Genomic DNA, 72,089 nt, shown 5'->3' on the forward strand with positions numbered 1-72,089 from the left:
TCTGCATTGAGGATCACAATTGATCTCTCCCAGTTATACTTTCAAGGAAATAATTCCTCAATCTACCACGCGGTAGCAGACGAGCATAGTTTTCAAGTTGATTTCAATCAACCTACACGGTTAACTATGTTGGTTACCGTTAACTGCTACTTGAGCAGTTTCTACGAAGGGTCTTACCAAGGGGTTTGACTATGTAGATTTTAACCAAAGGGGTTGTATTGTGAAGGCAACACCCACGGTTCCCAGTGCAATACTGTTTGTTTGTTCAGGTAGGAGATGTGCTCCTCTCCGTTTGCATACGAGTAAGTGAACATTACGTTCAAATCTCCAGGTACGCATCTATTGATTTGGTGTTATTCCATTTTTTGTATGCTTTGCTTGGTTTTTTTTTCAAGACGTATAAGCACGCTTGAATGTTACAAAGCCATGCCAAGGGCATGTCGGCACAAAGTATTTTGGACCAAGTGTTCAATCTACCTTTCTGCCTTATGATGTTATGAACCTACTTGTAGGGTTCGATTTGGCACATGTTGTCACATGGGATACAACATGGTCTAGGAACTCAAGGAGTTCGGTTTAGCCAGTGTGGAGCATGATAATGAGGGTCCCTCTCACTCTTGTCGCAAAGTGTTATCAGTTACCTCCACACACAAGTACAACTCGTACTTGATGGATGTCACTTTTCCTGACATCCTTACTTGAGACATATTCCACATGTGGAGAATATGAGTCTCTGGGACTAACACTGGCGCCCAATTCTTAATGATGTGTCGCGACGAAGTCCCTAGGTGCTGGTCACCTCCGTTCATTAGACCATTCGAAGCACACAGTATCAGGTACAATTTCAGTGGCCAAAACTTTTCGGGTACTAAGTACAAACTTGTTGTGATTACAAGTGCTGTGAAACCACCTTAACGGAGGGTTGTTTCTACATATAGCAAAGTATGCTAAGTTCATGAGAAGGTCTCATGGTTGGTTCCTAGGTGTGACCGGGTTGTCACATTCTATTATGGTCCAACTTTTGTTGCAAGATTTTCACGTAAGTACAGTGGAAAGTCTCGTCATGGAATTGTGGTTCGGATATGTTTGTGTTAAATGCATGCACACTAGGTGTTATGGGCCCTAGTGTTTAACACAAATTTATTCGGAGCGGCATGCAATTATCCCGCATAGGATGGGCAGCTTACAAGCATTCTATTTAGTGCTAAATGATATGCAAAGTGCATATGTTAGTAAACCATGCTAAAGGATATGCTAAGTGCATACATTAGCAAGAAGAGAAACAACTGGATCGGTTACCTTTGTGGTTTGGAGTTTACAGGCATGTTACAGCTAGTTTTAGTCTCTGCTTGTTATTCTCAAGTTATCAACCTTAATCATCAGTTTTGATGGGGTTGGCTACTGGCAAGAAACCATAGCAAGTCAAGGACTTGGTTACTGTTGATGAATATGTCAGCATAGTACTTTCATGGAAAGATGAGCCAAGGTTATATTGCACATTCAAGTACCTTCAGAAAGTCTGAAACCTCGGTATGCATTTAGACACCTCTTAGTTAGGATAACTCGTTTAACATACTCAAGTGAGTTTTAAATGGAGTCTTCACATTATGTTGGTTATGGATCGGTTAACCAAGACGGTTGTACACGGACAACAATGTGGAAAATCAAGATGTTATTCTTGATTTCATTGAACCTCCCAATGAACCGGGTTCCGATTCAACAAACCGTTGGATCCATGAGGGATGCCACGGTGGAAAACATTAGTGTTCTTATGAAGATACCACCACTTGTGTTTTCGAGGACGAAAACTCTCCAAAGGGGGGAGTAATGTCAGGACACGGGTCCTACGGGCAGGGACCTACCCTAAAGGGGGGTCACGGACCCCGGCCACGGGCCAGCTAGCAGTGTGGACAGGGGATCCTAGGGCTAAGAGCCTATAAGTATGGGCGGTTGAGTGGAGGATCCAAGTCTCTAGCTCCTAGGGTTCTTACATAAAAGGTCATACAAGAGACGACGATATCGAGCAAATGTGAGAGCTAGGATAAACAAGGAAAGATCTACTACATAATGGCTTAGCTATCTAGGGGCATGTGATGCTCATCAAAATCTAGTAGACAATTGGGGTGAACATCTCAAGAGTGTCATGTGGTGTAGCCCGCGACCCATTGACCTCACTCAATTGGAGGTTACAGAGCCGAAATTGAGTCGAACTATAAGAAGACGTCAAAACTGAGAGTTAGCACAACAACAAAAGGAGGGAGAACTAAAAGAAAGGTCTCTGTCAGGACAAGAGCCTGCTGACTTACATACAGCTCCTAAACATTTTAAATCTTATACCACGGGGGAGCAAAAGGTTGTGTATGCCAAAGCCCAATGAATACCTACCAATGGAAGCAGTGGAGTCTATGATGGTCCAGCGGTAGCTAAAGAGATAGAATTAGCAGAACCAGGTGAGGAGTCTAAACCAGTCTTTATTGCTCAAGACCTTCCCGAAACTGAAGAGGTTGTACTTAAGGAGCTCCTCAAGGAATACAAGGATATCTTTGCTTGGACATATCATGACATGAAGGGCGTTCCACCTTCTGTGGTGCAACATACAATTCCCATGATCAACATTGCTAAACCCGTCTAGCAACGACCCTATCCAATGAATCCTAAGTACGCCAAAATTGTACAAGAGGAGATTGAAAAACTTATCCAATGTGGATTCATATACCCTATTGAGCACTCAGAATGGGTTTCTCCAATAGTCATTGTGCCAAAAACGAATGGAAAACTAAGAGTGTACGTGGACCTCAAGAAAGTTAATGCAGCTACTAGGAGAGATCATTATCCCTTGCCATATTCAGAACATGTGCTTGAAAGAGTTGCGGGCAAGGAAGCTTATAGCTTTTTAGATGGGTACTTTGGTTACAATCAAATCACAATTGCATTAGAGGACCAAGCTAAAACTGATTTTATCACAGAGTTTGGAGTGTTTGCATTTCGTGTTATGGCTTTTGGCTTAACAAATGCCCCTGCTACATTCCAACGATTAATAAACACTGCGTTTAAAGAATTTCTAAGGGAGTTTTGTGAAGCTTTCCTAGACGACCTTTGTGTTTATTCTTCTTGGGAGAAACATTTGTTATATCTACAAAAAATATTTGAAAGGTGCAGATTTTATCGCATCTCATTGAACCCTTTCAAATGCCAATTTTGGGTTAAGCATGGAGTCATTCTAGGGCATATAGTGTCCAAGAACGGGATATCTACAGATTAGAGTAATATTAAAGCCATTGCCGATTAGCGACCACCTATGATCTATAAAGGAGCTCAAAGATTTATGGGCCATGTTGGTTATTATCGAAGGTTTATTTTAAACTTTGTCGAGATAGCACGTCCATTGTACAAGCTTCTTATCGAGTTTCACTGGACGGAAGAATGTCATCAATCTTATGAGTTATTAAAGAAGGCCCTAACAAGTGCTCCAATCCTACGAACACCTGATTGGAATGTACCTTTTCATGTGCATATTGATGCATCAAACTTTGCTATTGGGTGTGTTCCAACTCAACCAGGAGAACATAAATTGGAATACACTATTAGCTTTGCAAGTCGCCAATTAAATGATGCCGAGATGAACTACACTACTACAGAGCGCGAAGGTCTAGCTATGATTTATGCAGTAAAGAAATTTCGCTATTACCTTCTTGCTACTGACGAGAGCAAAGCCAACCCCGAACCCCGACGGCCTCTAAAACACCGGGGACCGAATGGCTCGCCTCGATCCTGTCATGGTAAAGCAAACAGGGGACACCACCTAGCTTCAGCGGCTAGGACGCAAACAACACACGACCATAACAAAGTTTTCATCCAAGAGAGATGGATGCTTGGGAGTAATGATGAAAAGGAAAGGGAATGAGATCAAGTGAGAGAGAGAGAGAGAGAGAGAGAGAGAGTGAGGGAGGGGGTATAGCGGCTTAGTACTTAGGCATCACAAAAGGATGACGAATCCACACACCCTTCACACATACACAAGCTCACTCCAAAACACAAGACTAGGTGGCGATTCCACACACCTCACATGGGCAAAACATTGCAAGAAAACATACTCACTAAACCTCAAGCTTTATTTAGAGAATTAGGCGATGAAATGGGGAGCATAGCATAGGGGAATGAGAAGAGAGAGAGTGGTAGAGCACATGGCGGATAGGTGGGAGTTGATGGCGAAGACTTGCACGAGGATTATGGCCATCATCCTTCATTTAGTTGCCCTTCATCTTCCATAGCCAAGGGTGTAGAGGTCATGCTCAAGACAAGCATGGTGATTGCGGTGATGGTGATGGTGTGGGTGTGTGTGTGTGCACTAGGCACACACAGTGCATAGTGTGTTCTTTGGTGATGTTGTGTGTTTTTGTGTGATGGTGACCCATCTTTATATAGGGGAGGAGGGAGGGAAGAAAATTCTAGAATTTAGAAATGAAGAAATCATTATCTACATAGGCCATGTGACTATGGGCCCCACTTGTCTGGCTGTGTGTATATGTGCCAGAACAACAGTCTCATGAGAGAGAGACTGAGAGAGAGAGATGGGTTGATGAAAAAAAGTGAGAGGTGACATGGAGAATAAAGTAATTACAAGAGGGGAGAGAGAGGAGTGTGTTCAGAGGTGAATCTGTGTGCAGATGTGTGCGAACACAAGAAAAATCAGGTAACCACCGGGTGGGGATGGGTCTGTGGGCACCTTTTTCAGTGAAACTGAGTGTGTGTGAGTGTGGGGGAGGTTATTTAGCTACAAGACAAGAGATATGGCGTCCTTTAGAGAGAGAGGGGGGGGTATTTGGGTCATGGGACATGATAGGAGAGAGAAAGAGGGGGAGGGGTATACTATTTTGGAAGATAGGGTAAGTTGCATGTGAGTTAGGGTGCATTATTGGTGAGTTATAATGCATTATTGGTGAGAGGTGGGGTAGCTTGAGGGGAGAGAGAAAGGAGAAAGGACAAGGGGAAGAGAGGGGGGGTTGACCTTTTGAGTGGAGGAGGAAAAGGGACACCCGGCGGGGCAACAGTGAAGAAAAAGGAGGCAAGGTGGGGATGGGCTACCCCGCAGGCATGAGGTGGCCTATTTTACCTTTCTTATATATTTACATAATCATACTTTATTTTTTTCTTACTTTTTCCAATGCCTTTTATCACTCCCTCCCTAAGAGGGGGTTTTCATGGGGTGGGGACGAGAGAAGAGGGGTATGGGAGCTTGGCTTGTGAAAAGCCCCCATCATTAGCCCTCCCCTTTTGGCTAGAGGCATTCATGTCTCTAGCTCATCTGTTTGATCATTATCGTCGGAGGTGGCGGCTGATGTTCTGTCCTCATCTGGAATGTCAATAGGTGGAGCCTGGTCAAATCGAAGAAAATAAGGTTTAAGTCGCCAACCATTTACCCTGGTTTTATGAAGTTTTCCATCAGCCTCCATAGGCTGGTAGCTTCCATTGGCATACTTTTTCCTGACGATGAAAGGACCTTCCCATCGGAGTAGGAGTTTCTTATCCTTGCGTGTGTCGAAGCGATTGTTGTAGTGGAGCACCAACATTCCTTTCTTCAATTCTTTTTTCCGGAGATGCTCGTTAAAGCTAAGCCGTCTATGCTCTGCTTGTGCTGCATAATAATTTATTGCTTCTTCTCTGTCCAGCTGCAGTCTTTCCAAGTTGATGATGTGATCTCTCAAATGCATGTTGGGCTTTTGAAGCTGGCTTGCCATTACTCTGAGACTTTGTAGTTGCACTTCAATGGGCAAGATTGCTTCCTTACCAAATACTATATGATACGGTGTGAATCCCAAGGATGTACGAAATGAAGTTCTGTAGGCCCATAAAGTTGGTAGTCGATACTTATCCCAGTCTCCAGGATGATTGTTTACCTGCTTGGTAATAATTTTAGAAACCATTCCATTTACCTTTTCAACTAGGCCATTACATTGAGGGTAATATGGTGAAGAGTGCCTCCTTGTAATGCCCAGTTTCTGCATTAATTCTCCTACCAAGTCTGCTCTGAAACCTGGCCCTCTATCAGAGATGATCTCTAAAGGTGTGCCAAACATACAGCATATGTGCTCGTAGATAAATTTAGCTACCTCTACCGCTGTGATTCTAGTGGTGGCTGTAGCCTCTGCCCATCTAGTCATGTAGTCGACCCCCATGATAATGTAGAATTTTCCTGAGTTGGCCCTAGGTAATGGCCCAATGGCATCGATACCCCATTTTTCAAATGGGCCATATGAGAGAATAGGTGTCTGTGGTTCAGGCATAAGTGACCTAGTGCCGGCCTTTTGACACAACTTACATGTTTTGCACCAGTGGTGTACATCACGATTGAGGCTAGGCCATATGAAGCCTGCCTGCAAGATTTTCCTACTTGTTATGTCTAGGGCAAAGTGACCACCACAAACCCCGTCGTGACAGCTAGCAATTACTCTGGTGATTTCCTGAGAGAGAGGGACCTTCCTGAGTATTTGGTCCTTACCCTTACAGTACAAACCGTCATTGATGAGTCGATACCTTGTGGTCTTCCATGTCATCCATTTCTTCTGTCCCTTTGTTAAATCTGATGGGCATTCCCCTGTTTCCAAAAAATGCATGATGTCAGGCAAGGCATCACTTCCTTGAAATAGAGGGAGCTTTAGTTTTATTGCTCCAACCACCACTTCATGTAGTCTTTCACTTGCTAGGGCATTTGCTTCTTGGTTTTGAGCCCTTGGGATATGGTGTATTTGAACTTCTTCAAACTTACCCAACAAGGTTTTTACACCAGTTAAGTGAGTCCTTAAACTAGGATTCTTCCATGTCCATGCTCCATTTACTTGCTTTACCAGAAGTAGAGCATCCCCAAATACATTAAGGCGTTGTACACCTTGCGAGACGCACCATTGTAGACCCTTGGTTAGTGTTGCATACTCAGCTTCATTGTTAGAATGTGAATCTAACAATTGGCCCAACGAAAATACCTTTGTCCCTTTGTCATCAAAGACCACTATGCCTGCAGCTGCTTTGTCGGACGCTCGCTTGTAGGCTCCATCAAAGTAGAGAGAGTATGCTCCTTCTACCATCGGTGGTACTGGAGGTAATCGGACTTCTCCTTCCTTAGATTGCTTCTCCTTCCTTTCAAAGACTTGGTAGGTCATGAGTCCCCCCAAACTTGCCCTTGTCGTGCTTTCTATCTGTACCGTGTAGTCAAACTCTTGCAGACGAACTAGCCATTTAGTAATTCTAGCAGACACATCCATGTGTTGTACAACATAGGAAAATATTTCATCTGTGGTTAGAATCACAAATTGCTTAGGCAGCAAATATGACCTAAACTTTGTAGTTGCAAATCTAAGAGCTAGGACTAAGTGTTCCACATGGGTGAAACCTTTCTCTCCTGCTGTCATCATTCGACTAGAGAAGTAGATTGGCCTCATGAAAGATGTTGTCGTATCCTTTTGGAGTAGCATAGCCCCCAATGAGTCATCACCAACACTTGAGGTGACATAGAATTTTTCATCCCACTTAGGTGGTGAGATAGTTGGCAGAGTGGCTAAGACCTCCTTTACCTTGTTGTAGTCATGTTCGCTTTCCTCGTCCCAAGTGAAAGTTGATCTTTGAGTGAGTTGTTGCAGTGGTAGAACAAGTTGTGATAGTAGATGTATGAGTCTACTTAAGTACCTCACCTTCTGTAGAAAAGAGACCAGTTGACGTGCGGTCGTTGATGAAGGTAGGGCTATAAGTGCGGACACCTTACTTGGGTCGGCATTGATACCTTTTGCAGAAATTTCATGGCCTAGTAGAATGACTTTACTCTCCCCAATGTGGCATTTATCCACATTTAATTGCCCACCTAGGCTCTGCAACCTGGCCAAACCTTCAGTTACCTTTTCTAAATGTGAAATACGAGAGCTATATATACAAAAATCATCAATGAACACTCTTATGGATGTTCCAAAGAATGGTTGAAAAACATATGTGACATATCTTTGGAATGTGGCAGGTGCATTTGTGAGACCAAATGGCATAACCCTGTATGCAAAACAACCCCATGGCGTGATAAAAGTGGTTTTTAGCTGATCTTCCAAGGCTATGCGTATTTGAAAGTATCCAGAATAACCATCACAGACGGTATAGCATTCAAAACCCGCTACTTCATTCAGAATTTCATCCAAGAAAGGGAGAGGAAAGTGGTCTCTCTTTGTAGCTGCATTTAGTGGTTTGTAGTCAACACAAACCCTCCACTTACCATTCTTTTTAGGCGTCACCACTACGGGTGACACCCATTCTGAGTTTTCTACAGGATAGATGAATCCCGCCTCCAACAGTTTCCTTACCTCGGCCAAGAGTGCCTTTTCTTGTATGACTCCCCAATCGTCGTAGCTTTTGCACAACTGGTTTTACCCCTTCCTTCAGCTTAATATGATGTTCCACCACTGTAATGCCTGTGATTCTTTCATAGTTGTCAATGAACAGGTTAGGAAATCCCATCAACATTTGCAAAAAACTATCTTTCTCCTCAAGTGTTAATTCCGTAGACAACATACCCTTCAACCTACTTTCTCCTAGGCTAGGTGATTTTCTCTCCTCTTCATTGGGTTTCCCTTTTGGTGATGGATCACCAGTTGTGCTTACCCTTTGTGGATCCTTCATAATGATACCCATCACATCAATGGAACTGTCACTTTCGTCGGTGGATGTGGTCTCCTCCTCAGAACTGGAAGATTCGCTAGTGGTTTCATCTGCCGATGTTTCCAGATTCATTTGCTTCTGCTTGCCAATCCTCATGTCGTAGTAGATTGTCTCCCCTTTCTTACCGGTCATGCGTAGAAGGCCAGTACCCCAGTCCTGTTTTGCCTTCATGGCCATCAACCATGGCCTTCCCAAAATTAGTGGATAGCCCTCCCCCTTAGTAGGCATTACAAAAACATCTACCTCTACCTCAGTGTTGAAAGCTTTGATTTTCACGGCACTTACCACACCCACACACTTTACTTTTGCGTTGTTTGCCATCTTTGCCTTGCATGGAGAAGGCCTGTCAACCTCGAGCCCTAATCAAAGCATCATAGCTTCGCTCATTACACAGATTTGTGCACCTCCATCAATGTAGGTGTTTCCAACCCTCTTTCCTTTTATGTTTACGTCGACAATTGGAAGGATGTCATCCATGTTGCATCCCGAAATTGCTCCGGCTACCTTTGTTTTGGAGCGTCTTGTACTTACCATTTTAGACCATTGTCGTCTTACTTTTGGTGCAAGATGTAGCAGCTGTGGCCATGTAATCTTCGGTCCTTGCTCTGCCACATCCAATGTTAGATCATAGGGCTTAGAACTTTCCCCTAGCTGGAAGTCGGTGATGCCCAATTTCCGTCGTGGCCTGGATGGCCTCTTGCTAGTTTCTCCTCTCATGCTTCTCTCATCATCTGATTGTGTAGCTTTCTCCCTCCTAGCTCTTTTCACAGTCATGGATTCAAGTGGTTCTAAAAAGCTAACCTTCTCCTTACCCTTGTCCCTCTCCTTTGCTCGGGGTGGATCCACTACTATGGCTTTTCCTTTCTCTTCTAGCCTTATGATGTTTACAAGGCGATCAGGTGGTGGGGCTGGTGGAAGAGGTGGGATGGATGCTTGTAGTGGTGTTTGGGGTGGACGTAGAATTTGTGTTGGTAGGGGTGGTGCTCGGGGTGGGGGTGTTCTTTCTCTAGGGGGTGACAATTGGTTCCTCCTACCTCCTCTATTATAGTTTTGTCGTGGTTTGGGACAGTAGTACATACCGTGGCCATCTTCTCCGCAGTTGTAGCAATGATACTCCCTGTTTTGTCATCGTGCTCTTCCAGGGTCTTGATCTCTTTCTTGACTCCTCCCTTGTTGTATTAAGTGGACAGACAAATTCTGCAATTGGTCAGTAATATGGGCCAACATATCTTGTTGGTCATCTCTTACCCCAAGAGCCGGTGGTGGTGGTGGAATGGTGGTTGTCGTAGTTGCTGGTCGACGCGATGTTCCTGATTCTGTTGACTCGGTTTCTTTGGCTTTCATTCGCAGCTTCTTGTCTTTAAGGCGAGCAATCTCAACGGCTAACTCGTACGTAGCCGGGAATCTACCTTTCACCTTCTCCTTGAGAAGCGGCCATAAGCCATGCGTGAACCAATCTTTTTTTAGGAAATCGGGTGCAGCTTCCCCCCTAGCCAGTGACTCAACCCACCGTTCCCACAAATCCACAAATTTGGACTCATAGGTGGCATATTCTAAAAGACCCTCCTGCTTCAAGTCTCTCAACTTGTCCCACAACTTTTCTGAAGTGGTACCTCCCCCAAAGCGCCTCTTAAAAGCGGTTTTTAAGGGTTCCCAGTCATCCTTGGTTGCTTGTGGAAGTGCATTGTACCATGATCTAGCTTCTAGCTTCATGAGATGCTTAAAGATTCTAACCCGGGATTCATCCGTATCTTTGTTGCTCACTACACATGCTACTTCAAAGTCATCTAGGAAGTCTGTTACCAAATCCTCCCCCTTCTTTCCTTTAAATGTTGGAAATGCTACACTTGCCATGATTACTGAGAGAGAGCTAGAAAGACACACTGCTTAACTTGCAAAAGTTTTTGTCTTCTTTACAAGGAGGCGTGTATACCCTCTTATACTAGGACATAGATTAAAACTTCAAACGGTACATTGCCTTGTAACAAAGGTAAGACAAATGGTTGATCTGATGCCAGAACCTCCAAAAACCGCTCCCCACCCGGCATGGTGTCAATGACGTGCTGGTAGTGAGCCTTCAAATCCAGTATTACCTTGATTGAGCGTACACGTGTTGGTATGTGTGATCTGTCTTGAGGTAGGTTGTACTGATTCATGTGAAGCTTAGAGGTGCTTAGTCACTGTCCAAGCTTGTGGGAGAGGGTGGTGTTCTTTCCTGAAACAAACTCAGTAGATCCCTAGTTTCTCTAGTGAGAGTGTGAGCCAATGCTTCCGTTATCTGTGCTACAGCATCAGGTGCGACTTGAAAACTGACTGTGATAATTACCTCGGTGACTTGAGTTACCCGATTCTCAAAGTAGAATAGTGTTGATTCTCTATTGTGTAGAGCTCCTTCCATTTTGTTGTTGTGGGTTGGTTGTAGGTTGCGAACATGGTTTCGACCTTCTCCTTCTTCTTCTTGGCACTTGGCCTATGTATATCCACTGGGTTTTGCGTGTTGGTTGACTCTTCCACTGCAAATCGATTACCGTTACGCCTGGCACTCGAGCTTCGATGGAGATGCGGAGTTCATCTAGTTGTGCTTGGAGCTCTTCTTCTTCTGTCGTCCAATTAGCAAATCCTGCTAGCCATTCATCCATTCACAATAGTTTAAGGGTTTCAGTCTTGTAAACTGAAGGGTTTCATGAAAAGATCCTCCGTGGGGGCACCAAATGACGGGAGCAAAGCGAACCCCGAACCTCGACGGCCTCTAAAACACTGGGGACCGAATGGCGCGCCTCGAGCCTGTCATGGTAAAGCAAACAGGGGGCACCACCTAGCTTCAGCGGCTAGGACGCAAACAACACACCACCATAACAAAGTTTTCATCCAAGAGAGATGGATGCTTGGGAGTAATGATGAAAAGGAAAGGGAATGAGATCAAGTGAGAGAAAGAGAGAGAGAGAGAGAGAGTGAGGGAGGGGGTATAGTGGCTTAGTACTTAGGCATCACAAAAGGATGGCGAATCCGCACACCCTTCACACATACACAAGCTCACTCCAAAACACAAGACTAGGTGGCGATTCCGCACACCTCACATGGGCAAAACATTGCAAGAAAACATGCTCACGAAACCTCAAGCTTTATTTAGAGAATTAGGCGATGAAATGGGGAGCATAGGGTAGGGGAATGAGAAGGGAGAGAGTGGTAGAGCACATGGCGGATAGGTGGGAGTTGATGGCGAAGACTCGCACGAGGATTATGGCCATCATCCTTCATTTAGTTGCCCTTCATCTTCCATAGCCAAGGGTGTAGAGGTCATGCTCAAGACAAGCATGGTGATTGCGGTGATGGTGATGGTGTGGGTGTGTGTGTGTGCACTAGGCACACACAGTGCATAGTGTGTTCTTTGGTGATGTTGTGTGTTTTTGTGTGATGGTGACCCCTCTTTATATAGGGGAGGAGGGGGGGAAGAAAATTCTAGAATTTAGAAATGAAGAAATCATTATCTACATAGGCCATGTGACTGTGGGCCCCACTTGTCTGGCTGTGTGTATATGTGCCAGAGCAGCAGTCTCATGAGAGAGAGACTGAGAGAGAGAGATGGGTTGATGAAAAAAAGTGAGAGGTGACATGGAGAATAAAGTAATTACAAGAGGGGAGAGAGAGGAGTGTGTTCAGAGGTGAATCTGTGTGCAGATGTGTGTGAACACAAGAAAAATCAGGTAACCACCGGGTGGGGATGGGTCTGTGGGCACCTTTTTCAGTGAAACTGAGTGTGTGTGAGTGTGGGGGAGGTTATTTAGCTACAAGACAAGAGACATGGCGTCCTTTAGAGAGAGAGGGGGGTATTTGGGTCATGGGACATGATAGGAGAGAGAAAGAGGGGGTGGGGTATACTATTTTGGAAGATAGGGTAAGTTGCATGTGAGTTAGGGTGCATTATTGGTGAGTTATAATGCATTATTGGTGAGAGGTGGGGTAGCTTGAGGGGAGAGAGAAAGGAGAAAGGACAAGGGGAAGAGAGAGGGGGTTGACCTTTTGAGTGGAGGAGAGGAAAAGGGACACCCGGCGGGGCAACAATGAAGAAAAAGGAGGCAAGGTGGGGATGGGCTACCCCGCAGGCATGAGGTGGCCTATTTTACCTTTCTTATATATTTACATAATCATACTTTATTTTTTTCTTACTTTTTCCAATGCCTTTTATCATTCCCTCCCTAAGAGGGGGTTTTCATGGGGTGGGGACGAGAGAAGAGGGGTATGGGAGCTTGGCTTGTGAAAAGCCCCCATCACTACCAAGTTTGTGTTTTATGTTGATCATCAAGCATTGCTATATTTGGAAAATAAGCAGTTTTCCACAAGTCGAATTACACGATGGTTGTTAATTCTCCTTGAGTTTGACTTCACCATTGTTGTAAGGCCTGGGAGGAAACATGTCATGGCAGATCATTTATCTTGTATCCCTAATGGCAAAGCTCCTACGGGGGTTGATGATGAATTGCCTGATACTCCTTTGTTCGTTGTTGAGACAATGCCTGAATGGAGTGAAAAGATTGTTAACTTCTTAGTTAATGGTTTTCCACCCAAAGAGTTGCGAAAAGATATAGCTCGAAAATTAGTCAAGGAATGCGAACCCTATTGCTTACTGGATGGAACTCTCTATAAGAGAGGAAAAGATGATGTTCTTAGACATTGTGCCCGCGAGGATGAGTATTTATATATTCTACAAGAGGCACACATGGGCGTAGCTGGTGGTCAATTTTCAGGAAAGTTGACTGCCCGAAAGATCTTACAGTCAGGCTATTGGTGGCCCACTCTGTTTAAGGACGCATCACTTTTTGCAAAGGGTTGTGATGAATGCCAACGCTTCAAGAAGCCACAAAGAAGGGATAGGATGCCTCTACATCCCATCAAGGTAACCCAACCATTTGAAAAGTGGGGCTTAGACTTTGTAGGACCGATTAGTCCGGCTGCACGTAACACGCAATCACGATATATCATTGTGGCTACCGACTATGTAACCAAATGGGCTGAGCAAAAGCAACACGAAAGGCCGATGCAAAAACAACAGCTAAGTTCCTCTTTGAGAACATTATCACACGTTTTGGATGCCCCTTTGAACTTGTGAGTGACAATGGAGCTCATTTTATAAATGAAGTAATAAAAGAACTCACATCAAACTTCATGATATCTCACCACAAGTCTACACCCTATTATCCCCAAGCAAATGGCCAAGCTGAGAGTACCAACAAAACTCTCATGTCCATTTTGACAAAGACAGTTGAGGCTCATCACACTGATTGGGACCTAAAGCTTACATCAGCTTTATGGGCTTATCGTACTGTATATAAAGTTTCTATTAATTGCACACTGTTTAAGATGGTGTATGGCCAAGAAGCAGTTATGCCATGGGAGTTTGTCATTCCTAGTCTTCGAGTAGCTTCTCAAGAAGGTTGAGATGGTAACCCCTTAGTGGAGCGATGATATATCCTGGAAAGGCTAGATGAAGAGAGGCAATTAGCTGTGCGAAATGCTCTAGTGGAGAAGGATAGGAGAAAGAAGTGGTTTGATAGCCATTTAAAGGATAAAGACATCAAGGTTTGTGATAAAGTTCTTATGTACGGGGTACGTAATGAAAAGAAGAAATTGAAATACGCTGGTAAGAAACCATATCGAGTGTGTGAAATTACCCCGCAAGGTACCATTCGTGTGGAGACTCTAGATGGAGTTGAAACCATTGGATTCCTTAATGGGAGTAAATTCAAAAGATATTATGATCCTCTAAGCCAAGAAGAGTTGCAAGCCATCCATCAAAAGAAGTCTGCCAAGGAACAAGCAGAGCTTAGAAAAATCCAAGCAAGAGTTGAGGCTCGAGAACGACAACAACGTCTTAGACGCCAACGAGAGGCTAATATGGGAATCACGCAAGCATTTTTGGAGGACACAGATGACGACTCATTAGAATCTGAGCCACCCCTACGATACCCAATTGAGCTAAATAGCCCCTATGGGAAAGTACTATACAATGCCTTATTAGATACGGGAGTTAAACACAATTTGTTATTCTATGGAGTTTGGTGTCAATTAGGGAAACCGACGCTATCCCCGAGTACGATGCAAGTCAAGGGCATTAATAAAAAGAAAACTGCTATTCTTCGAGTTCTTCAGACCCCTGTTGTCTATGACAATGGAAGCATAGTGCAGAGGTTTCTAGTCATGCCCGCGGGAGCTATGGAAGGCAACGTAAACCTGGGATGCACGTGGATGTTGGCAACCAAATGCACTATTGATGGGATACTGGTAGTGTCACGACGCGACCACCGACTCTTACCCCTATCATTCAAGCAAAGTCACCTACGTTGCAAACTCTAGCAAAGTTGAAGGATAGCCAACATTCACAAGCCAAGGTGGTTAACTCGTCTTTGCCAGCTACCCATGAACCTAGCACTTCAACACTTGTAGTTGCATCAAGCAGTAATATTGCAAGTAGTCAACCTACACGACCTAAGAGTACATATCAATGGGTCCCCAAGGCCTTACTTCCAACTACCTCAACCCTCCCATCCATTCCAAGAAAAAATTTCCCTGGAAAACCAAGAGCGCGCTCTAGGAGAGTCAAGACCAAATCACGATGGATTTCAAAACGACTATTAGAAGCCCAAGGCTACTATGATGGAAATGAGCAAATTTGGGTACCTAAACGTAAAATGTGTCCTTCCCTATCAACAACAAACCCATATGAGTCAAACAGTGTAACGCTAAAGCCAATGGCAGACCGTGGGAAGGAAAAGATCACAAAATGCTACACACCTAGTCCAAAGCTAGTTTGGGCTCCAAGGCAAAACCAATTTATTCCACCTAGCTCAGGAAGGGGGGAGTTCCATGAAGCTTCTAGCTCCTCATGTAATACATCCATAGAGGTAAAATCTTCTACACAGCCTCCACCTACAATAGTGGACCTCCATGAAGCTACAAAGGAATCCACACCTTCCAGTGTTCAAGAATCACCTGATGAACCACTTCAAGTTCGATCATGGGAGAGTACCTTACCACCCTTGCAACTCGACGAGGCACCTAAGGTAATAGAAAACTACTGGAAAAAGTCTTCACCTATAACAACTTGGAACAACTGGTTTCAAAGGGTGGTGATATCATTTCAAACGATATGATCTACCCAAGGAAGGGGGGAGTGTTTGTGGACATCCATTATTCACTTGCTTCCCTCTCAACCTTTCTCCCTGACCTCTTAATCTCCAATCTTAGGGAATGTATATATAAAGCCTTATACTCACAAAAACGAGATAAAAAAGTAAAAGAGCAAGAGCCATAACACAAAATCATAAAAACAAATTATGCACAAGAACACGACCCTTGTAATATTTGCACTCTAACCATCATCTATTTGCATGTACAGATATGGCTAGTACGCTAGAGTCATCCACTCCTGCCTTGGGTGAGAGGTACCCTCGTTACTTTTCACAAATATTTCACATGGTCTTTCCAGTGCTTGCATGTGAATGGGATTTGATAGGTACGCTAGCATGTGAGAGGAATTTTGAGGAGTTAGAATGGCTGATACGTCTCTTGACCACGTCTGATCCATACTTAGTAGAGAGAGTTTCTCCCATTGTACAAGCCTACCCTTTTGACCAAGATGACTATAGGCGTCTAGTGACCTTCTTAGTAAACATGGGCACCTACGATGAAGAAGAAAATTTACAGGACTACACGGATGGCACATATGGTCTCATGGATGATGACTTTGTTTATCTCGACAACGAGGATAGGGGTTTAGCCTTAGGGTTTTCCCCCAACCTCTACAATATCCTATTCCCTTGACTCTCTAGGGGGAGTGCAAATAATTAGGTTAGGGTTCCTTTTTTTTTTGTTGTGTTCGATAAGTGCTGGTACCTTTTCCCACTAATGTGCCTCTTGGAGGTATTCCTTTTGTTTCCTAGTGTGTACAGGAGCGTGTTGCTATTGATAGGATTTGGACCTTCATGGAACCTTTCTCTCGTTCACACTTCAGATCAAGCGCGACCATCAACACAAATAGGTGTTTTTTGTGCATTAGCATTGCCCCTATCTATTTTGCATCCATGTTTGTCTGCTTTAATTGTGATTGGTAGCTTAATATTCACCGCATTTTCTTAGTATCAAACATTTAATTCAATGTAATTTTTTATCATAATCACTTGTCTAGGTTTAAAAATCAAGCAGTCCGACTAAGCTAGTTTGACCAAGCTAGGTGTTAGAAATCTTCTCTTAATACCATGGAGAATGCCTTCCTAATAAGCAATGGTTACTTAGGTTCTTAATCCGATTTAGGTAGCATTGTGTGAAATGTACTAGGGCTTTCTAGTGGGCTTGACCCTATTGACCTTTAGTTTAAGTATTATAAAGGGAGTTTACTAGTGTGATGAGCTTGGGGAGGTGTATCAATGTTATATGACCCCCCAAAGCTACAAAATTAAAATGATGAAAACAAACAACACAAAAAAATATCGAAGTGCCACAATGTAAAATTTTAAGCTGGAAGAGAAATCCCTGCTTACATTGGTACTCCACTCACATGTATCGCCGATGGTACTAGAGCCCTAGAGGTTCCCAGTGAGGGCGCTTTTCCTTGAAAAGCAAAAAACCCAAGGTATACAAAATAAGCACACACATCAAAATTGAATCACTGTGAAAAGACTTTGGGGGGTCAAAGCAAAGGTAATCAGTCAGGCGATGATTTCATGAGAATTTCCTTTTATCGTAGCTTAACTACAAGGTCCTCTAGGTATAGCCTCTAGTCAGCCCTCGAACATGAAATACTTGGCTCTCGCGATTAAACAACTTAATTAACCAGAGAAAATTAAGAAGCTTGCCCATGGTATTCATAGTCGATCTCTAGTGCCTTTCGACCGTTAAATTAGCGACCCCATACTTGTTTAATTTTTTACCTTTACATCTATTTATGCATTTGATTACATTGCAATTTAATGCTTATTGCTGACAAATTGTTTAAAATTATGTTACCAATCAATTGTCTGCCTAAAATTGCATATGCTTTTTAATCGCTTATGAGAATGCAATTACTGTGCAATGTTGTTTGATTTTGTAGTGACTGAAGAAGGCTAAGGACATTCATCTCAAATGCTCTTCTACCTCAACCAACGAGCTTCAACTCAATAGCTTCCAAGGACGGAATCTACATCAGAAAGGGGGGCATGTTAACCCTCATGGCTCACGGACACCCTATCACCTACGAGACGGACGTTGTAACCTACGGTGGACATTGTATTATTTATTTGGTAGAGTCAGGTACCGGGCTTGTCGGTCCAATAGGAAAAGGGTAAGAGTGATCGCCGATGAGAGGCGCACTCTAACTGGGACATTCAAGGGATTAGTTGGCTAAGCATGGGCGCCCAAGTGTGAATGGGGTGAGCTCATATAAAAGCCAACTAAACCTAAAATTCACTCATTCTCTCATTTGTGCAATGCAAGAAAGGTGCTCTTGCTCCATCTCCTTGTGTACTAGTGTGTGTGTGTGTGTATGTGTGTGTGTACTTGAGAGAGAGAGAGAGAGTGTGTGTGTGTGTGTGTGATCGAGCATTGCGACAGCACGACGGTGGTGAAGCAGTTGAGCGCGACGTAGCGGCGTCTCCTTCTTCTTCGCGGCGAGGAATCCTTCACTGCAGGAGCATAGAGCGGTGAGTGACACACCATTGCCCTCTTTTGAGCTTACTAGTTAAGCTAGTTGTGTGCTTGGAGCTGTCTGTGGCTCGCACACAATGCTAGGCAAGTCCCTTGCTTCGACAGTGCGGCAAGGAGCGCACAGTCACTTGGATCATCTGCTAACTAGGAGTTTAAGCTCCCGTTCACAGGATTAACCGGGCCGTTAACGACATCGACTTAATAAAATATTAAATCAATCTCTAGCTGATGACGGTGATGGAAACTCCCTCATGTCTCTTTATCTGCCTCTTCTACTTTCAAGATTCTGCAAACCTCATGTAAGTTCGCTGTGTCGATCATCATACTTCAATAATAACCAACAATGCTGCAACTTCCCATTCTATATGCTTCGCACTCGCTTCGACCAAGCCTTGGCTTGCTCAAGCCTCGACAAACTCTTCTCGACCTTGATTTGCTTTAATCACTTCACGCCTTGCTTGCTTGATTTAACCTCGACAAGCTTACCCTCTTGCTCAGGCTTCGCTTGCTTGCCTCGACAAGACTCTTCTTGACCTTGATTTGCTTTAATCACTTCACGCCTTTCTTCCTCGGCCAAGCTCCTTTCGCTTGTATTCCCCGCCTTCCGTTAGCGAGGATGAGTCAAGGACAAGAGAAAGGATAGAGAGCTTTGCCTCCGTTAGCCGAGGTCGAGAGAGAGGATGGAGAGATTTGCCTCCAAGCTCCCTTGCTTCCTTCCCCCTCTTGCCCTCATTGGCGTTCTTCTCACCTTAAGCTCTCCTGAGAGGATAGAGAGATTTGCCTCCAAGCTCCCTTGCTTCCTTCCCCCTCTTGCCCTCGTTGGCGTTCTTCTCACCTTAAGCTCTCCTTCGTATCCCCCGCTTCAACTCTTTTTTTATGCACTATTATTTGCCCTCTTTAAATTTATGCAACGACGGTGCCGTCGTTGTGGGAACAGCGCCGATGATGTGGCAAATCCGGATTTCAGACGTGCACCAAATTCGCCGCAATCGGTCTCAAGCACAGCGCATGGGGGAGCACGGCAGTTCCCGTTTCTTGGTCGCTGCCTCCTGAGCATCAGTGCTACTCGCGCCAGCCTCTTTCTCCTCCCTGCGCAGCGCTTAGTCTGCCCGCCATGCTTGCGCCATCTCCCTTCTTTCCTTATTTTGTTTACACACCCACTAAACTTTAGGGTGGCCATTAGATTTAATGTTCTTGGGCGGACTATGCTTGGGTGGCCACTGGCTCACTTGCCTTGGGCGGCCCTAATGGGCGGCTTTAAGCTCGTGGGCGGCCATTGAGCCTCATAGTGGGCGGCCGACTGCTTGCATTTTGGGGATATTGTCCTCCATGGCACTACATTGAACATATATGTCCACAAGGCCTTGCGTCGCACAACATGTGACATTCATATCAAGCAAGGAACCGGCAAGGTTGGCATTTCCTGCATTCAATGCACTCCACAAAGCATCATTTCGGACGATGAGCTCATTAAGAGCTTTTTGTGCTTTCTTAATGGCACCACATTAGACATGCACAGCTTTCAACTTCAGTAGTCCTTGACTAATATTATCATCGTGAATTTTTCTGCCAGCCTGCCATTTTCCATGACACAGTATAGATGATTGCACTTAAGCCATAGCCTTGTTGGGCATTTCCTGTTATCAGCAATCTCCTATAGGCACAACATACCAGCCAAAGCATTGATGCATGACGTTCCAAAACTTGGTCGAAGTCAAAAATTCCCAGATGGCACTCCGACCGAGCGGACGGGATTGGTACGGAGCCGGCCCTCGGTGAATCTTTAACGACTAATATCTTGGCGATCGGGGCTCCGATCACTGATCTGAAAAGACCGACGTGCTCCACAAAGTGAACACTTCAAGCCCATGCATTCATATCATCTTTGTCCCCTCAGCTGTAGTTGCCCAATCCGGTACGGATCTGCAATCGACTCAAACTTCGAATTGTCATAACTTCTTCACCGTAGCTCCACTCGACGAGCCGTAAAGACAGGCCGATAGAGCAATTCAAGCACTGCAATTCTAGATCATAATATTCCGTATGTGCTCACTTCAAGCATACTCATTTTTGGCATCATTAAGACATATGTTGGCCCTTTTAAGCCTCATCTGGCATACATTAATCATTAAGCTTGGCCTGTTAACAAGCCATGATCACTGCTCACTAAAGGTGTAGGCTTCAAAGAAGCTTAGCTTGCATTTCTCTGCTCTTTTTCTCATCATGGCAGCGGAGATGCACGACAACGGGAATGTCCTCAGCCTGTTTTCCATCATGTAGAGAGGGTGGAATAATTACTTATACTCTTACCGTGCCAGTGTTGATGAGTCGGCACATCCACAAGAGGTCATCGCCTTTCATGGGCTCTACCTTTCCTTCGTTGTTCAGCATGTACGGGGTGATGGCGACGCGTCTGACCACTCCCAGCCTCTTGGCTAGTATCAATTGCAGGTAATTTCCGTAGTCGACGTGTTGCATGAATTCTACTCCATTCAGTTGCAACTCGTCCCCAGCCCACTGGGTTTCACCCGTGGTAGAAAGCTTTTTCAGGATAAGTTGTACAGGGAGAGGAGGAAGATCCTCCACTCGTTTTCCAAAACAGTGAGAGCAGTAATCGAACCACTCTTCCCTAGGACATGGGAATCTCCTTACCACTTCTTCTTCAGGATTGTCGAAGTGGATTGGTAGCACTCGCATGCGTCATGCAAATTGATAGGCAACCTTCCGCCGCTTAGCTTCGGATGACTTCCTCTTTGGCAAGCTGGGTACAACCCGGCTTTCTAAGCTTGAAGCACTTGCTTGGCTAGATGCTTCTCCTTTCGGGGTCATGTGTTTCCAGACTGGCTAAACTTCTCCTTACCTTTGGCTCGAGCAGTCCCTTTAGGCCACTTTGGAGTAAAGGTTATAACTTTGACTGTAGTTTCTTTAGGGAAAAGAGGCCTCACCGTTTTCTTCCCTTCTTTGATGTGAATGACTTCTTCGTGATGAATGTCGATGTAGACGATTTCAGCCCTTTCGCTGCCTTCATTGCTGGCACTCATTGACAGTATGTCTTGGTTGACAACAGTGATGGCACGTCACCGACCTCCTACCTAATGCTCTCAATTTGTGGTTAGAACGAGCAACACTAGATGGACAATTTACCTCTTGAATACTGATGACACTGCAGCCTGGTAGTAGTACTTCAATGAAGGCGTCTAGTGCCTCCTTCTTCTACTCTTCTTCCGTCCTCCAGTTAGAGAATTCCTTCAGTCATTCGTCCATGATTGATAGTGGGCGTCACTTTCAGCATTGTAAACTGAAGGGTCTTAGGAAACCCTCCTCAGTGGGGGCACCAAATGATGGGAGCAAAGCAAACCCCGAACCCCGACGGCCTCTTAAACGCCGGGGACCGAATGGCGCGCCTCGAGCCTATCACGATAAAGCGAACAGGGGGCACTACCTAGCTTTGAGCGGCTAGGACGCAGACCACGATGATATGAACACCGCAAACTTACACACACACACAGAGATTGAGATTTGCAAATGATGAAAGCCCTCGGGAGTGTGAGGGAGAATTATTTCTGCAGTATTTACAATGACCTTCCTTCCGGTGAGGCAGCACACCGTGGTGATAAAGAAGTAGGGAGAGAGAATGGTGAAAACTACTTGGTGCGTTCTCTAAGACGACTCAATGATTGTGAAGCTTGCTACCAAGAGCGTGTGTACGGGTGTGCATCGACCATTGGAGTCGAGAGGTGGACGTGGCTCCCTTCGCATGGTGCAAATCCCAAGGCAGCCCAACACACAAGCCCCCTTTCCCCGTGATGCCAATAGTGTCAACTCTTCCCACTACACTCTACCCAGTGCTGACCTCTCGTGAGCTGCCCCCCCCCCCCCGATAGTGACCTCTCAGTGCCAATTTATGGGTGTTGGCTGCTTGGATTATAGTAATCCCAGTGTGATTAGGGTAAGCTAATCGGGGCAGCAAAGCAAGTGGTGGGCCCGGTGTGGTTGACCGTTGCTTTGTTTTGGGAGGTTATTAAAAGATGAGAATCTCTAGGTGGGCCTTTGTGACCATCACCTAGAGAGAGGGAATTTACAAAGTGGGAATTTTTACAATGGCTTGGGTAAAAACTGAAGAAATGATGAAAATAACCTATAAATTACTGAAAATGGCGTCGTGGTCACGTGATTCCGGTGAATGGTGTGTTGCTGGTGCGTCGGTGTAGCACGTACTTCTTTTCGGGGTCGGCCGAGGCATGCCTTCGATGCATTTCTCCTTTTTGTTGTTGGCGGCGCGTGATTTGGGTCCTCCTTTTCGTTGTCTTCGTAGTCGTAGACCTCCTTTGGTTTTTTTTTTATTTTATCATGTGTGTGCGTTTATGCGTGTGTCTATGTATGGGTGCATGTGGATGGATGTGTGTGTATATATATAGATGTGGGTGCGCATGCGTGAGTGTGTGTATGTGTATTTGTATGTGTGCGCAAGTGTGCGTGGGAACGGGCTTGTATAATATATATTATATACATATATATTTTTTTTATTTTATTTTTTTCTCGGCTCTGTTGACGGTGGCCTACTACGCGAGGATGAGGGGTGGGGGGGGGAATGGCGTGTGTGTGTGTGTGTGTGTGTGTGTGTGTGTGTGTGTGTGTGTGTGTGTGTGAGCGTGCGGTGTGTGTGTGTGTGGGTGGTGTGTATAGAGGGAGAGAGAGAAAGAAGTTTCTGCACCTTCTCAGGCCCGCAAGGGAGAGAGAGAGAGAGTTTATTGCGGGCGGGCTGGAGCCGTAACAGAGCGCGAGAGAGGGAGAGCGGATTGGAGGTGGTGAGGAAGGGAGAGGATGAGGGTGTGTGAGTGTGTGGTGTGGGTGTGTGGTGTGTGTGTAGAGAGAGAATGTGCTCCGGCTTTTGTGCTGCGCCTTCGGGCTGAGAAGAGTGAGACGGAGAGAGAGAGAATGCCGGCTCGGGCTCAGCGTCCATAACGCGCGAGAGAGGGAGAGGGAGGTGAGGTGGGTGTGGATAAGAGAGAGTGAGAGGGTCCTATGGCGGGTGCCCACCGTGCGGGGGGAAAGAGAGTGTGTGAGTGGGGGGGGGGGGGGGGGGGGGGGGAATATTATTCTCTGTCTTGCATGGTGTCTCAAGGACGAGAGGAGGGGAGCGAGTCAATGGTGTGGGCGGGGAAGAGGGTGGGGATAGCGGGCCAAGGGGGGGAGAATAAGGCCGAGGGTGAGGCGAGAGGGTGGGAAAGAGAGAGGGGATCTCTTCTATCTATTGGCTTGCATGGGGAGCGTGGGAGGGAGTGTGAGAGGGGGCATGTGGGTGTGGATAAGAATACGGGAGTGACAGAGTTCACATGCGGCTATGGGCTCGGTGTAGCGTAATCGGGAGAGAGAAAGTGAGAGAAGGGGGGGTGGGTGCTCGAGGCTTGCGTCTGGCCGAGGGTGGCCAGTGAGGGGGGGGGTGTCGGTAAGAGAGAGAGGATATTAGAGAGAGATATGTAGGGAAAATGAGAGAGAGAGAGAGAGAGAGATCTCAGTCGATGCCCGCCGAGGGAATAAAACTACAGGGAGAGAGAGAGAGAGAGAGAGAGAGAGAGAGAGAGAGAGAGAGAGAGAGAGAGAGAGAGAGAGAGAGAGAGAGAGAGAGAGAGAGAGAGAGAGAGAGAGAGAGAGAGAGAAGGGGTATCTGAAACCGAGGGTGGCCGGCTAGGTTGGGGCATAGACGAGCGGAGGAATGAGGGTGATAAGGCCGGCCAATCGAAGGGGGGGTGTGCTATGCCCGTAAAAGCATCATGAGGTTGACCACGCATTGCCGAGACTTCCAACAGTGTCGCCAAGGCTCCGACAGAGGAATAAAATAAGTTTTTTTCTTTTTTTTCTTTGATTTCCAAAATCGGCCATTCGCACCAAGCAAAGAGGAATGGAAAAGATGCAATCAGAGGACTAATCCACAAAGTAAATCTTCTCCATCTCCTCGACAAACAAATGCTACAAGTAGCATACAAGGAGTCATGCAAATTTGGGTACCAAAGGGAAAACTTGTGGATAAACCAAATCAAATCTGGGTGCCTAAAATTTCACCAAAGAAACAGAAGACGGTTCCAAGGATTCGAGCACAGAATCGAGCATCTATGAACAAGGAACCTAACATGAAAAAAGTTTGGAAGAAAAGGGAGCACTTATCTTCTCCACACAATGCGAAACCAATCAAACAGTGGCGAGTTAAGTCTCAACAGACTCTCAAAACCATGCACCAAGCAGACTGAGCTACCAATGGCAAGAAAAAGCTCGACAACCATCTAAAGTGCTCCCAACAGCTCAAGCAATCAGCGTGCTTAAACACCCTGATGGTACTATCAAACAGAGAGCACAAAGGCTACAAGATTTTCTCTTTGGAAGACATCAACAGCAAACCTCGACATCGAAAACCCTTGAGTTATTTACTCAAGACCCAACTCTTGCACAGCATATTGAGTTGAATTGCATTGATCTTTATATCATGGTAGAGCCAATCACGGTTATGCATAGACACAATTGTTCGACCCATGTACGCAGTCGTCCTAGAGAACGCCATCTAGGAGGGGTGGAAGGGTACTACTAAATACTAAGTAATTAAGGGCAATGTTTGAAGAGGGAGGAAAAAGTTTCATATTAACGTGTGATTTTTTGCAAAATTGCCTAATAATTCCCTTATAATTCATCAACATGGGAAAATTCACTGCTAATATCTTCCCGATGAGTGTAAATAGTGTATATACTATCAAAAAAACATCAAAATTAGTCCTTTTTTGGGTATTTTTCATCATTTTTTGTTGAAAAGGAGGCTTAAAAATGAAGAAATCCAACAAAAAACAATAAAGCTATATTTTTCAAGGGATTTTCTTAATTATTGGATTTTCACTTGGTTTTTTAGAGCACTTTTCTATTTTCTTTTATTTTTTCAAATAAAAAGGTCAAAAATTAATAATAAATAGCAGGGAAGCTCAAATAGAAAAACGGAAGACACGATGGTGATCAAAAAGACAAGGCGAACAAGCACAAAAAAATTTGAAGGAAATCAGAAGATGAAAGCAGGAAGGCCAAATTAAGCGGCCAAGCCTTCTTTTGCAAAATTCTTGTAGAATGAGCTACAGGAATCTGATTTTGGAAATTTTTGAGCCTAACATAGATTTCACGGCCTAATAGGACTAACCGGGAAATCTGGGGAAAATTGGTTTGGGAAGTCCAGGTATAGATATCCAGCCTAGGCTAAAACCACCTCATTTCCACCCTGGGGGATTCACTCTATATACAAAACGGGACGCCACCTGCGAGCGGACAACTTTGATAAAACCCCTATATACAACTTATATTACGTAATTTTACCCCCCTTTTTACTCTTATACAACAATCAATGAAGAAAACTATCATACCCCTATCTTACATATTAAGGTCTCACATGATCTAAGTAAGTAAAACTAGTCAAAGAGTGTGTAGCATAGTGACTGGCAATGTACTAAGGAGCCACTTCTATTGATAGCTAGATGTACCCTAAATGTGTCTTAGTTTGACTTTCAAACTATATGCCCAATCCGCTTGCACTCTAGCTACTCGTCCAATTTTGACCCATCGAAAGCTGGTGTAAATCAACCCTTGACCTGGTCCAACTCAGCCCTTATCTATAATCGATTTGATACAAAATTTGATGTTTACCTAATAAAAAGTTTCCCCAAATTCATTCGAGTTCTAGTGCACACCGTTGACCGATCGTTACAAATAATCAACCTTAGTCAGGTTCCCCCTCCCCCCCTCCATAAATATGATACCCCCTTCCCTTATTTTTAAGCTTGGGAGACAAATTATTGGGGGTATGTCCTTAACTTATACACTTATGTAACTTGTAAAAAACCCCCCTCGCCTGCACTTACGTGGTGCGATAAGTTTTCCATGGTGAATCCCCCGGGATTTCCACTTGGAACCTTTGCAGAGAGAGCATTTCGGCTTCTTTCGCGCATCATTTCCGAAGCCCACAGTTGACCTTTTTCAGTGCCGTCTCACACAAGACATGAGAGGTAAGTTCCTTACTAATCAATGATCTATTTTGTATGGCCGGTAGCTAGTCTAAAGCCCCAGAAAAAACCCTAGAAGCCGAGCAGTGCACAAAGACCTACGACCTAAAAGTGACCATAGCGGCCTGCCAGCTTGACCAAATCGGATGGGATTTGAACCATAGCATGTCCTAACATAATAGAACCATTCCATGCCATCAGATGATCATTCGGTTGGGCTCAAGGGGGTCCCCAGTAGGGAATTAGGGTTTTTTGGGAAAGGCCAGAATTCCAACCTGACCCCACAGATAGCTTGCTAATGAGGCTCATATACAATGTATATGATTGGTTTGGAGAAATCCATCAAGTAAAGCCCTCGAAAAGCAAAAAATGGCTCGAAGGTTTCAAAGCATCCAATTCGACATACGAGGCCAAACTGACTCCAATTGAGCCAAAATTGAATAGGTAGCTTCATGACGAGGGGTACGGACAAGTTCAAAGCCTCAAAGTTGACCGACCAACCTAACAGACAGAGTAATCACAAAATATAGTGAATTCAGAGTCAAAAGAGCACAAAGTGATGCCGGCATGACCAAACTGGACCAAATTCAATTTAGGACTTGTATTAGGTGTATGAAGCATGTTTAGGTGAAAATTTATGTGAAATGCAAAGTTTTTGTCATTGTTGTAAATAATCGCGATTATTTACTTTTGCAACATTTTTGCTTGAAAATTGTCAATTCACCTCACCTATCATGTATACACATCTATTACAAGCCAAAAATCAAGTATGAGTCAAAATGACCACCCATTACTTGCAAAATTGCAAAAAAATGCAAAGAAGTCTGTGAAATCCAAAATTTGGGTTATGAACAACTTTTCTTGATCCAAATCACCTCATAATTCATACCCAAGGTCTATACCATGCTTAGAACCAGTCTATACCAATAAATGTCAATTTTGGAAGAAAAGTTAATAATCGCGATTATTTACTTTTTGGCCAAAATGGGGCAATTTGGAAAATTTGTCATCATACATCCAAAGAGCATGTTGAGATAAGCCCACTAGCCAATTTTGAGTCAATTTGGATTTCAAAATCTCAAATTTCCTTCATATCTATTGTTTCAGAGACCTAAAGCCAAAATCTGGTACCATTTTCACCCTATACATCCAAATGAGCCCATATTTCCCTGAGAGCATGTAATTGGCACATACTTCAAGCCAAGTTTGCAAAAAAGATAAAAATTTTCCCAGCTATAAATAATCGCGATTATTTACTTTGGTTGCAAATTTTTGTTTTGACCATACAATTTTGTTCCTTGCATGATTTTATGCGTCTTTGCTTGTTCAAAAATTGATTTGAAGCAATTTGGACCAAATTATCAGCATTTCAGTCTAAAAGGACATTCCAGAGAAAAATCTGACAACTCTGCTAACTTTGCACTCTACTCACTAAACAGAAGCAATGCAAGCCGTGGAGAAGGCCAAGAAGAAGTTAAACCAAAAGGAGAAGCTGCAAGAGCTGCCCCCGTATCAATTGGACCCCGAGTCAGTAAAGGCACCAAAGGCATCTTACCTTTCTAAAGAGCAGTTAGAAGAACACCACACCACAGTCTTCACTGGCAGGTTTAAGAGTGAAGAAGGGAATCCGGTGGAGTTGCAGCTCTTGCCTAAAGAGTTCTATGATGTAGCCGCAAAGCCAAAAACCAAAGAGGCTAACCGCAGGTTGGGACTCCGACACTTTTATGAACAAGAGCCCTGCGGAGTAGACTTTCAGAAAACTTACGAGCTTCTGTCCACCATCAAGGAAGACAGAACTGCCCAAATCTCAGACAACCAAGGAAATAAGGTAGAGGTTGTAATTACAAAGGAAATAGTGGTAGAGGCACTCAGATTGCCCACTGAAGGGATGACCATGCGGGCAAGAGATAGGAAAACAGCGGGCACGTTTACAAAGGAAACAGTTGCGGCTACATTTGCCGATCTCATCCACAAGCAGGTGGAAGAGCCAGCCCGTCTGTACCATCAACATTTCCATTTCCTGGTGAAAAGGCCACCAAGGTACACGACACCAAATCACACCGTGGCCACCACTTTTACACAAGTTTTGAAGTCAACCACCAGACAAACTGTGGACCACGCGCAATATGTGTTAACAACATTGAAGGCCACCAAGAAGGAGGGAAAGATAACATACTTGGGCACGCCGAAAGTCAACATAATAGCCTATCATGCCATCGGCATGGCCGACAACCTACTGCCTGCCCCGGATCAGAACACATGGATCTTGGTAGCTCAACCCTCTCCAAGATCTACAAGATCTGGTAAGTGATTATTTAAATTAGGTGATGAATCCGATGATAGTTCATCAGAGCAGCATAGCAATGAAAGCTCTAACAACGAAGAAAAAAGAGCTAGGAGGGAAGAAACGAAGCGAAAAGTTGTGGCTGCTCACCAAGAGGAGCCAGTGCAGAAACAAGCAAGATTTAAAAGAGAAAAACAGACGTATCAGCGCACTAGGCAAGCGCAGGGAAAAGACCCAGAAAAGTGGGTACCCACCGGCTTGAAGGGACTTCAAACGAAACATCATTCAAGGAAAGAGGCCGAGGATCCCAAGGATCATTTAGAAAGAATGTACCAAGAAGCAGAGGCCTTGAAGTTGAAAGAGGCGGAAGAAGCGGCCAAGAGAGCTGAGGAAGCAGCAACTCAAGAGCAAGGCCACCCCAACCCACCTCACCCCACCGGAACAACAAGACCAGCCCATGCCCACTCCACCATCATCGCCGCCAGGCCAAGAGACCACTGAAGAAGCCGAGACCGACAAGGAAAAAAGTTTTGATTTCACCCACCAAACGGAAGCTACAGAACAAACTAACCACGCCGAGCAACATGAAGAAAAGGAAGCTGAACCGGCACCAGAGCAGACAACCAAGGATACTCACAAGGAGGCGGATGAAACTGATAAAGAGCAAGATACAGAAAAAGAGCAAACCACTACACATGAGAAAGAAACCGAGACTGAGAAGGCGGAAAGGCCTGCAACCGTGGAAACGGAAAGGGTTGAGACCACAACAATAATTTCCACTCAGCTAGCAACTGTCGAGGTTTCAAAACCTCAGGATGGCCAAGGAAAAGAAACCATCTCTATAGAAACACCAGCAATAACAACACAGCAAGAAGCAACACACGAGGCTGTCGGCACATCTCAACTTGCAAGATAGGAGGAGTGGCAGTCCAATGATGAAGTCATTCTAGAAGTAAACAAGTATGCAATCCAGATGCAAATCATGATGGAGAAACTCCGCTCAGCAGCCTTTAACCGCAGTACTAAAGCCAAAGAATTAGAAATGTTCATCGATGCTCTTCAAGGCGAGCTCGACGACAAAATGGCTATTATCACAGATCTCCAAAGGCAAGTACAAGAGCTAAATACTGAAGCAGAATGGCATCAAATAGCACGAGACAAACAACAGAAGGAAATGGAGGAGCTAGGTGACCTCCTGACTAAGTTATGTGATCCTACAAAGTGAAAGATGACCAGCTGACAGAAGTGACAAATGAACTTCTTACCACCTCTCTGTCCACTCAGAAGATTCAAGTACAATTAGATGTAGCACACGCATCTTTGCAGTATTTTGAACAAAGAATTAATGATCAGGCCACTTTCTTGCGGCAATTAAGAGAAAATCCAGCAGTGGCCTCGATCAAGGGAACAGATGAAGTATACAAAGCTCTTGAAAATAAAAACAAAGATTTAGAACTGGAGTTGAAGCTGGAACAGTCACAATGCAGAGACCTGGCACTCATGCGGGTCCAAAGAGAGGAGGAGCTCCTTAAGGAGATTGCAGAATTGAAAAGAATGAATCAGCTCCTCAAAGAGGGAAAGCCATAACAGGAAGAGACAGGCACTTCAGAGCCGCCCCAAGTGGAAATCCCCTCGGTCTCATTTGCTGAATTTGAGACAAAGTCTACCAAAGAGCCGAGTGGGGGAGAAGATTTTCAGGTCCAGATCACAGAGGAAGACACAGTGCCAATGGTCCAACTGTCAAAGGCTGAAGAAGATGCACTGAAGGAGAAGACTGCCTTAGAGGTAGATGAGAAGTGGAAGGAATCTATGGATTGGGAGTTGAGAGTTTTACGCTCTGTCAACATCACATAGCTAACTCCCAATCAAATCAATGCTCAATGGCACCAACAATCCCTACCATACCCTCTCATCAAGGTAGAACTCTTACAGGTAAAGGAAAGATTATACAAGGATATGCAAGAAGATGGCGCAGATCAAGACCACCCGAAGTGGAGGCTAAGTTGGCTGAACAAGAATCCAAGATATTTGATTCTATTCACAAGAGCACATGCGGCCATACAGAAAGATCCCACATTTTGTCATGTACCGCGAGTAAGGACATGGCAAGCACATGAAGCACTGCAGAAGAAGAGGCTCACATGGCTAAATTTTCCCAGGCTGCCAGCTCCAAAGATACGCCAAGCAATAGAAGAATACATGGTGAAAACCCTAACGGGCGCATGACATTCTTCAAAAGTCTGCCAGATCTCTCCTACGCAATGCTATACAAAATCTGCAGGATGCTACTCACATGCATACAGGTCTTCAATGATCCTGAGCAGACAGGAGCCCCATGAATCTCATTTTTGGAAGGAAACAAAGGCCTTTGTTATGATCTAAGTGGGCAACTCTCATAGGAAGTTCTTTATGGATTTTATGCCCGATGCATGTTTCTGCCCTCGCACAATATGCTAACTTTTGAGGAGGCATTTTACACTGGCTTCTTCACCTGGTGAACGAAGATATTTGCGCCGGTGATAAGCAACCTCACAGCAAGATTTGTAGGATACTCGGCAGTGGAACTAAAAAATAAATTCACCATGCAATTTTTGCAAGTGCCAGACAAAGAACGCAAAATCAGATACGAAAAGGCACTGGAAGCACTGAAGGACCGCCTCGCCCGCCGTCAACCCAAAGATTACTTCAGCCCATAAAGTTGTATCAAGGAACGACTCAGGCGAGGAGGGGGGGAATGTTAGCAGCAAGCTAACGTGGACACCATTTTTTGGAGTTCTCCTTGTAAAAAAATTTATTATTTTGATAAATTGGGAATATTATAACTCCTATTTTCTTGGTAAACTTTGTAATTAATGAGCCGGGGCTATAAGGTTCTAGATTCTATCAGCCATTCAGTTTCTAGCTTTGGTAGAACTCCAGATTATTACTTTTAACCAGCCAAAAACCTTGGCTAAGGTATAAAAGCCAATTTTTGTAAGTTTTGGATAAGAAATACATAGTGTGAGCTAACAGCGCTCACTTCTCTCCTTCTCGCGCTTCCTACTCCCTCTCCAGTTGTCACATTGCGAATGCATTTGTTGCATTGCAACCGAGGTAAGATCTCTATGCATTGACATAAGCCATTCACAGTATTTTGTAGCTTTTGGCGTCGCTGACCCGCGGCCTAATTTCATCATAACTAGGAATTTACATGTTCAAATCAAAAACTAAGTATAGGCAGGGTATTGGAGCATCGTTGCTAATCATTTAGATGCATTCTGGATTGAAAACGACTAGGTCAAAAATCCATTGCTATTAATAATCACGATTTTGGAACTTGACCTAAAGTGGGGTTTGAGGCCATAGGTATATGTGCTTAGGTCTTCTAAACTTGTCCTAGAAGTTTCATTACGTTTGGATGTCATTTGATGCTGTAACGGATGTGATTTGCTTGCCGATGAGCAATTGGCTTTTGGTGATTTCAATCACTTGAGTGTAGCTTGAGTTAGATGCGAGTTGTTAGTTGTTTTCCAAGAGATTGACAACCTCTTGTAGCCTCTATGCACTAGTCGAGTCAGCTTCGTCCCATGGTTTGACAAATTAATCATGGTTCTCACTAATACTGCAATAAAATAGGATGGTGAGGTTAGACATGCATCCCACAAATACTCTTGGTGGCTCGTAGGATTCTTACCCATAGTATGCCTTAGATGAGCCTTGAGAAACTTTAGCAAGACCCAATAATTTTTCTTAAAGGCTAAGGCTCTTTTGTACCTATTAGCAGCATCCCTTTTTGCATTTGCTTTGAGATGGATATAACCTCTTTAATCTTTGGGAAAGATTCTTCTGAGTCTCGGCTATAATCATCAGTAGCAAAGATCTTCCCATATACTTTAAGTGGTAAGGGACTTTTGGATCTTCCCTCTTTAACCTTCTTTCCCCATAGAAGTATGTACAATGTCATTGTATGCATACTTTATAAGAGGTAGGTACTTCTTTCATTGAGAACATTGATCTACTTACATGACATAGGCTTTTGGTAGATTCAAGAATAGTTAGATTAGTTATTTTGTTTTGTCATCCGTTTGTGGATGATAGGCTGAAAGAGAAATTTAATCTACCTTGTAGATTCTCAAAGAGACCCTTCTAGAAAATACTGGTCATTCTAGGATCTTTGTTTGACACTATGGATATTGGCAAGCCATGATACTTGAAATTTGAGATATAAAGAGGGTTGCCGTTTGATGTGCCTTAATAGTCTTTTTGATAGGCATAGAGTGTGTTTTCTTGTTGCTAAACCTATCGACTGAAACAATCTGAGTGCTTGTTTGCATTTGAAATCACGAAAAAGTCTGCTTTTGAAGGTAAAAATGTAATAAACAGCTTTCTGTTGACATTTTTGCATGACTGATTGATGTTGTGTATATATGAGGGCATGTGTAAGGGCTCTTTGTGCAAAAACTGAAATTCTGTAAACATAGACATTATAAGCATATAATATCTCAAAGGGCATCTGGAGACAAAATTTGAAAAATTTGACTGCACCAGAGTGTTCAGAAGGGGGTTTTTACCCTAAGTATGCATTGAGACTAGAGTTTTGACCAACTTTTGAGACCCAAAAGACAAAAGACGAAGTGTCTGAAACGAAAAAAAAAAAAACTTGTGATTTTGAGCTCAGTTTTGCATGGAAATTGGTAAAAGTGATTGAAAGCTAGTGCTAGAGACTGTGTATGAATTCTATCTGCAAATTCATCAGCAGACATCATACGCGTATGATGTCTCAAGGCTAATTCTGGCAAGAATTTTGAACTTTTGACATTATACCTATCTCTTGCATGTTGTGTTCAGCACATACACCTAATTTCATGTCATTTGGATATATAGATTGAGAGTTAAGGGGATTTTACTCTTTCAAGAGTTTTCCTTATTTTATGCATTTTTGACATCCAAAATTTTTTGTGGGTACATATTCTTGATCTACACATCAAGTAGCACCTCTGGTAGAAACATAACTAGAATCTGAGGAAAAGACATTATACGCGTTTAATGTCTTAAAGGCTAGATCTGGAGTCAGAAGTTACATCTGAGTGTACCCTTGTGATCTACAACATATAGGAAGCATATAGGCCAAATTTCATCACATTCGAAGCATTTTTTGGGCTTCCAAAGACCACTGAGACACATCTAGACAAGTGAATGCCTGTATTGGTCATAACTTACTCAAAAAGTGTCAAAATTCAGTTTTGAAACTTCCTGTGAGTTGCCAGTATGGAGAGGAATCTCAGAAGTGAAATTCACTTCATTTTGATCAGTTAGACTTTATACGTGTATAATGTCTAAAGGGCACTTTTAGAGACCAAAATTGAAATTTGAGCTTGCCAAGGTGTTGAGCACAACAAGACAAGCTCACAGACCAAATTTTGTCAAACTCTGAGCACATAGACTTTATATGTGTATGATGTCTCAAGGCCAGATTTGAAAGTCAAATTTCACTTTTGACCACATACGGGGTTGGGAAATGATGTGTTGAGCTTGCTTGCAAAATTTCATCTCATTTGGACACATACTTTTGCATTTAAAGAGAATTTTGCAGATATAAGAATGTAAAGGTGAAAAAGTGTTGATTTTGAGCAATTTTGACATCCAAACTTTGTTGTAATTATATATTTTTGTTGTATGCATCAAGGAGTACCTTGGGTAGAAATCTAAGTAAATTTTGAGCCAAAAGACATTATACGCGTATAATGTCTCATAGGCTAGATCTGTGTCAAAACAGACATTTGAGTATACCCTAGTGTCCTAAAGCATAAAAGAAGTCCCTAGCCAAAATTTCATAGAATTTGGAGCTCATTTGGGCTTGTAAAGAATAAAAGACAAAAACTGCAGATTCACGCTTGTATTGGTCTTAACTTGCTCAAAACATGTCCAAACTGAATTCTGAAACTTGCTGAGAGTTTCTTGAGTGATAAGGAATCAATGGAACAAAAGTCGCCTCATTCTTCCACAAAAGACATTATACACGTATAATGTCTCAAGTGTCAAAATATAGGTCAAATTCACAAACTGAAACTTGAAGAGGGTAGAGGACATCAAGGAGAGCTCACATACCAAATTTTGTCAAATTCTGAGCACATAGACATTATACGCGTATAATGTCTCAAGTGCCAAAGTAGAGGTCAAAAGTTACATCTGAGCTCACAGAAGTGTTTGCCAACATTTGGTCAAGATACAAGCAAAAATCCTTGATCCTAAAACTGTTTTGAGTGCTATTTCAAGTGTAATTCACCAAAACTGCTTTAACTTTTGATAGACAACTCCAAATTGACTCAAATATAGCTAGGAGAAAAGCTTGGTTTTAGATCTGAATTTTTTGAGGTTTCCTAAATCCAAACTTTTAGGGTACCCAAAACTAGTTTCTAGAGACCAAAAGAGTCACAAATCCTTGAATTCTGAGAGACCTGATCAAGGGCCAAAGGTGCTTATTAAGGACTATCTTGAGACTATTGAGTGGGCCTGACATTAAGAAATTTAAGATCATCATGATGGAAAGCTAATCTACCAATTCTTTTATAGATATGACCAGAGGTGTGGCAAGCCAAGCTAGAAGTGTTGAATTGCCAATCTATCCACATTTTGACCCAGCTACATTGCCACCATGGCTGTACCCAGATGCAACCATAGAAAATGACTTCTATTGAGGTGGATATTTGGTCAATGAAGGACCATAGATATCTCCACCAAGCATGAGAATTCCTACAAGAATTCCAGAAAGGGAGCCAACTGGATTCCCTTCTAGAGCGATAACGAGAGATGAAATGATCACACAGATGGCAGGCATGCCTCCTAAAGTGAATCTGCCTAATGGACCATGGCTGTACCCAGATTCAACCATAGAACATGACTTTTATAGAGGTGGAATTATGGCCACAACAGGACCATATGTACCATCACCACCCCCGATAACTTACTCCTATCCAAATTAGGATAGAACCTTGCGAAGATATGACACTGAGAGTGAGAGTGACACATCTTCTCAGAGGAGTGATTCACCAAGACTCCGACCCACATTAAACCTAGAGGTATCTAGTGAGAAAATGAAGCTTATAGAAGGATTAACTTAGAGACTTGCTCCTCTAGTTAAATCTCACCTCCAAGAACCTCTATGGTGCAAAATTGAGAGGAAATGGACAAACCATATGGGGGAAGAGTGTTGTTATGGCATTGAATATGGTAAGGAGAGGTATGTACAACCTATTCCAGTAGCACATACTCCACCCACGTACGTTACAAGGAATGCACTAGGATCAATACGAGTTGCAAGGCCACAACTTGTCTTAGGACAACAACCTACACTGCTAGGTGCTAGACTGCCTATAGACATGAGATATACACAAATGATGGAACCATCCAACAAACAAGCACTAGCACCAGCTACAATGTAATATAGCAATCAAAGTGGGTACTACCCTTCAAAGCGACAAAAGATGAGAGAAACACATGGAGTGGTGAGGCCGGTACAACCTCCACCTCTTGTGTTTTGACCTGAAGAAAGAAGGTATGAGATGGACGAAAGGAAATTGTAGTTCATTGCGAATAGAGGCTTAGCAAGGTCAAAGCCTGTTTACAGCCAAGAGTATCAAGAAGAAGAACCTCTTCAATTAGAGTTTCACAAAAGCCGTGACAACCATGTGGTGAAACAATGTCCTCAGAAGGATATTACACAAGTGAACACCTACTGCCTTGATTGTGGCGTCATTCACTTGATCCCCAACTGTCCAAGAAATCCAAACAAGGTCAAAAAGATGACAATGAATGTCTTAGGGATAGTTAAGCTACCCAGTAGCTCAAAAAATGGCAGTGTTGTACCTATTCAGGTAATTACGAGAGTGCAAGCTCAAAAAGAATCTGTGAACCCAAAGACAAAGAAAACAAAAACTGACCCAAGTTTAAAGACTGGTGAACCAAAGAGACTTATGCACCTAGTCAAAAAACCAAGAGCAAATGGAATAGCTAGAAAGGCTAGGATGAAATCACGTAGGGAACGAGAGAAGAAATCCTTGGCTGAGAAGCTTACCCAAGTTGAAGACAAGATAAGACAATAGGAGGAAATAGTTGCACCTTCTCTTACGCAGCTTTCTCAACCTCCAGAAGAACCATCCACAGATGAGAAATCGAGGAGTGCTAGCTCAGGAGGATCAATCTTGGTAGAAAAAGTTAATGAGCCATTAGGAGCCCTCCTAAAATCCTATGAACCACGGCTTAAAAACAACCAAACCCAAGAACAAAGATGAACGACATATCCATATGCGGAACTAGAAAAGGACACGCTTGAAATGTGCAAGAAAATGATCCAAAAAGCCCAAGCTTTACTAGAACCACCAGATGGAAAACCTGAGGGTGTGATCCTTGTCCCACCTACACCAATAATCCCACCAAACGAGGAACAAAAAGAGCTAGATTCTAGTCACAAGAGCACGGACAAAAGCTCAAGAAACCTGCATTAGAACCAAGGATAGTGTTGAATACCATGGATAACTCTTCCGAGGGATTTCACAAAACTATACTTGACCGGTGTAAAGAAATAGATGCTCTTGACGAATTGTGGAAACAAGTCAGAGAGGCCAATGAAGCAAGTGAGATAATAAAATGAGTAAACCAAACCAGTAATGGAAGAGGAGTGTCGCTTCCACCAATAGAGGAATTTGAGGCTAGATCTCAAATGAATCTAGAAGTGGAATTGTATCGGGGATACAAAGGATCTGTACAGTCTATGGACAGTCAACTCCATTCGCTGAGAACACTACCATCCTATATGGAAGAGTACGAGGTCAAGTCAGATGTTATTGCAGTCCAATCACAGAGACTTTCTCCCAACAAGGTCATAGATTCAAAATGACTCATAGATATTCTATCTACCCCAGTTTTAATGGAAATGGCCTATGAACTTTGAGAGTAGCGGAATTAGGAAATTATATGAAGCACTTTTGTGAGATTACTTTGTGAGCATAGCGGGTGAACGTAATTGATGGTAGCAACATAAACATGTTACTTAGTTAACTTAGCATGAAGAATACTTTTGCAAGAGAGAGAGTTTAGAGAACATGACAACAATTGAGGACCAGATTCATACGGAGCTGGTCCCCCCTCCAATAGGCATTTGTATTATAGTTTCTCCCATCAAGAGAGACTTGGTACAATACAATCTTTGTGTTCCTTGTGACCTTGGTGATGCAATGAAGATGGAAAGCTTCATGCATCACAAGCATAACATAAACTTTGTATAAAGCATTAACTGTCCCAAGCCTCAGTCCCAAGGCCTCAAACAGCTTCGAAGGTGGAGAGAGCTAGTAGGGAATGAGGGTAGGGGAGAGGAAGGAGAAACATTCCATAAGAGAAAGTAATAGTTCCTCACTTATCATCACTTTTCTTGCTAGAATACATAATAGCATAGTAATGAAGATGGAAAAGATGGTAGCTTAAGCATTGAAACATGGCTCTTGGTTGGATTTGCATTCCATAGCCAAGAGTGTTGGTGTAGACTCTTACTTCTCACAAGCTTGGAGAAGGAGGTGGAGTTCCTCTACTTTCACCAAGTTATAATGCCTCCCCAAAATGAGTGTGTGTGTGTGTAGTGTATATCTCTTTTACACATGTTTCAAGCTCATTAGACCCCTCTACCCCCTAGGCAATCCCATGCAGCATGCATTCAAGTACATGGGTAGTCTTTGGACAAGTGTCCTCCTTAGCCCTTAGAGAGAGAGAGAGCTTGAAAATGTCTAGATATTTGCTGGATGGAACTAGAATCTCATTGGATCCCTCTTAAGCCCAACCAATAGAATTCAAGAACACCATGTGGTTAAGCATAGGGAGAGTCTAACATGTGTCCCATGTGCCCTTTGAGAAAAGGGGTGCCCTTTGGGAGAGTGGAAGGTTGAGTCAAAGATTCCCCTAACTTTGGGACTTTCATGCATAGGAAGCTTCTCAAGCACCTTCCTCGTTAAGTTTGTAGGGTCTGTTTTTTACTCAAGCACCTTACCCCCCCATGAATGGGAAGCTTCTCAAACACCTTCCTCATTAAGTTTGTAGGGTCTCTTTTTGACTCAAGCACCTTACCCCCCATGCATGGGAAGATTCTCAAGCACCTTCCTCATTAAGTATGACAAGCACCTCAAATACCTTAGTCATCAAGCATGACAAGCACCTCAAGCTTAGGTCGGGTTCCCACCTCAAGCTCAGCCCTAGCTTGCCTAAGGTCAAAGGACTTTTGACACTAACCATTGGAGGTCTTTAATGAAGCTAACCCTAAGGTCTTTTAAGCTCCATTAGATGCACATTTCTCTTTGATAGACTACCTCCTTTTGGACCCCTATTGAGATGTAACCATCTCTCCTCTTGGACCCCTGTTGAGGTAAGTCTAGAAGCACTTATTGCACATTGCTCTTTGATAGACCGTCTCCTTTTGGACCCCTATTGAGATGCAACCACCTCTCCTTTTGGTCCTGTGTTCAGATAGGTCTAGAATCACACGTCTCTATTCTAACTCTTGTTCTCGTTTATTCTCCCACATTAAATGATTAGTTTAATATGAGAAAATCATTCGGTAAAGTTAGATATTATATTTTATGACATTACCTCTCTCTTGAAATCATAGTCTTCCTCGACTATGAGGTAGGGAAGATAAAGCCTAGTCATTAGTGTTGGAATTAGGGTTGCAGAGAAACGCACCCAGCTTGGAGAAGATGAAGGAAGCTCAAGGCAGACAACTGAGAGTGTATTACTTAGTGTGCAATGGAAAGATAGATAGCCATTATGAAAGTGATGGTGAAGACCAAGAAGATCAAGGCAAGAAAGAGGTCACTCTCTTCTCCACCTTCCTCAAATTCTTCATCTTCTGAAGAAAGTGATGGTGCAACTTTTGAACCATCACAAAGAAGAGGCCATAGGAAATCCTATGCCACTTGGAAGAGCTCATCCAAGCTCAAGAAGTTCAAAGAGGGAGGGAAGAGAATCTCTTTCCTTACCTACGATGGCACCATTGGTGCTACGAACAAAGTCTTGGCCTTTATCCAACAATTCGATGCGTCATTTGGAGATGAGTGCTTCACAGAGTCCTCTAAGCTACACCATGTAGCTATGCACTTTCAAAATCCTTCCAGGAAATGGTGGTCTAGCCTACAGGCCAACGGTGAAGCTCCACGAACATGGAAAGCTTTAAAAGCTTCCATTATGAAGCAGTTTTTGGCCACCGATGCCAAAGACAAAATACTCACCGAATGGCGAAGCTTGAAGCTCTCTCCCTACGAATCCATTCACAAATATGTAGACAAGTTTTCGGACTTACAACTCAAAGCCACTGTCTTTAAGAAGTTGGATTTTGGAGAGCAAAAGCAACAATTTTGTGCGGGCTTAACTGAAGAAATGATGGAGTATGTTAACTCCCAATGGCCACTCACCATATCGGCGGTTATACACCATGCTATGGTGGCTTCTCAAACAATTTCCAAACGGGGGCTAAAAGAAATTTTAACCCCACAGAAAACAAGGGTTCCAATGAGCCTAAGGGGAAGGACAATGTCCAAAAGTCTCCTAAGGGCAACTCCAACAAAGCTAAAGAAAAGGGAGTTTACAAAGGCAAAAACAAACTCTCTCTTGAAGAGCTTGAGCATTATCGCAAGGATAACCTCATTGTTTCAAGTATGGCGAGCAAGGGCATGCGTACTGTGCTTGTCCCCAAAAGAACAACTGCCATGAGCCTCCTAGAGCTACCTCAATTGAAATCCAAGAGGAGGAAAATCACCACAAAGGATCTCCTCTATGTCATGCTTGGGGAAAGTTAAGAGAACACTCATAATTTCATATCCACAAAGTTGGCCACCAAGCTAGGCATACAAGCCTATGAGATGGGAGATGTCCTACCCGCAGACGATGATTTCAAGGGGCAAGAAGCTACAGTCACTCCCTTAATCAGGAAATTGAGGCTCCATGTCCAAAGCTACGTGGACAAAGATGTAAGGTCTCTGACCCCGATCAAAAAGAGCACCCTTGTACCATGAACTGAATATAATGGAATAAGTTACTATTTTTAGCAGTTTTCCAGATTCTGTCAGTGCCATGATGTTTAGAATGTTTTAAAGCTCCGAAATGTGACTTAAAATAATTTTTTGTAAAAAATTTCCAAAAATAGTAAGTTTTTGGTCAGCCGACCCGTCCATTTCTGATCGTCTCGAAAAACTACACCCGTACCCCGAATTTCAAAAAAATGCATTTTCGAACCCCGAGGGCTGCTAAATATGGCAGGTACTCGGGCCAGTACGCCTTAGTTAGAGCTTGCTATAGCAATTTTCGGCATCAAAATCCGACTCGTATGACCCGTTTTAGCCTAGAACCAATTTTCCTAAAAAATTGTCCGAGGAGGTACCAGGGGCCCGGGACTGTGTGGAACAGGTTCCAGCCCACTCCAGATCAGCACTAGCAGCTAGGGGGCACCCTCTTGCTTTGTGGGAGTCCTGGGAGAGTTTCCAAGCCAGTAACTAAGTCTTAGAGTCAGTTAAACTAGCCAACCTGACACTTGGTGAGTAGGCAACTAGACTTGCCAATGCAGTGAACTGAGTGCTCCTCCAGATGCTAATAGCGGGGCTGGTCGATTTTCAGCCTGTAGGAGCCTATTTAAAGGCCTGCACACACACACACACACACACACACACACACACACACACACCACACACACACACATGCTCACACACACACAGTGCACACACACACACCTACACACACTCTGGGAAGGTGTTGTCGGAACACACACCTTTTAAAGGAGAAGCAAGGAGGGAGGTGCTGTCGAATTCTTGCCTCAAGAAGCTCGATTATATCAGAGAATCGAGAGGATTATCAGCCCTTAATCACGATAACCACGGTTTAATTAATGCTTTCTGCAAATCCTTTTCATTACCATCTAATTTTCTCGTCTATTATGCTTATTCCTAGTCATACTTCTCTATAATCACTCTCTAAATTCTCCTTAACCATATTCTATTATGTAATCATCATCCCATAGCTGAATTATCAGCCATTCATCACTCTTAATTAATGATTAGTGCACGATTATTAGAATTTTCTCTCTCTAGGTAGCATAGAAATTAATCGATAAGCTAGTAATTGTGTAGATTGATGAGAATCACTCTTTCTATCACGCATTGATATTGTAGCTAATTTAGATCCATCTTTGTTATGCATTAAGATATAATTAAGGTAAGATTAATCTGTCATTAAGTCTCTAAGAGGTGGTTTTTCTCACACCTATGCATGCGGTGATTCTGCACCCTCTAATTGCTAGGAAAGAGATTAATCGTGCTTAATTCATCTCTCTGGTAATTCCATTAGTGAAATCCTATTATTCTTAATCATGTAATCCGAGTAATTATCTTTAGAGCCGGTTCCCATAGGATTATGTGTCATCCATAATGATTGCTATATGGAAAAATCTAAACCTCCCATGTAGCAGGCATTGTTTGATGTTGCTAATCTATCATTTGGCTTGTTATGACGCTTACGGACATTATCTCTTTTCCCCAAGTTAATTACTTAAAGTAGTGAGTTTAAAATGGCCCCGGTTAAGAGGACTCGCTTCGGTGGAGCCCACGACCACGAGGCAGGAACGAGCAAGGTGAACGGAAAGGGAAAAGCTCCTATGGAGGAACAAATACCGGCCATCTCACGAGCCATCGACGAAGAAATGGAAGAGGTAGATCATAATTTCATTCAAGTTGTTTAATTTAACATTGCACACGTTTAGTTAGGAATGAAAATATCCCCAAACATGTTGGAGAAATCCGACGGAAACCTCGGCATTGAATTCATTGTACATTAAGTTCTAAAGTAGGAAGGAAATGATTGATGGGTATGCTGGTTGCAATAGAAAAGAATGTCTGCTAGGGAAATTTTAGCTCGCCATATTCATTTTATTTCCAATGTTGAATCAGTCTTGACCCCCCTATTGATCACAGGGGGGAGAGTTCCTCGTTAAGGGCTCTTGAATCCACGACTTGCTTTTTATGCGGTGGATACCCACGACTTGCTTTCTATGCGGTGGGAACCCACGTCTTGCTTTCTATGCGGTGGGAGTGTCCATGACGTGCTTTCTATGCGGTGGACATACCTAGTTGTATGGGCAGCTAGGCGACAACGGGAGGAGTGAACTCTCGCTGGAGGGGGGATGTTGTACCTCCAGAACAATGGAACTTTTATAAATAAGTTTGAGTAGAATTTTTACTAGAATTCTGTCTTGGTGTTGTTTGCAATACTGGTTGAAGGGCTGTATTAACGAACAATGTGATTCGGAATTAAACAAGGGACCTTTATGTTGAACAACCTTTGTGGTAGTAATTAGGTCACACAAGGAAGTGTGAGTATGGGGGTGGAAAGTGGGGGCTTGGCTCAGGTTGCCAATGCCTACGAGATGGGTGGTCCCAATTGGTCGGGAACTCTCTGTCCCCATAGTGCTTACTCGATATTAGTAATGCTCATTGCCCCTAGAGGGGTGAAATCTCGAGTGTACGTGCCTCTGAAACATGGGGAAAAAGGCGCTCAGGGTTTCTCTCCTCTTGGAAGGTGGATCTTAGGATCGCTAGATAGTTCAAGTACGCTTCCCCTGTGAGGTGGAGCTAGATCTCCCTGCTAGTAGGCTCGAACTCGACTCACTTGTGATGAGAGATCGCCCGCTAGTCGAACCCTGAACCATTTTGTTTGCTTCCGCAATAGATCTAGTGGCCACCAGGTTCACCATCAGATCCGCCATTGGAGACGGCGGGGTGGGGACCTCACAAAAGAGGACTTCTTTATCTCTCCTCTCAAGCATGAGGATTAATCCTAGGGGCACAATGGTTTGATTGCATGGATGCCAATGTTAAATTCCCTGAAAGGAGAATCTCCTTTAGGTTCAGGGAAAAAGATATGTACATAGATGCTAAAGAAATGGGTAACACCATACCCATTGTACATACGCAAGCTTTCAATAATTCAATAAAGAGCTCTATTTTTGTGTACATGATTTTTGTTAAACACTCTCAAAATGAACCTAATGTTTTAGCAAAAAAAAATATACACAATCAAAAGGAATTAGAGTTATCCGATTTTATCAAGGGGTTTCAAGATGTCTTTATTGACGAAATTCCTTGTGAGCTACCTCCTAAACGAGGCAATGATGACCATGCAATTGAACTTCTTCCAGGAAGTTCACTGCCTAACAAACCTCCTTATAGAGTTTCTCAAGCTCAACAAGAGGAGATTATGCGGCAAGCGCATGAGTTAGTTGAGAAGGGCATGGTTAGGCCTAGCTCATCTCCATTTTGTTCTCCTGTGTTATTAGTCCAAAAGAAAGACGGCACATATCGTATGTGTGTCGACTATAGATCACTAAATAGGATCACTATCAAGAATAGGTTTCCCATTCCACGGGTAGAAGACCTATTTGATAAGCTACAAGGGTCCACCTACTTCAGTAGGATTGACCTAAAAAGTGGCTATCATCAAATAAGGATCATTGATCAAGACATTGTAAAGACCACATTCCGCACTACGTTTGGTCTTTACGAATACATTGTCATGCCTTTTGGCTTGACCAATGCACCAACCACATTCAACCACTTGATGGAGAAGTTATTCAGGCCTCACCGAACCTTTACTGGAGTGTTCTTTGATGATATCATCACCTACTCTAATTCAAAAAACAAACACAAGCAACACCTCCAGGTAATATTTCAAGTTTTAAGGGAGAAAAGACTTTATGTGAATCAAAAGAAAGGTGAATTTTTCTTATAAGAGATTCAGTATTTAGGTCACATTATCTCTCAAGATGGCATCCAAATGGATCCATCAAAGTTAGAGGTAATAAAAGGATGTCCTAAACCAAGGAATCTTCATGAACTAAGAAGCTTTATAGGTATGTGTGCATACTTTAGACGCTTCATAGAAAAGTTCTCACTAATAGCAAAACCATTACATGACCTAACAAAGAAAAACGTTAGGTACACATGGTCTTCCAAGGAGAGCAATGCTTTCAAAAAGCTTAAAGAAAATCTTATCTCTCAACCTGTGCTTACACTACCGGATCTGTCAAATCCATTTGAGGTCCAATGTGATGCTTCTGCTGATTTCCTTGGAGCTTTTTTGCTTCAAGAAGGGCACACCATAGGCTATGAAAGTCAAAGGCTCGACCCTGTGGAGCAAGCTCTAGGCATATATGAAAAGGAAATCCTCGCAATTCTACATGCCTTAGACTCATGGAAGCACTATTTACTGGGGACTCCTTTCATTTTGCAAATGGATCACCAAAGTCTTAAGTACTTCATGACGCATACCAAGCTCTCCGACAAACAAATGAGGTGGGAACATTTCCTTTCGCAATTTCATTTTTGTATTGCTCACATTGCTGGCAAGCATAATCAAGTAGCCGATGCACTCTCAAGATGGTCGAGAGTGAATGCGGTTTCCATAGCAACTCACAATGATCTATCTTCTATGATAGATGAGTATGCTATTGATCCCGATTTTAGAGATGTGATTTCAGCCCTTGCACTAGGGAAGAAAGAGGAACCATTTACTTTACAAGATGGTTATCTTCTCTATGGCAATAGACTATGCGTTACTAACTAACTCTGTGAGAAAGTAATGTATGAATCTCATACTCCTTATGCGAGGCATAGAGGGATTCAGTCTACCCTAAAGGGGATTGAAACATATTTCTATTGGCCTACCATGAAAGCAAACATACAAGAGTATGTTTCTAAATGTGTGGTATGCCAAAAGACAAAGTTTGATAGAGGGGAGTAACCTGGATTGCTTCAACCTTTGCCAATCCCTAATTCACCATGGGAGAGCATATCCATGGGTTTTATCTTTGGATTGCCTAAGTCTATCCATGGGAATACGGGAATATGGACGATAGTAGACAGGTTCAATAAACAAGCTCGTTTTATACCTGTCAAAAAGACTATCAAAGACCATCAAATGGCAACCCTCTTCATTTCACAAATCTTCAAGTACCATGGCTTGCCAATGTCCATTGTGTCAGATAGAGATCCTAGAATGACTGGTAATTTTTGGAAGGGTCCCTTTGAGAATTTAGAAACAAGGCTAAACTTCTCTTCGGCCTATCACCCCCAAACGGATGGCTAAAGTGAAATAGCTAACCTAACAATTCTCGATCTACTAAAAGACTATGTAACGGAAGTAGATCAAAGAACCCAATGGGAGAAGTACTTACCCTTAGTGGAGTATCCCTACAATAACACTGTACATACTTCCATGGTAAAAGCACCTTTCGAGGTAATTGAGGGAAGAAAGTCCCTTGCTACTTAAGGTACACGGGAAGATCTTCGCTACAGATGAGTATAGCCGAGACGAGGGCGAGACCTACAAGAATCTTTCCAAAAGATTAAGGATGCTATCTCTATCTCACAGCAAAGGAAAAAGGCTATTGTTGACAAGCACAAAAGAGCCCAAGCCTTTAAAGAAAATGATTGGGTCTTACTCAAATTTTCCAAGGCTCGATTAACGCACACGACGAGCAAGAATCCTCTGGGACACCAAAAGTACTATGCTAAGTAAGCAAAAAGTACTATGGTCCCTTCTAGAATCTTAGGCCAATCAATGAGATGGCCTATCAATGAGAGTTGCCCAGCCATTGGCTCATACACAATGCTTTTCATGTGAGCCTATTAAAGCCTTACAAAGGAGAGCCATCTCAAGAACCAACTATTGGAGACCCACCGTAGATTGATGACCAAGAAGAGGTGCTGCAGCCCGAGTCCATCCTCCGACATGAAGACAAGGTACTAAGAGGCGGTAAGACTATCCAACAATATCTTATTAAGTTTAAGAATTATCCTTTTGAAGATGCTAGATGGATGCAAGGCATACAATTAAAGGATGACCTAAACCTTGTCAATGCTTACAATGCTTCCCTAGAGTAAGCAAATTTACAAAAGTTAAAAATGAACAAAGTTTTTGTCTTATAAGACTCTCTTTTTCTTTATTGTGCAAAAATGTGAAGTAGTATGCATGCTTAGATCAAGTTTGCACAGACGATGTCTCCCGAACACCAAGTAGAGCTTGTCACTCTATTATGGAAGATTGATAGGACTAATGTGCAGACATGCTTGCGGCAGCTTAGGCTCTCAAGTGCCAAATGGACTAGTCATCCATTCTGGAACGATGTCGTAGGGTAACATAGGGATCCTCTACCCGCTAGGAAAAAGGACTAATGAATATGCTTTATCTTCTCTACCCCATAATCGAGGACGACTATGATTTCAAGAGAGAGGTAATGTCATATTAATCAATATCCAATTCTCCTAAATGATTTTCTCATGTTAAACTGATCATTTAATATGGGGAAGTGCCACGGGAGAAAAAGCTAGAATATTGGTGAAGCTAGCAGGCCGGCCACAGTAGGGATCCAAAGGAGGGAAAATAGGGATCCAAACGGGGGGGGCATCTGCAAAAGAGCAATGTGCAACAATGGGCTTAAAAGACCCTAAGGTTCAGCTCATTAATACTTCCAAAATGCTAAGGTTCCAAAATTCAAAGGTTGTGTCCAAAGGTCAAAAGCCTATGTCAAAGAACCAATAAGAATTAAGCTCTCTAGAAGACTATTGGACAGTCTCCCTAGGGGTCCAATGAGCATTCAACAACCCAATGGCTTGCCTGATTCCTATTGGCCAGGAGACAAAGGGGTCTAATGAGAGTTTAGTTGCATTAATTAATTAGCAACAGCTCTCACAAAAGGGGAAAGTGGGACACATGTCAAAAGGCTATCACTTATGCTGCTTAATTTCCATTGGCTGAGACTAGGGAGGTCCAATAGGGAGTGAGCATGAGCAAATAGCAAGAGGGGTCGACCAAGAGAGAGAGGGGGGTTGATTTTTCAAAGGCATTATTCACTTACACACTCACACAATCTATGTGTAGAGTAAGAAGACTCTCTCTCTCTTCTCAAGCTTTAATGTAAAGCTTATCAACTACTCCAAGCTTGTGAGAAGGGAGGCCTACACCAACAACTCTTGGATTTGTGATGCAAATCCAACCAAGAGCCAAGCTTCAATGCATGCTCATCTCCTCTACCATGCTAATTACTAAGCTAAGCTATGCTAATATGAGTGATTATGTGAGGAGATGTACATCTTTCTTGTAAGACTACTCCTTCTTCCTCTCAATCTACTCTCATACCCCGCTAGCTCTTACCATCTTTGAAGGTGTGTGAGGTCTTGGGTTTGAGACTGTGAGGGAATTGATGTTGTGTTTGATAAGTGTTTTTCTTAGTGCTTGAAGTTTCAATCTTCATTGCACTAGCTAGTATTGAAGGAACACAAAGAATTGCATTGTAAAATGTCTCTCGTGATGGGAGAAACCATAATACAAAGCCTTTTGGAGGGGGGACCGGTTCCATGCAAATCCAGTCCTCAACTGCTTAATTTCTCTCTCTTTTGAAGTATTGTTCATGCTATTTAACTAGGTGTTATTCTTTTTTGTTGCTCTCTCCACCCAAGCACTCTTGTTATTCTCATTAGGAATCTATTCTAATGAAATGCTCACTATGTTCATGCTATTTTCCGCTACACACAGGTTACTAGGCCATTAAATTTTACAGAGGGAGAGAAGATAACTCCGACATCACGCAAGAGAGCTTCCACTTCTGAGAGTGTGTGTTTGTGTCTCCTAAAAGTGAAGGGAGAGGGGTCTTTAGATAGGCTCTTAAGGCTAGCTAAGAATAGAGGGAAGCAAAGAGAGATAAGCTCGCGTACGTTTGCGGCTCTCTTTTTTTTTGCAGACACGGATTTTGATGCACGATTTCGGTTCTCCAATTTCAAAGGAAGCTTGGCTTCCAAGACAAGAACTCTAAACTTAACTCCCTCCTCTTTCTTTCTTAAAAATACTCCTCCTTTCCTAAAATTGCTCCCTCTTTTGTAAAATGTCAACTCTTATCTTTAGATACAGTCTTGAGGCTTAAGTTTCCCATCAACCTATTGTTTTCAAGTGAGTAAAGACCATAAGTAATAGTTACAAAGTCCAATTTTTTATCCGACCGTTTCGTTTGAACGCATTATGACTTAACAAAATGCGAATCTTAAATATTTGCAAACTGAATAAAATACTTTTATTGAAAAATATTGGGTATATTACAATCTCCCCAACTTAGGGATTTGAGATATCCTCATCTCGAGAAAAAGTGAGGATACTCCTACTCTAATTACTATCTTGATCATCATTATATTCAAAAAATGGTGTCCTTAGTCTGCTTCACTTGCTACTACTGCTCCATTACTCAATCATGGACAATTATTCCGATAATTTCTCAACTCTCCACATTCAAAGCATCAAACATTCAAGCATGGACGATCTTGCACATTAGCAACATAAGCTCTTTGTGGTTGGGTATCTCTAAAGCTTTGATTCTGTTCAATTCTTCTTGTAATCCCTTGTTCCTTCATTAAAGGTTTAGCTTGTAGTGAAGCATCTTGTACAGTGGTAGGCTTCAAGGCTTCCAATTGCAAACTAATTGGTTCTCTTAAACCTTGACAAAAGCGAGCTACCTGCTGCTCTATGGTCATTGATTGTGCGTAACGTCTAAGACTTACAAACTTTGAGTAGTACTCTTCCAAGGATAAATTGTATTGTTTCAAGATAAAGAACTCATTCATCTTTATTGCTTCATGGGTAGGGGGTAAGTATCTTTCCTTCACTGCTTGTTTGATTTTCCACCAACTCTGAGAGTTCTCCAACACTCCCATGTCACGACAATGTTGTTTCCACCATAATTTTGCTTCCCTTGAGAGATGAAACATCCCTAGCATCACTTGATTTGCAGGTGTGGTCCTTGCAGTAGAGAAGTAATCATCCATTTCTTTAATCCATACTTCTGCATCTTTCTCAATATCATCACCCTCTCCTTTAAAAGAAGGTGGTTGCATTTGTTTGAGCAACATCTTCTTCTCGTGAATCTCCATATAGATAGCATGATTCTGGGGGTTTTCCAACGTAGAAGTGATTTGAGGATTCCCCTGAGTGTACATCAATGTTTATAATAACTCAAATCAATAGGGTACTTTCCAAACTTAGACTTATCCAGTCCACTAAAAGTGTCGACATGTAGTAGTGTTAGTGTGTATACGCGCTTCACCAGGGGCACTTTTCTCCCACTCGGTTTTTCCCCCTAGACATCCGGTGTGAAAGGACACCTTATCTCTTAGGGTTTCATATAAGCTTTGTAGCTCTGAGTTTGTATATACTATTATTCTAATACAGAGAGAGAGACTACAGAGATCTCGTACACAAGCTCTGTGTCTTCTCCTTCTCCATCTTCTTCCTACTCTGAGTTGCTGTCTTCCTTCTGTTTCCTGTTTCATCATCTTCAACAATTGGTATCAGAGCAGGGTGATTTCCAGAGCCTCTACTTGCGTTTTCGCGTCCGCGCGCGCAATCACAGTTTTCAGACAGTTTTCGAAAAATTTGCTCGTGGGAGCATCCTCAACGTTCCGGGAGTATTCTGATTAGGCGATCTGGGGTTTTACACCCCTTTTGAAGCTGTTCGAGCCCTCAGAATTTTGTTCTGAGCAGCGTAGCAGAAGTTACCTTTCGGAGGCGTTTAGATCAAGAGGGTGTGCTTTTTGACAAATTTTCTTCAGGTAAACAGTTCTTTTGGGAAGCAGCTTGTCTTAGCTTTGTGTTGAGATTTTGTGTAGAGTTTTGCTTGCATTGGAGAGGAGGTTTGTGAATCTCTTGGAGGTTCTTTTGCTCTCTTGTGTGCATCCATAGTATGGCTCAATCTACGGAGAAAGAGATTTTTGGTGCGTTTACATCCGAGGACAAATTGGATGGTACCAACTATTCTCTTTGGTCTTTTATGGCCAAAAATGTTTTGGTTGGTAAAGGATTGTGGGATTATGTATCTGGAGATGAAGTTCGTCCAGTTAGCAGTGCACCTGCCACACCTGGTTGTGGTGCAGCTATTGGTGCAGGACCCTCACAAGTCACTCCAAAGCAAAAGAGATGGGATACTAAAGATGCACAAGCTATGGCTGTGATTGCCTTAACCATAAAGAGGACAATCACACCACATATCAGATCTTGCAAAACTTCTGAGGATGCTTGGAACACTCAGCAAGCTATGTTTGGAGGAAGAAACGCTGGCAGAATAGAGTTTTTGAAGAAAAAACTTGACAAAATACAGATGGACGAAGGTGACGATATTGTCGAGCATCTTACAAAAATCAGGGATCTTAAAGAGCAATTGCTTAGCATTGATGAAGTGATTCCAGAGAAGGACTTGGTTTCCAAAACACTCAATTCACTACCACCATCTTATTTGACTTTTTAGACTTCTTTGACTCTGTCTTTGCGAGCTAATCCTGAGCCTCTTCATTTTGAAGAGTTAGTGGCTTTGCTATTGTAGGAGGATCAATCACGTAAGAATAAGTCTTTACAGGTGGATGGTATGGATCATGCTCTTGTTGTACAGAACAAAAACAAGGGTAAAGAGAGTAATCATTACTCCAAGTCTGGTGCAGGACAGTCTTCAGAGAAGTCTAAAGGTGATTCCGACAAGTCCAAGAAGAAAGGTAAATGTCACTACTGCAAGAAACCTGGTCACTACATTAGTGAGTGTAAAAAGCGAATTGCTAAAGAAAAGAAGAAAGAGTCAAGTTTGGTTGTTTCAGCTTCTGGTGATTCTTCTATAGCTAAAGAAGAGTCTGCAAACTTTGTGCAGGATTCTTAGCTTTTGTAGTATGTTCAGATTTTTCTGCTTACAGTGTTGACAAGACACAAATGATTTGGTACTTTGATAGTGGTGCATCCAGGCATATTACTTCAAGGAAGGATTTGTTTTGTTCATTGGATGCAGCTCCAGCAGGAAAGAAGGTGACATGTGCAAATAATGCTTCTTATCCAATCAAAGGCGTTGATAAGATTTTGATTACCATTTCAGATGGTTCAGATTTATGCTTGCCAGATGTCTTATATGTTCCAGGGATCAAGAAGAATTTGTTGTCTGTATCCTCTCTTGCAAAAAATGGTCTTCGGGTCACTTTTGAGGATGACAGATGTGTTGTACGAGATCGAGAGAATGGTTATTCTCTTATCACTACAGGTACGCTAGAAAATGGACTATTTGTGCTAGATCGTTATGAAAAGCAGATTCAGGTATGTATTGCAGAAACAAAGACTCAGGCCATGCAGGATGCTGAGTTGTGGCATGCTAGATTTGGGCATGTTAGTTATGGCAGTTTGATGACTTTACAACGTCATAATATGGTGCATGATTTGTCTTTATTGGAGATGCCACCAAGACATGTATGTGAAGGTTGCGTTCTTGGAAAGATGCACAGATTTGCATTTTCACAGGATGGTTCAGTTAGAGCGACACGAAAGTTGCAACTTGTACACAGTGATGTATGTGGTCCTATGAGGACGCCATCTATAGGAAACAGCCTTTATTTTGTGACCTTCATTGATGACTTTTCCAGGTTTTGTTGGGTGTATCCACTCAAAGCAAAGTCAGATGTGTTTGCAGTTTTTCAACATTATGTTGCCATGGTTGAAAATGAAACTGGTTGCAAAGTACAGACTCTTCGTACCGATCGAGGAGGTGAATACATGTCAGGTGCATTTAAGGATTTTTTGGGAAAGAAAGGCATTAAACACCAATGCACTATGCCATACACACCACAACAGAATGGTGTTGCAGAAAGGAAGAACAAGTCTTTAATGGAGACGGCTAGATGTATGCTCAAGGCTAAGAGTTTGCCTCATAAGCTATGGATGGAGGCAGTTGCTTGTGCAGCACATGTTTTGAACAGGTGTCCAACTCGTGCCTTGAAGACCATTACTCCATATGAAGCTTGGTATGACAGAAAACCTTCAGTCAGTTATCTTCGTGTTTTTGGTTGTCTTGCTTATGCTCACATCCCTCAGCAGTTACGTGGGAAGCTTGATGATAAGGCAATCAAATGTATATTTGTGGGGTACAGTAGTGGAAGTAAAGGTTATAAACTTTACAATCCTGCTACAAACAAGATTTTTGAAAGTCGTGATGTAATTTTTGCAGAAACTACTGCTCAACCTATGGTTGCTTTTGATGTACCGCATATGCAGACACATGATGTATTTGAAGGTTTGCTTCCTTCTTTTGTGGAGAATCAAGAATCACAACAGGTTGATAATCTTGATCAATCTTTTGATCAGCATGTGACACCTCACGATGTAGAGGAAATTCTGCGTGAAGAGCAAGAAGTTCTCAGGGAAGAAAGAACCTTGCCTAAATGGGTTCAGAAAACTTTGCAGGATAGCAAGTTGGATGCACAGCTGCCACGAAAAACACGTGCTGGTACTACTTTTGGTAGAGAGCAAGTAGATTTGGCTTGCTTTAGCACTCTTTGTGATGCAGATGAGCCTGATTCATTTGAACAAGCTTTAGAGTGTGTTCAGTGGAAAGATGCTATGCTGCAAGAAATTGATTCTATTCATAAGAATCATACATGGGATCTAGTGGACTTGCCTACAGGTAAAAAGCCTATTGGTACAAAGTGGGTTTTTAAGGTAAAAAGAAAACAAGATGGTGTTGTTGACAGGTACAAAGCAAGGCTTGTGGCAAAAGGCTATGCGCAACAGAAAGGCATAGATTATGATGAAACCTTTGCTCCTACTTCTCGTGCGTCCACAGTTAGATCACTAGTTGCAATTGCTGCTCATCATGGTTGGAAAGTGCATCAGTTGGATATCAAAACTGCTTTTTTGAATGGTGATTTGCAGGAAGAAGTTTATGTAATTCAACCACGTGGTTTTGTTGTAAAAGGTCAAGAGCAAAAGGTATGTAGATTGCGTAAAGCTTTGTATGGTCTCAAACAAGCTCCAAGAGCATGGTATGAGAAGATACATACTTATTTGATTGGCCAGGGATTTCAGAATAGTCCAACAAAAAGTACTTTGTATGTCAAAAAGAGAGATGGAGTTCTCATTATGCTAACACTTTATGTGGATGATATGCTTCTTACAGGCAATAATGCAAATGAAATTGAAGCGTTTAAAGATGCTTTGAGAAAAACCTTTGAGATGTCTGATCTTGGTTTGCTACATTATTACTTTGGTATTTAGTTTGTGCAATCAGAGGATGGCATATACATGTTGCAGGCAAAATATTTGCATAAAATTTTGGACAAGTTTGGTATGCAAAATTGTAAGCCAATCTCTACACCCGTAGAAACTGGATCAAAGTTGAGCATGCACGATGTTGGAGAACCTTTTGATGTACATACTTATGCAGCAGCGGTTGGTTGCTTAATATATTTGGCAAGCAACACTCGTCCAAACATTCAATTTGGGGTTTCACAAGCAAGCAGATTTATGCACAGCCCAGGTATGCATCATTGGTAGGCTGTGAAGCGCATACTTCGTTACCTTTCAGGTATACCTAATCTTGCCATGTTCTTTCCAAGGGGGGATATGTATGGAAAGCACAGTTCTATGCAGCTTCTTGGTTACAGCGATTCAGATTGGGCTGGTGATTTTGACACACGACATTCCACAAGTGGCAATTGTTTTTTCTTGGGAAATGCATGTATATCTTGGCTAAGCAAGAAGCAACCCACAGTGGCTACATCAACTTGTGAAGCTGAGTACAGGGCAGCTTTCACGGCAACAGTTGATTGTGTATGGATACGCAGGTTATTGGCAGATCTTTGTGAGTGTCAACAGGCACCCACTACCATTTTCACTGACAGTCAGAGTGCTATGACAATTGCAAGGAATCCAGTATTTCATGCAAGAACAAAGCACATAGAGGTTCACTACCACTATGTCAGGGAAAGGCTACATGCAGGGGAGATCACACTAACTTACTGTCCTACACAGGATAACATTGCAGATCTATTTACGAAGGCGTTACCACGAGAAAAGTTTGAAGCTTTCCGAAAAGCTTTGGGCTTACTTTCATACACATGATGATCTGCTACCTTGTACAGATTCACACTATCACTACAGGGGGGATTTGTAGACATGTAGTAGTGTTAGTGTGTATACCTGCTTCACCAGGGCCACTTTTCTCCCACTGGGTTTTTCCCCCTGGACATCCGGTGTGAAAGGACACCTTATCTCTTAGGGTTTCATATAAGCTTTGTAGCTCTAAGTTTGTATATACTATTATTCTAATATAGAGAGAGAGACTACAGAGATCTCGTACACAAGCTCTGTGTCTTCTCCTTCTCCATCTTCTTCCTACTCTGAGTTGTTGTCTTCCTTTTGTTTCCTGTTTCATCATCTTCAACAAAAATCTCAATCGTATGACTTACCCAATCATTACTTATCCGATTCATTAAAACTCAATCACATGACCTAACCAATCTTGACTTAACCAGTCCATCAAAACTTAGTCACATGACTTAACCAGTCATGATCATCTCAATCACATGACTTACCCAGCCATGGGTTATTCAATCACATGACTTAACCAGTCGTGGGTCATTCAATCCACCAAAAAACTCACTTTCATGACTTAACCAGTCAAACAATTCCTTTGTAGAAAAACAACTGAATCTTCTAATCGTAAAATCATCAAAATGTCATATAGGGGTCTACAAAAGATCTCTCCATGGGAAAACATATTAGAGGTTTCAACAATAACTATGGTACACGTCAATCAAAATAATGTAATATCTCTACAAGTCGGATAATGGGTATAGAAACCATACACCTGAGGAAGCTTGAAGTAGCCAATTAAATCTTTTTAACCTAGGCTCTGATACCAATTGTGAGGCCCCCAACCCCAAGAAGATTGGGGTGACTTGATAGATGGCCTTCCTTTATTCTCCTTTTCCATTGAGGACACCCTACTCCATTTCCACAAAGTAGAGATACGAGGAACAAACGAGAGGAAGTCCTCTATCCATCATTTACATGATTATAAGGGTCATACGCCACAAGCCAGGTCGGTAAATCTAGGATTCTAATGAGAGTTGTTTCCTAACATAAAGATGAAATCCCATTGACATATTTAGAATCCATAAACAATGCCTTTTCCCCCACATTTAAGAGGCACAGCCACCATCCATAAACCATAAATTTGATATGATACTTAGTCTAAACTAACTAGTAATCTTGTGAAAAGTACCCGACTAATTGGGTCCATAGTTTTAAGGGACACGTAGATTTGGGACGTATCAACTCTTGACACGATGAGTCTCTAATTTCACTTCTCTCAATAAGAGGGAGTGGAGAGTTTCTTGACTAATCAACACCACTCATCCTTGACTGACAACCTAAGCTAGCCCCCACTTTCCACCCCACACTCATATTTTTTAACTTGTTTTCTAATTACTACCACACTATTTTACATATACAAATAGTGTTTCTTAATTAATTCCAAACATGGGTTCTTTTATACAGCCCTTCAAACAATACCAAAACAATTCAAACAAGGCCTAATGAAGACAACCCTATAATTCACTAAAAATAAATTTTCCAATTTCTCATGAGTTGCCACTACCCGCGAACTTCCTTTGTCTAACCAACAGAGTCTTTGCAGAGGATTTATTCACTAAACACTGTCAGGAGTTTTTTGGAGCAAGGAATTGCGCATATGTACATATCCATGCATGGTGCATCGAATAAAGGATTGCCCATTTTCCAGAGCCAAGTGGTTACGTGGGGCCCAAATGTGTACAGGTAGGACAACATGTACATAGTGCATCAATTTTCACTATTACCAGTACCAGTGTGTTTTTTCTAAAATAATGAGGAGTTGGTAGTGCGTAAAACTTCTGGAGGAAGCTATCCGCGGGCCGACGACATGAGGTAAGCAGATGCGTCAGATGGCATCTAGTGGCGTCTGGAGGCCGAATGGGGTCAATACTTGCACGTGGATGAGTACGGACACAACGTGGGTGTTTCCTTGTGATAATTATGCAGAAAGGTCATCATGAGGACCATATTTTGGGGCCACTTCACGTGGTGGCAGGATGCATTATTGAAAAAAGCTGAGTGCCAGGTGTGCGGATGGATGCAGCAGGGTGACAACTATGCACTGCGAGGTCAGTTTTTGGCCTGTTCGGGGTCCGTTTGAGGTCATCTAAAAGGCCAAGGGTGCCCAAGTAATAAAGCTAAGTGTGGGAACTGAAAAAACAAAGAGAAGACCAGAAAAAATGTGGAGAAGAGAGGAGGAACAGCCGCAGGTGTGTTTTTGCTCATTTTGGAGCTTGTTTTGGCCGTAAACTGCTCATCCAAGGTCGGATTTGAGCACTTTGACATTGTAGACTGGGGTTTTGGGCCGTTCCAAACGCGATGGCACTGTCCATTTTTCCAAATTCCTCACTCTTTTCCTGTTGTTTTTCTATGTAAGTTTCTCCTATGAGCAAAGTTTCTGCTCTAGTTTGTGATTGTATCTGGCTTATTTTACCCATATTGTGTGAGCTATTTGCCCCATTGGTGTTGGCCCAAGCTCAATTATGTCTAAACATCAGATTCTCCTCTTTTGAGCTGAGTTTTTTGGGTGTGTGTGTATGTGTGTGTCTCTGTGTGGAGTGGGCAAGTGGATAGTCTCTCTCCTCTCACTCCATAGGTGTGTTTCCTGTCTCGGCCAGGTGGTTGTGTAAGCCGAGTGGTGCCCCATAGTGTGTGTGTGTATCTTCCCAAGAGTGTGTGTCAGGTCGTTATAGAGGCGTTGTGTGTGTTTCCATCCTGCTCACATTCTTTTGGTGCCCCCACGGAGGATCTTCTTCGAGTACCTTCTGCTTCGAGCTTTAAGCTTCGAGATTCGGGATTACAGGTTGCAGATTACAGGTTACAGGGACAGGTACAGGTACAGGTGATTCACACAGGTACAGGTAGCTGGAGTTCAGTGTTACACTGACAGTGGGAGTCAGTTGCAGTTGCCGTGGGTATGCATCATTTGGTGCCTGTTTGAGCGCATTGTCTGTGGGATTGTCCGTTACTTGTGGAAACTGCCATTGTACGCCTTTGTGGAGTCAGAATTGGTTTTATTTGGCAGTCCCAGCCATTTCTGAGACTTGCTCTGGAAGATAGTCATTTCTGAGACTTGACTATACGCGATTTGCATTAGCCTTCGTGTGAGGGTCGATAGCGTGAGGTTTTATTGAGCTGGGGGATTCTAGTCTACCCTTTTAGCGTTTTCAGGGCCTTTGTAAGACTCGCCTTGTTTCCTTAGTTCCCTAACCGGTTGTTCAATTATGATTTTCCGATCTTGGAGAGTATACTTTTTGTAATGGGATGGAACATGCATTACATCATTACCATCCTCTTCCGTGGTTTCCATTTCGGTGGTGTATATCTCCTTTAGAGCTTTTTTCAACTCTTGATATTTCTTTTTCCGCCCGACTCTGGTCATGAGTGGTTTTTTATCATGATTGTGCGCGTATGTCACACGTGTCAATGCAAGGAACTTGTCGATACACCGTGTGCGAGCCACAGATGGCTCCAAGCACACAACAAGCCTAAACTAGTAAGCTCAAAGAAGGCGATGGTGTGTCACTCACCGCTCTATGCTTGCTTCGTGGAGGATTCCTCGCCGCGAAGAAGAAGGAGCCGCCGCTTTGCCACGCTCAACCGCTTCACCGCCGCCGTGCCGTCGTAATGCTCGATCGCCCACACACACACACACACACACACACACACACACACACACACACACACACACACACACACACACTCTCTCTCTCTCTCTCTCTCTCTCACATACACACACACACAAGGAGGTGAAGAAGAAGAAGATGGAGATGGAAATGGAGCAAGAGCACTCTTCTATTGCACAAATGAGAGAATGAGTGAATTTTAGGTTTAGTTGACTTTTATATGAGCTTGCCCCATTCACGCTTGGGCGCCCATGCTTAGCCAACTAATCCCTTGAATGTTCCAGTTAGAGTGCGCCTCTCATCGGCGATCACACTTACCCTTTTCCTATTGGACCAACAAGCCTGGTACCTGACTCTACCAAATAAATAATACAATGTCCGCCATAGGTTACAATGTCCGTCTCGTAGGTGATAGGGTGTCCGTGAGCCGTGAGGGTTAACATGCCCCCCTTCCTGATGTAGATTCAGTCCTAGGAAGCCATTGAGTTGAAGCTTGTTGGTCGAGGTGGAAGAGCATTTGAGATGAATGTCCTTAGCCTTCTTCAGTCACTGAAAAATCAAACAACATTGGCACAGTAATTGCATTCTCATAAGCGATTAAAAAGCATATGCAGGTTTAGGCAAACAAATTGATTGGTAAAAGAACAATTTGTCAGCAATAAACATTAAATTGTAATATAATCAAATGCATAAACAGATGTAAAGGTAAAAAATTAAACAAGTCTGGGGTCGCTAATTTAACGGTCGAAAGGCACTAGAGATCGACTATTAATACCATGGGTAAGCTTCTCAATTTTTTCTCTGGTCAATTAAGTTGTTTAATCGTGAGAGCCAAGTATTTCATGTTCAAGGAATGACTAGAGGCTATACCTATAAGACCTTGTAGTTAAGCTACGATAAAACGAATTTCTCATGAAATCATCGCCTGACTAATTACCTTTCCTTTGACCCCCCAAAGTCTTTTCACAGTGATTCAATTTTGATGCGTGTGCTTATTTTGTATGCCTTGGGTTTTTTGCTTTTCAAGGAAAAGCGCCCACACTGGGAACCTCTAGGGCTCTAGTACCATAGGTGATACATGTAAGTGAAGTACCCAATCAAGCTGAGATTTCTCTTCTAGCTTAAGATTTTACATTGTGGCACTTTGATTTTTTTTTTTTGTTCATTTTCAGCATTTTAATTTTGTAACTTTGGGGGGTCATATAACATTGATACACCTCCCCATGCTCATCACACAAGTAAACTCCCTTTATAATACTTAAGCTAAAGGTCAATAGCGTCAAGCCCACTAGAAAGCCCTAGTAAATTTCACACAATGCTGCCAAAATCGGATTAAGAACCTTAGTAACCATTGATTATTAGGAAGGCATTCCCCATGGTGTTAAGAGAAGATCTCTAACACCTAGCTTGGTCAAACTAGCTTAGTCGGACTGCTTGATTTTTTAAACCTAGACAAGTGATTATGACAAAAAATTACATTGAATTAAATGTTTGATACTAAGAAAATGTGATGAATATTATGCTACCACTCACAATCAAAACAGAAAAACATGGATGCAAAAAAGATGAGGGGCAATGTTAATGGACAAGAAACACCTGTTTGTGTTGATGGTCACGCTTGATTTGAAGTGTGAACGAGAGAAAGATCCCATGAAGGTCCAAATTCTAACCACGGCAACACGTTCCTGTATACACTAGGAAACACAAAGAATACCTCTAGGAGGCACATCACTGGGAAAAAAGAACTTTGGTAATCACTCAACTCTAAAACAAAAACACTCCTATCGTACTAATCTTACCTACCCTCCATTATTTGAGTGATGAGGATTAAAGGTGTTTTATGGCATAGGTTTCTGTTTTAGTGTGCCAGATGTGAATGTGTAGGTCTGAGTCAATGTTTTGACTTTAATTGTGCATACTCATTTGCTAATTGCTCTTGCTCTTTATTTATTTTTTTTGTTTCTATGAGTATAAGGCTATATATATACATTCCCTAAGATTGGAGATTGAGAGGTCAATGAGGAAGGTTGAGAGGGAAGCAAGTGAATGATGACTGTCAGCAAACACTCCCTCCTTCCTTGGGTAGATCATACCATTTGAAATGAGCTTGTCACCCTTTGAAACCAATTGTTCCAGTTGGTAATAGGTGGGGATTTTTGCCAATAGTTTTCTATTACCTTAGGTGCCTTGTCGAGTTGCAAGGGTGGTAAGGTACTTTCCCAGGATCGAACTTGAAGTGGTTCATCAGGTGATTCTTGAACACTGGGAGGTGTGGATTTCTTTGTAGCTTCATGGGGATCCACTATTGTAGGTGGAGGCTGTGGAGAAGCTTTTACCTCTATGGATGCATTACATGAGGAGCTAGAAGCTTCATGGGACTCCCCCCTTCCTGAGCTAGGTGGAACAAATTGTTCTTTCTTCGGTACCCAAATTAGCTTTGGAACGGGTGTGTAGCATTCTGTGATTTTTTTCTTTCCGCGATCGTTGATTTGTTTTGGAGCTACATGATTGGGCTCGCATGGGTCAGGTGATAGGTAAGAACACAATCTACGTTTTGGCACCCAAATTTGATCATTTCCTTGATAGTAGCCTTGGGCTTCCAATAGTCATTTAGGAATCCAGCGCCATGTTTTCTTACATTTCTTGGAGCGAGTGGTACATTTCTTACAAGGCTTTTGTTTTTTAGCACTAGCTATGGTCGCTAAAGAAGCTTTAGGGACCCACTTGTAAGTTTTCTTCGTTATATCAGGATGAGTCTTGTCAGAAGCTATATGCATTGCTTGTAGCATATTTAAGGGTACAAGTGGTGGTATTTCATCCCCCTCAGGTGTTACCCAGGTCGTCCCCCTATTTCCCCAAGTGTCTATGGTTGCTGCTAGGTGGACCCAATCCACATTGTCCGACTAAGTCATCCCAGGTAGTACATCCATATAAGGAGAATCTTCCCCAACATTAGTGTCCGCTTTACACGTGTAACAATACTGCAATGGGGCCGAGTGAACTGTGGTGTCAGATCTATGATTGATTATAAACCTGTTTCCTAGAGGATGTGCTCGACCCATCACAAGATCCACTCGAACGATAGAATCTTGGAACTGCAAGTAGACATGGTTTTTAGACTAGTCATGCACCATTTTTGCTTTCGTCATGAAAGGACGTCCTAAGATCATCTCCGATGCCATAGTCTGTTTGGAGAAATCCATAACAATAAAGGTAATCCTTATTTTATGTCCAAAGACCTTGATCTTGAGATCTTCTAGCATCCCAATAGGTTTAACAATAGATCCATTGGCCATCTTCACTACTATGGTTGTGGTCGCAAGGTAAGGTCTTCCCATAGTTTCCCAGCAATTTTTAGTCACAATGCTAACCCCAACGCCACCATCAAGGATTCCATTCACAGTTAATCCCTTAGTAGTGATTGGTATGGTCGCATTGGATTCATCACCCTCAAAGTATTGTCCCAACTTGTTAACAGGTATTTCTATATCAAGGTTCTCATCTAGGTTGGGTTGTGGATCTATGTATTCCTCCTGTATTGGCATCTCCCCAGCTCCATCCATCTGTGCAAATTGTGGTAGCCCAAACTTCAGTTCTCCATTGAGGAAGGCTCGAAGAGCTGAGACTAGCTCGGGGTCTTTATATAGTTTGGACATAATGGTGGTTCTAACTTTTGAAGACATGAAATCCATCAGTTTGGCAATGTTTAACGGAACCTTTTGGCCTTGAGTCCCTTGACATGGGGAAGATGGGATCTCCATTTCTTTGATAGGATCAGGTAGTCCCTCTGTAAACATTCTTTCCATCAAGAAGTGAGTACGCCCACTTTCCCATGACTTTAAGTCACTTTCTTCTTGGATGACACTAGGTATGTCCAAGGGTCTATGGACTTGGTGAGGTTGTTGTTGCGTAGGGAACACGGTGTCTGTAATATGGATCTTCCTAGGTGCTGGTTCTAGATCCCTTTGGGTATCTTCTATCAAACTCCTTAATTGCTTGACTCGCTCAATCTCCTCTGTAGGGTTTGGGTAAGTTCCTACATTCTTTTTGGATCCTGGCCATTGTGGCTCATGAACATCTTCCTTGTTGGTTTCTATGTTAGTGGTCGTTTTGGTCTCCATGGTTTCACCTGAATCAGAATCTTCTTCAGCGTCGTTCATATATACGGGGTCATCACCAGTCCCTATGTTGGTCTTTGAACTGGGGTCTGACTTCGTTGCTTTGTGCGATCTTTTTCTTCGTGTTTTCTTCTTTTTTTGAGATTGGGCAATTGATGCCGTGTCTCTTTCCTCAAGAATATAATTTTGTTTTTGGAGCATCGATCGTGTGAGTACGTTTACTGGTACCACGGGTGTACTTGGTGATGGCTCCTCAGTAACTTCAATCAAGTTTAATGGCGTGATCTTCGGTGCATTTGGATTATTTGGACATTGGGCAATCAAATGATCTATGCCACATCGATTACACATGAGTATCGGCATTGTAGACGTGCTTGCTTGATTGGTTTGCATTAGTGTGGCGTTCTTTTGTAGCCTAATAGGACACTCGGCTACACGATGTGGACCTCCACACTCATAGCATTGAAGAGGTGGTCTCTTAGCAGTGTAATTGATATTTTTGGCCTCTTGCCGCAAGAGCAGCTACTTGATATACATGTTTGACTTCTCCCCAATAGTCCTCCATGTAGTATTGTGGACTTTCTTCAAGCACATCCATCCCATAGGCGATATTAAGATCTATATCTTCCTCATAGCCTTCCAAACAAGAAATAGATGACTCAAAACCCACTTGATTCATAGAAGTGATTCTCGGATGTGGTGGTTGCGGTCCTAGCACTGGAGGTGGTAAGGGTGTTGTTTGAACAACATTTTGGGCCCTAGGGACTATGTGTTGTGCTGTTTGTTCAAGAGGTGGGGCTGGCATCAATGCAGGCACTCAAGGTGTGTCTGTCCATGCTAAGGATGGTCTATTGGCCATCGCGCGCTTAAATACTATGCAATCCTTAGCTTGATGACCATACCTTCCACATGCATTTCAATTTTCATTGAATTTTACTCTAAAAGTAGGGCATTCACTGGTACTATACGGTCCATAGCATACTGAGCACCATTGTTGCTCCCTTCTTGGATACATATGATTGTTTTGCGGAGCACGATTGTCTCTAAGACTCTCTTGAATAGCCTTGGTGAGATCTGCTAAAGTCATCTCAGATATCTTTGGCTCCTTAGCAATAGGCTTTAGGGTCATTGGCTCATGCCCCGATGCTTGTGAGCTAATAGATTTAGGCTCAACAGACACTCTTTCTCCTTGAATCATTAAATTATCCTCCAATTGGATCGCATTGGTGGTGACTGATTCCCAAGTGGTGATACCTCTAATGACTAGGCCATTGTAGATTTCCTCATGTCGTAATCCCCTAATGAATCTATCAAGAAATTGGTTACTGTTGAAGCGCTCATTTGGATTACAACGAGAATTCAAATGCTTCAAGCGACTTATAAAGTCTCTCACCGACTCTCCTTCTTCTCGTTGGGCTTTCTGGAGCTGAGAGGCTACACCCCAAAGCACTCCCTCTCGATGTATTCTTTTAAGAACAGTCTCCTAAGAGTAGGGTAAATCGTTTTTTCTTCCACCCTTAGGGTTCTATACCAATCCCCAGCCTTTCCACTTAAGGTTAGGCTTAAAGCATTGCTCTTGTGTAGGTCATTGTGTTCTCCTAGAGAATCGCATATTTGTTCAAACACTTCGATATGCTTCCTCACATCCCCGTCTCCGCTAAATTTTTTTGTGAGCTTGGCTATTTGTACCGCCTTACTTCTAGGCTCTCTATTAGGCGTGTTACACATATTCTCAGCAATAGATCGACCAATAGCTTGAGCAAATGTTGCCAAGTCACCTAAGTGAGCAGGCACCGTGGGTGAAGGTGCTCCATAGACTACATGTGGAGTATGTTAAGTATGGAGCCTGATTTACCCTTGTAATTTTCTGTGGTAAAAGCGCACATTTGTAAGGCCCCCATTATGAGGAGAAGCCATCGTGCGTGAAGGAAAATCACTCACCGGAAACCAAAATTTTCATGGACAAGAATGAGGGGCAACTTTAAAGGCCTCGAGGGCGGAGGCCCCCGAGACTTTTTTTCGCCGGAATATTCCTTTTCGCCGGAATATTATGGCCGGACGGCAGTCGGAAAGTGGTCGGAAAACAACCGGTCAGTTGGCCGGTGGCCGGTAGTCAATGGCCAATGGCCGGTGGTCGGAAGTCAATGGCCGGTGGCCGGTGGTCGGAAGTCAATGGCCGGTGGCCGAATTCAAAAGCGGACTTGTCTTCTCAAGGGCGGCCACACATGGGCGGATTGGAGGGTCCGATTTGGACTTATCCGCACAAGGGCGGCTACACATGGCTGTCTCTCATAAGAGAGGGCAGCCCTTTTGGCCTATAAAAGGAGGCCATTTCTACACACATTTCATAGTGTGAAGTTGATGCAACAAGGTGAGTGTGAGGTGGTGAGAGTGAAGCAAGGCGGGAGCTCCATTAAGGGTATAATCCCTTTGTAAACTACTTCTTGTTTTGAAGTACCAAAGCCATTGAGTGGCTGCTTTCCCGTGGACGTAGCCCACATTGGGTGAACCACGTATATCGTGTGTACTCTCTCTCTCTCTCTCTCTCTACACTATAATCTCGTGTATATAAATTTGTCTCTCTCCATTAAGTAATCTACTCAATTATCTATTTAGCTACGTCTTATTTCCTAACAGAGTAGGTATTGGCATTGGGCTTGGCGCATAGGAAGCCCTTGGGTTCCATGTTGGGTATGATGTTGTGCCATGTGGTGGTCCATAGTTCATATGAGTGGCCCTAGGCATAGCAGACGTCGGATGTGACATGCTAATGCTAGCCGCTATAGTCCCATGGGAATAAGAACTTGTGTATTGTGGTTGTGGAGCATAGGTAGTTGAAACAATGGGAGGGGTAGGGACTACATGAGTACGTGGACCCATAGGTGCATACGATTGGTTCGCACTTGTAGATACTATTGTAGGCATTGAGCTACCATGTAGCGGTGCTTTACTAACAAACGAGGTCCACGGTGTGTTTCTTGGCATGCCAATCATTGGGGTAGGCATGGTATCCGTGGTGTCATCAAGGGAAAGATGAGCTAGACTTGGAAAAGTAAAGCTATCACTTGTGGGCTCAGATTGCATTGAGACCCTTGGCGAAACAACATATGGGGGATCGATGGGACTCACTGGGGGAGTCTCCATTTGTGATAGAGTGGGTTGTTTCCCTTTGCCTGTGTCTAAAAATCGCATAGGACCCGTCGAAGATATGTTTATTCCTCGATTTTGCCTCTCGGACTGGATAATCCTATGGATGACATTGCAGATCATGTGTTGTTGTTCCTCTAGACTAGTGGCACTAGATGTGGATTGTACAACTTCTAACCAACCCACATGGTATGTGTAGCCCATGTATAGGTCGGTCAAAGTCTCTGTGTGTAGGTCATATTCCCAATTTTCATTGAGAAATACCCTGTCCAAACTTGGTGTACTAGAGGGTTGTCGTGAGGTGGATGCAATGTTGCTTCCCGTGTTTTGACTTTTAGTCACCGCTACCTTAGAGGCGACTTTGGAAGGTGGTAGCTCAGTAGGGCCCTCATTAAATGAGGTAGGTAGAATGTCCACGTGGACACTCTGAGGGAGTGTGGGGTCTACAGGAGATGTGAATGGTGATTCTACTTCCCCACCCCCTTCGTTTACTTCACTAGCCGTAGGTTCAGAGCGCGTAGCTCTACTAAAAGTTTCCATCAAACGGCTAAAAACACTAGTTCCAGGTTGTTGGGCCCAGCTAGGTACGGTTTCATTTGTTCCCCCGGGGCTTTGTGTAAGATGCTCTTCCATAATATCGTAGTCAGAGGAAGATTCGCTAGCCGCTATATTTGGGTCTTGGGTTGCACTACCTTGGGTCCCTGCCGAGGGCGTAGACCCTAGCGTGGAAGGATAGTGAGTACCTCCGTAAATCAAAGCACTAGCTAGTTATTCGGACCCTAGCACACAACCAGAGCGTAGATACATGTGCTTTGGGTGCCCTACAAGTGTCGGCAAGTACCCTTAAAAGTTACTTGCTTTGTTTTGTGGGTGTTTTGCACCCCGTTTTCTACTTGATTTTTTCTTGTTTTTGATGTTTTTTGAATGTTTTTTAATGTTTGATTTTTTTGATTAAAGTGTGTGATAGCTTGAAACGAGCGTATCACTTAGAGGGTCGTTGTGTGCTTTACAACACAATTTTCGAGCATCTGACGTTCGATTGGTCCTCAAAAAAATCGATTTTTAGCTACGTGTGAAGCTAAAATTTGTTTTTTTTAAAAAGGCGACTGAGGCCTAGGCCTGAGCGTGAGCTTGGGCTTGGGTCCGGGAGATATTCCCGATCCTGGTCCTACCTTTAAAATTTTTTATTAAATTTTTTTAATTTTAATTTTATTTTTATAAGGATAAGGTCGCTGCGGCCTGCGCGAGAGCACACACACACTCTATCTACCTACTTCTAACTAATACACCTACTCTTACACACTAACACACTCTATTAACTCTAACTTATCTACTTCCTACTTATTGTACACAGAAAACTAACTACCTTAATACACAAAGAATAAACACAGAACCTTTGAAATCTCTTTTAACAAAGAAAACTAACTACCTTAATACACAGAACCTTTGAAAACTCCATTAACAAAAAAAACACACACTATAACACCAAATCCCTCTTCTCAACACACACACACTTCTTCCTTACCTTTCCTACAATAGAAATTGCACCATGGAGAAGCACAGAGTGCTACTCGAGCTTCATGTATGGCATTCCCCGGTAGCGGTGCCAAAAATGTGCGCGTATGTCGCACGTGTCAATGCAAGGAACTTGCTGATACACCGTGTGCGAGCCACAGATGGCTCCAAGCACACAACAAGCCTAAACTAGTAAGCTCAAAGAAGGCGATGGTGTGTCACTCACCGCTCTATGCTTGCTTCGTGGAGGATTCCTCGCCGCGAAGAAGAAGGAGCTGCCGCTTCGCCGCGCTCAACCGCTTCGCTGCCGCCGTGCCGTCGTAATGCTTGATCGCCCACACACACACACACTCTCTCTCTCTCTCTCTCACACACACACACACACACACACTCTCTCTCTCTCTCACATACACACACACACAAGGAGGTGAAGAAGAAGAAGATGGAGATGGAAATGGAGCAAGAGCACTCTTCTATTGCACAAATGAGAGAATGAGTGAATTTTAGGTTTAGTTGACTTTTATATGAGCTTGCCCCATTCACACTTGGACGCCCATGCTTAGCCAACTAATCCCTTGAATGTTCGAGTTAGAGTGCGTCTCTCATCGGCGATCACTCTTACCCTTTTCCTATTGGACCGACAAGCCCGGTACCCGACTCTACCAAATAAATAATACAATGTCCGCCGTAGGTTACAACGTCCGTCTCGTAGGTGATAGGGTGTCCGTGAGCCGTGAGGGTTAACACTGATGTTCTTCGTGAATACCCTTCCTTGTTTTTCTCAATGTCTGAGACATTTTTGAGTTTCCGTTTGAAGGATATCTGCCAGTTATTTTGTCCTTCACATAATCATTGGCATCTATCTGCATCAGGAATTGTGTTTTACTGGAGACTGATGACATAGGTCGTGCTTTCACAATTTTAGTGTCCCTCTTTCTTCTATACCATTTTTGTCTTCTTGATTTCTGGTTTGGAAAGTCAAAAAACTTTTCCTCCCTTCCCCTTAAGAGTAATTGAGCTCTCGTATGTTCTTTTTCGGATCCCGAATCTTCGGAGGTAGCTGAGTGTTCATCCAACTCATCAATTGCATCGCAATAGAGGTCAGAAAAGACTTGTTCAGCTTTCATCAAGTCCTTTGTTTCCTCATCCTTGTTTTCAATGTTAAGAACTAACATCATTTGGATGGGAATTATGTCGTAGCCATCCTCATTGAAAAATTGAGTAGGCATAGACGTGTTCGCACATACATCCATTGTCGCTAAAATTTGAGTCCACTCGAATGGTTTGAATAAATGCTCTGGAAAGGATTCAGGTATGTAGGCTTCGTCTGTGCAGTCCTTTTCTAGGATACATTCCTCTCGTCTTAAGCTTCCATTTTATGAAGCTCCGCACATCCAAATAGGAGTATCTTTGTTTAGCAAAGATGGAAGTTTAGTTTCAGCCGAAGAGATTGAATCAATTCTTGGATGGGTGTTTTCAAGACGTCTCTATAGGTGTGGTCTTTTAGATTGAATCTTGTTATAGATCCCACCTGCTTCAAGTACAGATAGTTGTTTCCCCAATCTTGGATAAGCTGTACTTGTCGCATGAAAGGTCTTCCCAATATGATTTTATGGTTGAGTTTTTTTCCAAAGTCTACTATGGAAAAAGTGTGTTGATATTCAATTCCACAGGAGTTGACTATCACTTTTTCTAGTAGCCCTAATGGTCTTTCAATGTGTTCATCAGCCAACAACAATTTCATTCGCGTTTGTCTAATGGCTGGCTGTCCCCAGGATTCCCATACTTCTTTAGTGGCTATGGTTATGCCAGCTCCACTATCCAGTATTGCAATGGTTTCAATGTCATTATACTTCATTGGGAGGGTAGTGTTTCCTTCTTCCCCTTCATAATATTCTCCGACCTTGTTCATAGGAACTGATCGAATCTCTTTGTATTCCGTTTCATTTTTTGTGTTTCCCAGACTCTTAGAGGTTAACCCCGTTATCCCCACCTTTTCTAGGGTTTTCTGTAAATCATTCCGTATGGCCTGAGTTTCAACAGTTCTCCCAAAGTAAGAGTGCATTGGATAGCTGTAGACATGATTGAATGAATGTTGTCTACTTCTAGGGTCTGTTTGGCTCTTTTGACTTGAGTGGTTTTGCAAATGATAGATTCATCTTCGTTAAATCTCCCAAGTAAGAAGGTAATGTTTTTAATGTCATTGGTTTAGGTATCCTTGAAGCCTCTGATCCGCAATTCCCATATAAGGATTGTATATCCATGCTTATATCAGATGGTAGGTTATCCAACCAGACTTCCTCTATAGGAGCCGACTTTAAAGTTAGGCTCCCATCATTGATCTCCCTTACCTTTTTCCATAAGTGTCCTGGCCAATCTTCCTCTATGAATGGAATTCCTTCTAAGACATCTTCACTGTCCGGCACTAGGAGCTCTAGTTCATTTGTTTCAAGGTGGGTTTCTGCCACCACATCGGAATTTGCTTTCGTTTCTTCTATCGCAAGCTCTTCCGGTTTTGCAATACTTTCAAGCTTGGGTTTCTGTTTATCCAGCATTTCCTGCGTGATTCTTACCAAATTTTGATAAGCTTCCACCTTAGCTGCTTCCATGTCTAGAGATGGATAGTTTTTCCATTTGTTTTTCATGTTTTGGCTTGCTTTAAGTCCTGCTTGGTAGGCTTCCAAGGCGGAATTGATAGGCTCAAAAATTTTATCAACCAGAATGGATCCTCCAAATTTCACGGTTGTTTCATTGAATTCATTACCAGTTTCTTTCGACTTGTCCTGGGCTAGAATTTTTGCTTTCTCTTTGTTTTCAACCCGTTGTTTTTGTTTTCTCATCTCATATCTTTTGCTTCTGCTCCTTTTGATTCTTTGAGAAGAAACTTTCGTGTTCTCAGAATCATCTGAGGAATTGTGTTTCTATTTCTTTTCCTGGGCTCTAGTGATTACCTTGATTGGAACAATCGGTTCGCTCTCCGATGAGCTACTAGGCATCACTTGGACTACGTTGACTACAGTTTTTCCCTTGTTCAAAGGATTCTTAGGAAAATCTTTCGAAAAGTGTCCTCCCTTTTTACAACATTGTATGCAATAGGATTCAATTGGTTTGAGGTTTTTGTCAGGTTCTGGACATTTGTTCTTCCAATGGTCATCAACACCATAGTTATGACAATTTCCTGTTCTGGGCTTCATCATGGGTCTTCCCATGGGAGGTCTGACACCTTGATAGCTACATAATACATTGGTGCGAGCTCTGATGGAGCATAAGTCATGGTTTCCTCCATTGGTGGTGGTTGTGGACTATACCAATCTCCCTCTACCATTACTATAGTAGATGGACTAGACTTTGCATAGGTTGTAACAGGCACTAATGCTTGTTCATCTATGACTCCTTCTGAGTGCATGTACTTTACAAGTACCGCATTATGTCCTAGATAAGGAGGTTGTTGTCCCAACACAGGTTGAGGTCTCTCCATACCCATTGGTGGTCTTTGAACTTGATCCATATTAGGCTGATATTTGTACATGGATTGTCCTTGTGGCCTCATGGGCACGTACTAAACATTCCCATCATACTTTGGTTTGAAGTAGCACTCGTGGGTCTCATGGTTGGTCCATTTACCCTCGATTTCACACCATTTTTGTGGCCTAATTGGTTGTCCTTGTGGGGATATCCCCGGTCCTGGTCCTCTCATAGGTGCTTTTTGCATATTGTTCATCATGTCATTCATCCTTTTTAGCATATCTTCTATGGCTGAGAGTGGTGCCGCAGCAGTTGTTCCCACTTGTGCTGGTTTTGTGGATGCAATCTTCTCGCTTTGGTTATCCTTAGGGACATTCTCTTCATTGAATATTTCACAATTGTCTCCTAGGTCGATAGCATCAGACACACACGCCTCTAGGGTTGTATGCTTTTTACTATAGAGTATAGCATGAAGTTCTTTATTTAGGAATCCCTCCAGAAACAATGAGGCAATGTAAGGTCTCCGACGCCGAGCTAAAAGAACATCATTGTACCATGAAACAATCATAATGAAAAAAGTTACTATTTTTAGCAGTTTTCCTAAATCTGTCGATGCCATGATGTTTAGAATGTCATAAAGCTTCCAAAAGTGAATTAAAATAATTTTTGTGGAAATTTTCCAAAAATAGTAAGTTTTTGGTCACTTGACCCGTCAGTTTTGACCGTCTCGAAAAACTGCACCCGTACCCCAAATTTGCAAAAAATTCATTTTCGGACGCCGAGGATTGCTAAATATGGCAAGTACCCAGGTTAATACACCTTAGTTAGAGCTTAATATAGCAAGTTTCGGCATTAAATTCTGATTCGTATTGCCTGTCTTAGGTTAAAATTATATTTTCCTAAAGTTGTGCGGGGAGGCATCGGGGCTCGGGGGTTGTGTGGGAACAAGTCCCAGGCCACTAGGAGCTTGCTTTAGCAGCTAGGGGGCACCCTCACACCTCTAGGGACTTGTGGGAGACTTGCCATGCTTGAGAGAGAGTGTGAGAGTCAGTTAGACTAAGTTAACTGGACACTTGGTAAGCATGTAACTAAGTTGCCTTGCATGAGGTGAGTACTCCCTCAGATGTATTTAGCAGCCTGGTTCGATTTTCAGCTTGGGAGAGCCTATATAAGAGCATGCTCACACACACACAAGCACACATATATGCTCACACACACACACACACACACACACACACACACACACACACACACACACACACACACACACACACACACACACACACACACACACACACACACACACACACACACACACACACACACACACACACACACACACATACACCTTGAGGAGGTGCTGTCGTCAGACATAGTCTTTGGAAGAGGAGCTAGGAGGGAAGGTGCTGCCCATTTCTCGTCTCAAGGAGGCCCTTGCATCATAATTTCAAGAGGAATTCAGCCATAACCTCGGTAATTTTTGATTTAATTCATGTGTTGGTGGTCATAGCACAGCGCACAAACCACCGACATAATGTCAATCCAGTGGATC

Source organism: Adiantum capillus-veneris, chromosome 3, assembly GCF_014529385.1.
Source record: "Adiantum capillus-veneris isolate H3 chromosome 3, ASM1452938v2, whole genome shotgun sequence".
NCBI classification, from domain to species: domain Eukaryota; kingdom Viridiplantae; phylum Streptophyta; class Polypodiopsida; order Polypodiales; family Pteridaceae; genus Adiantum; species Adiantum capillus-veneris.